Source organism: Aristolochia californica, unplaced genomic scaffold (genome assembly GCF_029961685.1).
Source record: "Aristolochia californica isolate CCGP_79_NKW_82.1479 unplaced genomic scaffold, dmAriCali1.0.hap1 SCAF_8, whole genome shotgun sequence".
Classification (NCBI taxonomy): domain Eukaryota; kingdom Viridiplantae; phylum Streptophyta; class Magnoliopsida; order Piperales; family Aristolochiaceae; genus Aristolochia; species Aristolochia californica.
This window is the reverse complement of record NW_027182279.1, coordinates 38,234,715-38,306,442: the sequence shown is the minus strand read 5'-3', so window position 1 is coordinate 38,306,442 and position 71,728 is coordinate 38,234,715. Positions and strand designations below refer to the sequence as shown.

The window sequence follows — 71,728 nt, the reverse complement described above, 5'->3', positions numbered from 1 at the left end:
CATATAAAATTATTGCTCCGTGAGACTTTTTCCAATGAGAGTCATGTAAGACTCTTCCACACCTAGTATTCGACACTCACTCTCAAGCTAGAGTTTATAACTTTAATTTGCAAGAAAAAAAATTATTGTTCTTCAAGATTTCTATGAGAGTCATATAAGATTCTTCCTTACTTACTCTCCAACGCTCCCCCTCTAGCTAGAGCTTATAACTTTAGCTTGCAAGAAAAAAGATTTATGGTTTTCAATCTTCTTTGACTGAAATTTTTTTCATAGATGCAAAATGTTCATATTTTATTCTCCCCTTGATTATTCTTGTCACATGAAATAAAATATTTTTTTCTTTGTAACTCTTCTTCTACTTCACCTCCTAAAATTGGGGATAAAAAAAGAACATAGAGACCCAAATTGGACAAAATAAATACACTCCTAGTTTTCTGATAAAACTCCATATACAGTCAAAATAGTCATAGTCTAAAAAACTTCACTCAATTTCAAAAGCAGAAAAGGCCTAATTTTAGGCATAGAAAGATACTCACTTTTTAAGGGTAGCTCAAGAAATCATCTCTTGGGTGAAGAATAAAATTATTTGACTCACGTTGGATGTTGGACGCAGTCCTATACTTTGTAGGTAGTGAGTCAAGACATTGCTCTAAGTGATAAAAATGATAAAGTGAAGATATACTAAAGGAAAACAATGACAAAACAATCATACTTTAATCGGAAGGAATCGACTATGCAACACGCTATTTCCAAAACTGACTTTAGAAACTTCGAACAAAAAGAGGTGACTATACAACAATCTACTTCCAAAGCTCAGTTTCTAAAGAAAATAATAAGGACTTGCTTTATCAAATCAATAATTATGTGACTTTTTTTTGAGAAAAAAATAAGCGGGAGACTAAGACGGTATAAGCAAAAGAACTCAACAAATAAGTTGGACCAAGTACGAAGTTTAAGATTTTTTAGGGAGGTAGGCATAATTTTTGGAGATGACAATGAGGAAATAAAGAACCCATTGATAAGAAGAAGATAGAGAAAGAAACATGACACCTTTCCATAGGATATGGAACGAGTAAAGTCTGAAGGCCAAGAGGACAAGGAAAGAAATTTTGCCAGACTTGGAGAGTAATTATTGTTGCCAACGCTAACTTAGACTTGATTCTTGGCAACATGAGAGCTACTTCAAGAGCCGGAATAAGCAAACAATAAAAAAATAAAAACCATGTGACACCAGTTGCTTAGAGTATGTCGTTCTTTTGTCTCCTCCAACATACCATGGAATTCCATGCACAAAGACGTGGTTGAGACTCAAGGCCACTCAATAACACCATCGTCCAAAAGAAATAAAAACAATTGCTTGTTGGTATACTTTATGCCCACCAGTCTTGAAGATGTTGAAGGAAGCATGGAGCTTTTAACATGAGAAGGGTGACGAAGGTTCAAAATAAGGAGAAGCAACAGATATGAAGACAACTACTTGGAACAAAATATTCGATGAATATTGGTGAGTGTTGTTTGCGTCAAAAAGAAGTTTTCTCTTGTGGCTTCTATGGTTGAATAGATTAAGTCCTACTCAAAGTAGGAATGATCCTTGATTTCTTTTGTATTTCTTCTTTGGTCATTGAAATCCAACTCAAAATAGGTATCCTCCTCGTCTTCCTAACTCCTATTTGTGTGCATTAATTTTTGGGCTATTCCATCAATTGCATAGCCAAGGATGTTGAAGGCGGGACCTATATTGGCGACAATAATCAAAGTAAAAGTTGTTAGGGACTCAATTATTAGAGATGGATTGATGGCGAGGTTTTCAAGTGGCTGAGAATTGGAGGAACATTGTACGACACAAGGAAGAGAGGAAGATAACTGAGACGAGAAATATGAGGAGAATAAATATGGGAGGCATTAAAAGTTGAGTAGTTGCAAAGAGCCATACTGCTCAACGAAGTTAGTGAATACAACAAGGATAAGCAGAACAAAAGAAAGACCTTTTTCTCGTCTGCATACTATAAATTGAAGTTCAACATACAAAAAACGTAAGGGGGCATGACAGAAAGATGAACTTTAAAATAGTATCAGACCAAGAATTCCAAGGTTCTTTTGTTACTACTTAATGGGGTAACCTATTGCAAAAATTACTATCATGCCGATCCATTTTTCATGGCCACACAACCCAGATAAGCTATTTTGGTTGCTCTTCACTTCTTCTAGTCTAAAGATTATTTTGAGCTTATTAGAAGCCACATCTAACTTCTCAATTTGTTATTTTTTCTACCTCTAGATTGAAAACTTTGAAACTTTATCAATTTACTAGGATCATATGCTTGATTGCTATGTCACTACTTCTTGCTTATGCAAAAAAAAAAATTCTTAACCCTTTACGAGTTTTGAAATCCCTTCTAGTCTATTGTTTTTCATTTTGCTTCTTAAGGTTAAAAATCAAATTTTTAACCTTATCAAACCTATAAGTATGATTGATTAATCATTTTATTCATGATCAATTATACATTTTAAAATCTATTCATGATATTCTATATAATTAATCAATCATTGTCACCATGATCGATCATACCTTTTAAAATCCCTCAGTCACCTTTTATATTTTAGGATCTCTGTATAGCTCTTTGCCTGATCTATCCTACATTTTTTATAGTGATCGATCATCAATGTTATTTGGAGACTTATTATTCACTACTGTTGTTGAGTACAGATGAAAATAACCCAATCAATATGCTTGAAATTTTGATTTTTTTTTAAATAATTACTATCCCTCTCAAAGGTTTGTCAAATTATTTGTCTTGGTCTCTCTCAATTAAGAGATTCTTAATTATTAGGAATCTTGCTTAGCACATAACTAAGGCAGCACCTATTGTGGACATAGAAGATGCTTCTTACAAAAAAGAAGCTTAAGGAGGATACTACAATTATTACTTAGTTGATTAATGGTATAGAAGAACAGGTTGCTAATAATGTTTAATACCAAACAGTATCAGGGACACACGTTCCAAGTTGTATTTTAGTTTTGACAACTTGCAAAAAAATTAAGATATCTTCCTGACAATGTTTAATACCAAGCAAGGGGATAATCTATATGTTTTTTGCTCGATTTAGATGGTTGATCCAAGAGTGGAAGATAACCCAACCTTGTTAAACAGTCATTGTAGTTCAAGAACAACAAAGAGAGGCCTTGGTATTTTTAATTTTCCTTACAAATTTAAAACCATATTTGGAGGTCTCTAAGTCAAATTCTTAGCTTGATAGGCAAACCTTCATGTGATGATATCTTTGCAACAATGTTGTGTTTTCCCGGTACATCTTTAGAGCCTTCAGTCTTACACATAGATTTTGACTATGTTTTCTCAAAGAAGAGACAATAGTAACGGTACTCAAGAAAAGTAGAGGTGGCTAAGGCTGAGGTAGGGATAGAAGTGTTGGTGGTACTTCTATCACAGAAGAGATACTTCACCCACTATTGCCAAAACAATCAAATAGATGAAACGTGTTGGAAGCTTCATGGAACAACTAAGTGGGTCATGACTAATCAAGCTTCAACAAGTGAGACAAAGTATGATAACCTTTAAGATTCTTCAACGGGTAAACAAGTCCTTATTGAAGAGGACTATGAAGCCCTACAAAAAATCAAGAGTATGTTGAGCTCAACTTTCACTACTTTTCTTGCCATAATTGCTAAAATATATACAAATTATTTTCCTTTCTCTAGTTACTCTCCTTGGAGTATTGACTCCAAAGCTTTAGAACATTTGACTGGACAAAATTGGCCACTTATCCTTCTTATCTTCTTACTCTAATGATTGGTTTGTATCAATTGCCAATGAAATTCACATCTAGGTCAAGCCATTGGATTCGTCCATCCATCAACATCCCAATCTCTTTCTAATATTTTTATGTGCCTAAATTTCCATTAAGCCTCTTGTTTGTAAGTTAATTAACTACGAAACTTGGTTGTTGTGTACCTTTATTTTCCTCTTATTGTGTGTTTTAGGACTTATAGACCACGTAAGTGTTTGGTAGAGGCCATGAGTAAGGAGGAATTTATTATTTAGATAACAAAATTACATCAGCCATGACAACTCCATGTCAACAATCTTTACAATGGCACAAACCTTGGTTACTTCATTGAAGTTTATTTCTAGTTTACCTTGTGAAATGTGTCAATTGAGTAAACATCATGTAACATCTTTTCCTTCTCATTCCGATAATCCAGTTAAAACTATTTTCACTGGTACACTTAGATGTTTGAGCACCAATTACAAGTGTTGTATTTTATATTTTTTGGATGATTATACCTGAGTTATATAGTTGTTTCTCATGAAAGAACAATTTGAAATGATATCTATTTTAAAATTCTTTTGTTCTATTGTTGTTGCTCAATTTATCTCAAAAAGTTAAAGTTGTTAGATTTTGATAATGCACAAGAGTATCTCTCATTTTATTTCCAGTTTTTTTTTGGTACTCAACAAGGCATTATCCATTAGAGTTCTTGTGTTTATACTCCTCACTAAAACGAAGTTATTGAAAGAAAAAATAAACATCTAGTAAAAGTACCATATGCCTTATTACTTACCATGCAAGTCCAACATTTTTATTGGCCTTATGCTATTCTCACAACTTATTATCTCATTATTTAGATGTTGTTGGAAGATGGGTCCAAGCCTACATGACCAAGGAAGGCCCACATGTCCAAGTGTGTGGAAGATGGGCTCAAGCCCACAAACCAAGGAAAAGGGGCACAAGATCACACAGTGATGGCATAATGGTAAATAAAGGGTCATCTCATACAGGTGACACTGATATAATTAGTTTATGATTTATGTCTGTTATTCATTCTTACTAGGGTGAAGGGTATTCTTATAATATTAATACTTTTGATATCTATAAATACAACTCAAGGGGGAGGGTTTGAAAAAAGTCCATTACCCTATTCTTCCTCCTCTTTTCTCCAAATTTTTCACTCTTCCTCTTCTCCTCCTAAAATTTTCTCTCCACAACTCTTCTTTTTCTTCTCACCCCTTAATCCCCCTTCTATTGTGATTATACATCATGGAATCTTAAGTTTCAACATATGTCTTCCAATGTGTTTCATAGTAGTACTCTATAGTTAGCATTTTTCCATAATGATCATATTATCCCACTATTACCTAGGGTTTTTGGATATGTGTGCTTTGTTCATGATTCATCTCCTCGTCGGGCTAAACTGGATTATCGACCATTCAAGTGCATTTTCGTGGGTTAGTCATGAACTCAAAAAGGCAATATATGTTGTTATCCTACCACAAAAAAAAAAAAAAAAACTTTATTTCTAATGATGTTAGCTTTGTTGAAGATTAACCTTTTTATTCTGATAAATTTCCACCACGCTCCCCTACTACTTTTTCCATTTGAGACCTTTGGTGCCACTAGCCCAACCACTACAAGACTCACAACTCAAGGTATCATTTGAAAAAATTGCTTCGCTGCCCAACGAGTCCCCCATTCAGTCTGTGAATACTCTTGAAGTTAGAAATGTTTATATCTCACCTATTATTTTTGGACCCCAATATGATGATAGACCTATTGGTATATGTTATGCTTCTTGTACTTGCACTTGTCATCGTCCACCCTATTAAGAACTTTGTTTCTAGACAGTTGCTAGGCTTCCTATGCGTGCACCTGTCATCATCCATCTCTCACCCCAATAACAACTTTGTTTCCATTCACCAAGTATCTTCTAGTTGTTGCTCCTTTATAGTAGCCTTATCCTCGGTGGTTATTCCCCAATCTTATGCAGAAGTGCTTGAACATCCAGGCGGAGGGTAGCAATGGTAGAGGAGATAGAAGTCATACATACCAATCAAACTTGGGACCTATCCTCTTTGCCATAAAAGGCAATTGGTTGTAGATGGGTTTTTACCATCAAACACAATATGGCTAATAGAAAGTGATTATACATAATCTTATGGTATGGATTATGATGAAACGTTTTTACTAGTTGTTAAGCTTAACTCGATACCCATTCTTATTTCTACAGTTACAAATTTCAAGTAGTTTAATTGGATGTCAAGAATGTCTTCCTTAATAGTAATTTACTTGAGTAAGTCTACATGAAACAACTACTCAAATTTGTGGTTGAGGGCGAGAAGGTATGCACACTTTGAAAAATCTATTATAGGCTTAGACAATCTATGAGAGCTTAGTTTGACAAATTTAATGTTGTGGTTATATGCTTTACCTTTAAGTGGTGTGTAGTTGATCATTCAGTGTTTGTGAACATACTAATGTGGGTTAATCACCATGGCCATCTATGTGGATGGTACTATTTTGATAGAAAATGACTTGGGGGACATTCAAGTAGTCAAAAAGAAGATGAACACTTTGTTTGAATAGTCTCTATATTTGAAAATCAATCTTGTCAATCACTTTTCTTATGTTTTTGTTGGACTTAAAAAATCCTTCAACATACACAATTAGACTAAAATATTTGTTATCATCAAAACCACTATAGTGGAGATTTTAAGACCAATGATGGCCCCCTTGTCCCCCTTCAAGTTGACTGGAGGGAAGGGGGAGCCCCTCTTCCCCCTTCTGATGGTAGAAGGAGGAGGGCAATGGCCTTCCACCTCTAGAAATTTTGCAAGGTGGAAAATTTTATTTGGTGAATATGCTTTAGTATGAAACAGTCATTCTATTTATTCATTTAAAATATAACTAATTACTTAAAATAAATATAGAAATAATTTTATTACTTAACTTCTCCATACACAAGACTAAAAATGTTACAATCAATTATATCTTGATCAAGAGAATGTTTACTAAAAAATAAGTAAAATTCATGTTTAATTTATATTTCGACAAGCTATATATTTTTTAAATCTTATTTTTATTTTTAAAAAATTTATCTAGATTTTTATTATAATTAAAATATTATTTATTCTCCTATTTACCCCACAAAAAAATTACTAAATAAGTAATAAAATATTTTTTACCTGCTCCGAGTGACTAAAAAAATTAGATTTTGGATAATCGAATTAGGTAACAAAATACTTCTTAGTGATCCTTCAACTACCATTACCATGTCTAAAAAATGTCGGGCTGAGCTTAGATAATCCTTAATTGGTATGTCCCTTGCTAGATATGAAAAAAAGAGAGTTTCCTATCGGTTCGATAAGAAATTATAAATAAACAATAATTAAAAACAAATACAAGAAAGTTTACTAATTTTCAATAAAACAATTTATCAATTAAAGAATTATAAATTTCTCATTATTATTTGTTACCTTACTATGCCTTGAATTGTTATATATTCCATGATATTTTCACTAGAACTATTTTTTTCAGTCAAATTGAGTGAGTCTCGTGGATGGACTTTGCCTGAGTTAGGGTTGAGTCCAACATCACCACCCACCCACACCCCATATTTGACTCAGTCCTATTCCGAACCTGAGTCAACTTGAGCGAGTCACATTGTCAAAAAAAAAATTGACCAGTCAAAAACAGGGTGCACCTTTTACCAAGTCCAGCCCATTAATCGGTCATCAAAGTCATGGACCAAGTCTTTGTGGTGATTAAGACTAACCACTTAAAAAGGTGCTGCGAGGGTCCACCACAACTTTCCACGCGTACGATTTGGGCCCGGGAATTAAAATTCCGAAGAAATGAAATTCTCATTAGTTGATGCTCATGATTGATTGATGAGATAATTGAGTTGACTTTTTCCTTCAAAGCATTCAAAGTGAAAGAAAAGTCGAAAAGCGAAGCCGGGAAAAGCAAAAGGGTGTCCGTACGCGGCAGGAAACTTCTAGCCGCCAAATTCTATTAAATTACCATTTTCACCTTCTCTATAGATTTTATAGACTCGGACGATTTTAATCATCAATTAACTCATTAAAAAAACAAAAATGAAATTAAAAGTAATTAATATTTTTTATTAATATTTATACTTAATTTCATGTAAAAAAATCCCCAAACTATTTACTTTCCACAAATTTATAAAATGATTTAATTTAAATTTCCTTAAAAATAAAATAAATTAACAAAATAAAGAGGCATAATCTCATTTCATAGAAGGCATATGGTAATAAAGAAGCGATATAAAGGGTAAAAAACGTAAATATTCTTATAATGGGAGGAATTTTGGAAAAGGAATTTGATGATTAAATATGGGTTTATATTTTTTAATTATAATTTTATATGGATTAATAAATATAAATATCTTAAAATTATCAGTTAGGAAAATAAAATTTTTAATTTAATTAATTATTTTATAATAAATTATGGACCCAATTTAACATGATATCAATATAACAAGAAAAGAGGACTTAAACGTAAATTTAGACAATGATGAGGGTAAAAATGTCTTTCCAACATATTATCTCTATTTCTCCGTTGTAGCATCCTCCGGCCTCTAAAGAATTTAGGGCTTTTCTTCTACTTCTAGCACGACCGAATTGCAGAGGTTTTAGGTTCTTGCGACGATTTGAAACCAGAGATTATTACCTAAAACGCCGAGACTAGGGTTTTGATAGAAAAAGAAAAGCACTTGTTTGTAGTGTTCTTGGACATTGATTTGCTATACTTATTTTTTGAACTGGAACTGGAAAGATCGACTTCCTGCTGAAATCTCTGTAGAAATCGGATTTTTTAGTCGTTGGAAACTGGTGGGAGTAGACATTCGGCTACTTTTAACCACTTGGAGTGGTGTATCTGGCATTCTACTGAAAAGTGGAGAAGTAAGAGTTTGCAGGCGTTTGGTATGTTCTTGTTTGTTGAAGTCAACTTTGGCTCCGGGCTTTGATGGTTTTTCTGCGGATTACACGAAAGTGGGTGGTTGGGATTTATCGGGTTTAGAGTGGAAATGCAAGGAATGATTGTGGAGGAAGTTGGGTGACAGGAAGCTTTCTCTGAAGTTTCACAGGTTTCTGAGCTTGAATTCGTTGGCACATAGACGCTCATGTCTTCTTGCTGAAGTAAGCGGCCGCTTGGGTTGCATTTATAATCCGAAGTAGTGTTCTCCTTCTGTTCCGGAGGACTTATTTGTTTTCTATATGCTTCTCCTGGTCGAGCCATGGGGATCTATAGTGGAGGAACGGTTTTCACTTCTGTTTCTTATCAATTTTGCGATTTTTCAGGCTCTTTAGAACGTATTTGAAATTCAACTAATGCAGCAGGAGGGCTCGTCGCCGGGAAGATGAATCTGGGCAGTAGCAGTTTAACCCGGTGTGGGAAACACCCTTCACAGATTTTTACCGGCTTCTGCTCTTCTTGCTTAGTCGAAAGATTAGCTAGTGTTGATTCAGTACAGAGGAGCCCAAAACCCAGATTTGGTGACCTGCAGAAGCCGGCAGACTGCAATGTAGTCGCTCCTGAACTGCAAAGGGATTCTAGTGATATCCGGGTAAGGAGAACTCTTTTGTCTCTATTTCAATTGGATGATAGTTTGGATAGTGAGTGTTCCTCAAACATCTGTAAGGTGGAAAATTCTGTTATTGATCTTAAATTAACCGAAAACGAAAATGAGCATAAAAGTGTTGGAAGGGTGTCTGTCATTAATTCCACAGTAAGGTTCTGTCAGGAGCCAGATGCACCTCAGAGTGATAGAGTCGGTGAAACTGAAAGCAGACCTGGAGCTAACGTGTCTATGGAAACTCAAGCTTGCCGCTTAGATCTTAATGTCAATAGTGTAAATGTGGAGAAGAGAGCTTCCATGGAGAATGAAAACTCAAAGTATAGAGGTGGGTCTTTTTGGTCAGGTTCGACCTTCTCAAGAAAATTATTGAGATGGAGGTTGTTAAGTGCTTGCACGAAACACTTGATGCAGGATAAGCATTATCATGGAAGTCTGAGTGTGAACCAATCTGAAACAAACCAGAATTTTCGACATTCTTGTGACCAAAAGAGTTCCTGTGATTCATGTAAGGTCCACTGGGAGGATCCACGGCATTCATGGGATGGGGTCATGATGGGTAAGACATTTGCACCCACCTTTATGGGAATAGAGGAAGATCCAAATTCTTCAATATTCTACAGCAGGAGGAGTTTGCCTGAGGGTGCAACAATGGATGAATCTAGGCTGTCCACTGATACGAAGGATATGTACAAAACTAGCACTACGACTTCTTATGAAGAGAAGGCTGTTTCTGTTGGATGTATAGGAGAGCCTAATGGGGAAGACCAATATGAGGAGGCACGTCAAGATCTCCCAATACCTAAGATTAGGAGGAGAAATCATGGGTGGAGTAAGGTCTGGAATAAGAATATAACCAGCCCCTTGAGGGATTTGATTCACAAACGCGAGAATGTCTTGGAAAGGTCCTTATCTGAGTCTTGGCAAGAATCTCATAAGGAAAAAAATGTTGAATCTATAGGAGCAGAGAGTAAAGTGAAACTCCCACTCCCTGGGAGTAATACAGGTTCTGTCAGAAGGCAACAGAGTTCAGTTAGAAGCAAAAATATTAGCTCCGGTGAAATGCTGAGGCTTAAGCCCGATCTTCAAAAGAAGAAGAAAGAATTCTTGTTTGGTCGGAGCCAAAGTGTTCATTACTCATCACCAGGAAACTTGGATAGTGGACTTTTGCGATTTTATTTGACTCCTTTGAGGAGTAGTCGAAGGGGTACGAGGAGGACAACATCTCGATCTTTGGCTAGAGGTATTCTCGGTTTCTAAAGAATCTGAACATATGGTAGTTGTCGCTGCAGGGCTGTGTAATGGTTACAGTTTCTTCTTTTTTGTGCGTCAATCGGTCTTGCCACTGGGCATTGGAGAATCAAAATTGGTAGTGTCTTAATACTGTCCCACACTCGGAAGATTTGGGAAAGGAAACGCTCAGCTCATGCACCAGTCAAGTAGGGCATACATGTTTTTTTGTTTTGTTTTTGTAAAAATACAGTTTTAACTGTTTTTCTTATTTATGCAAATTAATTCAGTGAACTGTGACAGAAAGATTTACCTTCTGAAGACTTTTTGTATGTTGTAATCTTAATTGATCAACTAATAATGGGAATGTGAACAACAAATTTCTGATTGGTTTGCTTCTTTGATCATATTTTTTAATGCGAATTTCTACTGTTTCCAATTTCAGTATTCATTGCTCTATGAACTATGAACCGATTTATGAGTTGAACATCAACCTAATTTATCGGAAGAAGTCTCCGAAGAAACCCATCCTTCTAAATGGTGTGAATCTTTCCTGTCTTAAAAAGAATAGGAAGTGGAATTACTTTTTACTTGTTGATCTCATTTGCCAATGAATTTGCATTTCTGAAAAAACCCATTTTTGGGAGTTCGGAGCTGAAGATCTTCATCCACCAAATCTGGTTTTTTCTTTGAAATAATTTTCCAGAGAGACATTTTGTGAAGTTGCATTCTTCCCAAAATGAAGCTACTAACTAACTACCCTTGTTCTTCTCATTTTGGACCAGAGTAAATAAATTACAAAATAACCAAAATGAAGCTATTTCTGACAAGAGGTTGATGGGACTTAGTAGGTTTCAACTTTTCTGGATTTGCTTCTTCCACCATGTTTGCCTTCTTTACCTGAATCATTTTTTAGTTGAAGAAAATCACAATCTTCTATCAGATTACTAGGCTCTTGGGCTCGTTTTGCTGAGATCACCCAAAAAGAACAAGTATTTGCATATTGCAGATTGATTACAGGGTTCCTTGATCTGCACCCTTCACAAGTGATACAGAACCGACCTGTTAGACTAGTTCATTCCATTGGTCTCACAATTTTTTTGGTTCTCTAAATTTTTCCATCAATGCAGCAGCCACTGAGCCACATAGGCATCGATCCTCTTCAATCAACCTTCACCGCTTCCCAATCTCAGGTCTGTAAATCGTCCACAGCTCAAGCTCCATAATTTATTTGGAACCCAAGCACCCACCCTTGAGTTGGCTTCGTCTCCTACGTCTCCAATATGATCGATGCACTCGCCGACGGCGGCCATAGGGAGCTTCAGCACCAACAACTCACTGCGTAGCCTTCTGGATCGAAAAAGGTGCCTGAGGATTGCCGTGACTGGACAAGAAAGCATCTAAACCAAAACACATTTACGTTCCATCATTTTCTTTGTCCTATCTCCAATGTCCATAGTTATTTCTACTGCTTTTCTGTGACGCTGTGGCCTCTGCTCCCCTCGTCCTACCTGCATTAATATTCCCTTTTTGACGAAAATGGAAGCCGTAAAGGGAGAAAGGTTTGGTTGGGTCGGGGTAGGTAGCAACAGGGAAGACGGGTAGATCGGTAGATTTACCCCCGTCGTGCTACCAACCACACAAATCAGCATAAAAAGATTTGATATATGTATCGGATGTCTATCGGGTGTATATCGGATGTATCAAAGACAATTATAATTCTATTAAAAGTTACTTAGAATGTCTTTTGATTAAATTTTGTTTATTTTAATTAGTGAAATGACACCATTGCTCTAAATAAATTAAAAAATTTGATAAATGTTACAATGAGACCTCTATCTAAGCCTATTCAGAGTAACTTTTGGGATTTCAAGAGCTCATTGTCTTCTTGGATCTCTAATGCCTTCTCATAAACACCCTCATATTCATTTCTTGATTTTTCATGGGCATACAACTTTGCAAATTTGTCATCGAGCTTATCATTTTATCTCTCTAGCTTTTTTTCTAATTTTGAAGAACTCTCCTAATTTAAAGAAATAATTTCTTCTTTGAGATTGTGAGTTGCACACTGAGTTCTTTATTTTCTTGGGTTTTTGTTTTCAAGGAAATCTTTAATTCGTCTAACAAGAATGGTAATTTTCCCAAGTCGGGTTCTTCACCATTCTCACCATCAAATTCATCATCAGAATTTGGAGATGATATTACCAACTAAGAATCGGTGCCCAGATGAGCACTCTGAAGTGGGAGGAGCAATATTTTTTTTCCTAGAGTAGTTTAACTTTAGTTTGTTCCATATTTATCAGCTAATTTGTAGGATCAAACCTTAATAGCTACATCATTACTCAATGCATTGAACAATAGTCTCATAGCCATTATATTACCATTTACTTTGGAAATATCTTTCTCATCTCAATCACTTATAATTTTAGGAATCATTTTCTCTTTTAATTTTTGAATGGGAGATGAGGTCTTTCACAAATAGATTTATACGAGTCTATGCTCTCCAATTGAATAAATATTTTCATTTTATACCTTTCCAATATTGATATTGAGTTCATCAAACATTGGAGGGGGAAACGGGTCGTGGTCGTCTAAGAATGTGTTAAGCACCTAGCCAATACTACCCAAAAGACCGGCCTGTTAGGAGCGGAAGATATAGGTACTCAACCCAGGACCATAACTGCCTAGCCCATACTAGGGTCGTGTTATGGGCCAGCCCATACCAATCCATAACACCACACCCCCCATCGCGAGCCAACGACCACGGCGGCACACCGACACTGACCCGACCCAAGGATTACACGAGGACCTATCAGTATTCACGCCTTTGTGCGCTTAATCCAGCCTATGCGCCCACCGAGATTTGAACTCGCGACCGAGCGCTAGCTCTGATACCAAATGTTAAGCACCTAGCCAATACTACCCAAAAGACCGGCCTGTTAGGAGCGGAAGACATAGGTATTCAACCCAGGACCATAACTGCCTAGCCCATACTAGGGTCGTGTTATGGGCCAGCCCATACCAGTCCATAACAGAATGTGATGCTCTAATAAGTTGTTCTATCTAAATACTCCTAAGATAGTGTGGGTTAATGTGCTACTATTTTATTTCTCAATTGCATTTAATTGTGTAATATAAATATTAAATCCAGAGTTCAGGTACAACCATTTGCACAATAAATGCACAAGGATTTATAGCGGTTCACAATCATCTCAGTGGATTGCTACTCCAATCCCAAGGTGTTTCCAACTCATAGTTAATTTATTATGTTTGGGTTGCCAAAAGGTACTTACAATAAATATTGTTTTAGGAAATTGTAGTGTTAACTGTTTGGAATTAGCCACCCTAATTCTTAACTAACGAGAGCAATAATAATAATCATGGAAGAAGAAAAAATCAAGCACGAAAAAATATAACAAGATTTATATGGATTTGCCTCAAGGTGAGACTACGTTCTGTCTTTTGTCGCTGCACTAATCCACTATGAAGATGAAATAGTTTACAAGAGAGATCGCACACACTTACAGGTGTTATTTTTGTCTAAAATAATACAATCAATGATGATTTTACAATATAAGATCACTAGCAATGTTCTAAATAACTTTGATGATTTTAAGATATGAGATCTCAAGTTCAAACACAATTGATCGAGTTCAATCTAAGAGATTTCAAAGTTCATACATATGATACTTGAATTTTTGAAAATTTAGTCTCCTCTATCCCAAATAATTTTAAATCAATACAAACACCATTTTTTATTTTCTCACTAGGACTAACAATATTATTTCATAGTAATAATGCAATATTTTTTACAAGAATTAGGCTAAGCAAATAAAATTTCAAAGTAAAAGCACTAGAAGTACTTAACTCTTTACTAGGGGGCTTTCAAAATACCCAAATTCAATCTCCAAATTTGGTTTCAAAGTGTGAGAGCGTTTGGGAGTAGTTGATTTTATATTAGAAGTCAAGAGAGAGATTGTTTAGGGTGAAAACGACTCAAAAAGACATCAATGTTCAAATTTTGAACTTATGAGCTTGGAAATGAACCTTTTGTCCTCTTGTGAAACTTGATAAAATCTCGACTAAAAATTATAATATACTTAAAACGTTTGTGATGAACTGCTAATCACATAGATTGGATGATTATATTTTTGGAGATGTATCTTGGCAAATTGAGGCCTTCACAATTTTTTTAAAATGGGTCATTTGGACTAATGTGAACTAGTTGCACAGTCTTTGTTAGATGCCTTTTCTTCTTCTTTTGGGTGCTCGTCTTCTTTGCCTTGGGTTTTTGGACATTTGCCAAATAGATGCTTCCCAAGACATTTCTCTTTCCTATCAATTAGATGTAGGTAGTATAATCGATCGATCTTCATCATTGATTCTTTTTCATGTCTTTGTGTGTTTGACCGTTTGAACCTTATGGTGAACGATTGAAACAAAAACTTTTCATTCTACAATCATTCGAGCGAGTGGCAAGTGGTTAGATGGCCCTCATAACTTGGTTGTGTTTTCCTTATTTTCTCTTTCTGCTTTCATAGGTTGGTCATTAGAACATATGGATGATTGATCTTTAATATAGACTTTCCTCTCTGATACCAGTTGGATGAAGGTTTTTCCATCACATGGGTTTGCCTTACCTGTTGCACTAAACTCTCTTGTCATATCGGATGATGCTACTATTCTATTCAGGAAATATATTTTTCTACACGAGTTGTTTACTTTCCCTTTTTGTACGAGCCATTGAAAGTGCCATGATAGATGGAATAGTTAGAAATTTCCTTTGGGTTTTTTGAGTCGCAAGACATACTTAATGCATATAATTAGTAACTTACGATCATCGAAATTATCTCAATGTAGAACTTGATACCAATAAGATTTTGATAAAGGTGTTGAGTACTATTACTTTTTATATTCATTATTTTTTTAAGAAACAAACAAGGTAAACCCTAAACCCTAATTGATTTGGTTTTTAATGAACCTTTGGGTACAAACGTAAATTTAAACAACAAACAAGGTGTCTTCAATTTGTTAAAGGTCAAATAATAAAAAATTGCATAAATATGAAAAAAATCATTATATATTTACAAGAAGTTTTACAATATACTAATAATCGGAATGCATTATGAAAATGATAACTTGACACTGTAGTATTATACTTACTATTTCTATGTCTGAAACTGGCTAAAAGAAAGTGCAACAACAATATCTAATTACAAAAAAAAAAATTAAAAATATAATTTATTAATAATTAATGATAATTTGTTTTTATAATTATAATTATTATTTTTAATTAAATAAATATAAAATAATTTATTCCTTAATAATAAAAAAATATATTACATGGAAATATAATAAACTATAAAAATTTAATAATACACTAACCCGGATCCTAAGAAGACACTAACATCAATGTGAGAGAGAAATGTATAGCACAGTAAAAACCCAGTTTTGACCGATCAATCGTTCGGATCCAAATGGGTAAAAAATCCGCTCAATAATGGAGGACCACTCGATGTTCATCTAGAAATGTTATGGTATTTAAGTTCTATCGATTTTGAGGGACAGAATAGCATGTGGTTTGGTAAGTTTGCTTCACCATAGGTGGGTGTATCGATTTTTTTATGTGTATAAATACCCTAAATTTGGACACACATCCACCGTATCAACCCACCAGCTTCGCCACACCTCACCCACCACGGTACCACCTTTGCGCCCTAACGGCACCTACCACCATTCATAATTACGAAACTACCCCCGTTCATGTTTTAATCTGAGCCCATAATCCCTTTTTCCTTTTTTGTAAACCAGGCCTGGTTTGGTTCAGATTTTTGAACCTCGACCCGACCCAAATAGCATGCGGCGCCATAACAACCAACGTCGCGTCCATAAATTAAATCAGAACTTCCGCCATTCCGCGACTCCAGTCTCGCCGATCGGAAACGGAGACAGGGAAGAAATGAAGGCAAACGGAGGCGGAGAGACGGAGGTGCCACTTCTGAACGCGCACGGAGGGGACTTCTATGGCGAGTACCCGCCGGTTAGAGGAATCTCCGACGCCTGGCGACTGTTCAAGATTGAGTCATGGAGGCTGTGGTCCATCGCCGTCCCCATTGGGTGCAGCCTCCTCTGCCTCTACGGCTTGAACTCCACTACACAGATTTTCGTCGGTCATATTGGAAACCTCCAGCTCTCCGCGGTCGCCATCTCCCTCTCCGTCATTAACAACTTCGCATTCGGGTTTCTGGTCAGTGTTCCACTCTGTCGATCTCTGTTTTACGATTCTTCTTTTCTGCTTACAGATGTTTCTCTTATTTGAGCTTTGGTCGAAGCTCAGATCAATGTGACATGTGTTCTCATCTAGTTTTCCTCTGTGCCTCGCCTCCCTGTTATGCTTTTCTGCTTACAGATTTTCCTATTTTTTTCATCAACTTTTATCTTTTCGGATTTTCACTTATTTGAGCTTCGTCTTTCTCTTTTTTTTTTTCATACTGAAGCTGAGATCACTGCGCCATAAATTTTCATCTGGGTTTCCTCTGAGAAGAAAAATTCTCCCGTGTTTTTGGGGTAGAGATGATTAAAGACATTCTTTTATTAAGGATTTCATCTGCCACTATCAAGCGTTTTAATCATTAATATCTTGGTTTAATTCTGATCATGATTATGACACCTCCTTGCTCCTTCCAATGGGTGGTTGGATTTCGTGGTCGACAGCAACTGACGATTACTTTTCGAGTTTCTCAATTGAATGAAACTGTTGCGTTTAATGCTGGAAGCTTCTATGGACTTAGCTTGATTTCTCTCAGAACTTCTGCAAACACTTGGGTTAATTCTTTCTCTGAAACACATATAAAAATGGCTGTAGCTCGGGATGGGAAGCGCACTGGAAACACTATGCGGGCAAGCTTACGGCGCCGGACAGGTGTACATGCTGGGCGTCTACATGCAGCGTTCATGGATAATCCTGATCGTCACTTGCATCATACTTTCTCCAATTTACATCTTCGCGACTCCAATCTTGAAGGGTCTCGGTCAAGAGGCAGAGATAGCAGAGGTCGCCGGACAGTTCGCTATCCGGCTCATTCCTCAGCTGTTCTCCCTTGCCATCAATTTCCCCACCCAGAAGTTCCTCCAAGCTCAGAGCAAGGTCTGGGCCATGGCATGGATAGGCATCTGCTTCCTGGGATTGCATGTGTTACTACTCTGGGTCTTCATCTATGTCTGTGGCTGGGGGCTGGACGGAGCTGCAGCTGCTTATGGCCTGACTAGCTGGCTGATTGCCATCTGCCAGGTGATCTATATCGTAGGCTGGTGTAAGGATGGGTGGACAGGGCTTTCATGGTTGGCACTGAAAGACATCTGGGCTTTCCTGAAGCTTTCGATAGCCTCTGCTGTGATGCTCTGTTTGGAAATTTGGTATATGATGACGCTGGTCATCCTCACCGGCCACCTTGATGATGCAGAGATTGCAGTCGGTTCCATTTCAATCTGGTAAAGATCACTATGCCTTCTTTTTCTATCTGAGCTTGTTACTTCTCCTAGTCATGGCCTTTGCTTTGGTTCATCCATCACCATTTTATGTTCTGTTTCAGTATGAATGTCAATGGCTGGGAAGCTATGATTTTCATTGGACTCAATGCTGCTATAAGGTAACAAAATTATCTGCTCACAGGTACTGTTTGTTAATTTGATTTTGAGAAGGGTTTAAGCTCTCTGTAATGAACTTTCTTCACATCTTCCATCATGTAGTGTTCGAGTGGCGAATGAGCTCGGAGCAGGGAATCCAAGAGCTACCAAAATCTCTGTCATCAATGTCGTTTTGACATCCCTGATCATTGGACTGGTGTTCATGGCTGTGATTCTCATCGCAAAAGATTATTTTGCTGTAATCTTTACGAGCAGCAGAGAACTGCAAGAAGCTGTTGCCCAACTTGCTGGCCTTCTAGGTGTTACCATGGTTCTCAACAGTATCCAGCCCGTGATATCAGGTATTCATCCATACTGTTTGAAACTGAACTTGTCCAAAACTTCAGTTCAAACAAGAATCATTTCAAAACAGAGATGAGCAAGAGAAGCATTACAATCACCCATTTCCTTCTATAATCTTCAAATGTAAATCAGATTCAAATGCATTGTTCTGTTCTTGTTTGCAGGAGTTGCCATTGGAGGAGGATGGCAAGCTTTAGTAGCTTACATTAACTTGGGTTGCTACTACATTTTTGGACTTCCCCTAGGCTTCCTTTTAGGCTACTATTTCCATTTGGGAGCTCAGGTGAGCATCTCTTCTTCTTCTGCATCTCTGTTACTGAGAAACATATGTGAAATCCATTTTTCTTATTTCTGGCTTTTGTTGACAGGGAATCTGGATTGGTATGCTCAGTGGAACTGCTCTTCAGACATTAATTCTATTGGGGATTATCTGGAAGACAAACTGGAACAAAGAGGTAAGAAGAATAACCCTTCTTCTCTTACTGATTTTTACTGTAATCTTTACTAGCAGAAACAAAAATGTTGATAAAAATCCTCTAAATTGCAGGCTGCCCAAGCATCTGAACGAGTAAAAGTATGGGGAGGAAATGCAGTGCTAGAAGATGCACCAAAGCTTACAGTATAAGCAAAATGGAAAATTCTTGGAGACCATTTTCAGGGATCACAAAGAAGGCTCTTGAACTTCTGCTTTAATATGGATCTATATCTATGTGATTTTTATCTCAGTGGTATTATCTTTTGGTGGAAAAATTTTCTCATTTTTTGGCCGACTTCTATTTGAGCCATTTGAGCAAAATTAGTAGGGACGCCAAGCTAGAATTGTAAAAGCTGTTGATCTCTGTGATTTTGACGATCTCTCTGGTACTTTTCTTCATTAAATGGGTCGATTATAAACGAAGGATTCTTTATATAAGAGTATACGACAAGTCGATTATTTACTGGTGATCACTACAAGGAGCTATTATGATCACCCCCTACAAATTTCTTTTAAGGTCATACTTGGTCCAAACTTGTTTGATGTATCATTACAATTTCCTAATTTTCTTATTGGTGGTGTTTATTTTGTCTACCTCTTGTCTCCCAGGACCTTTTTATTTGGTCTACCTTTCTCCTGCCATCTTTTGTTTACCCTTTTATGCCAACCAATTTTTTAAGTTGCTTTGGATTGGTTTTTTTTTTATTAGATATGGATATTTTTAAGTTTATTAAGATTTTTTTCTAGTGCCATTAAGTGGGGTTTTTTTATCATCGTCATTTGAATGACAAGCATTACCTAATTTAACGATTATCCACCACTATTTTATGTTCAAAATTCAGTTTCGTATATCACTCATATTTTTTATTTTTTGAGAGTGTGTTGGTTGAATACTTATCCTTGGAAAACCATGATGGAGAAGATAATTACTGCTGTCGATTTTTTTTCTTTTTCAAACTAGGATCACTGCCATTACTTCCCAGTAAGAGAGAGAGAATAGAAGAAAAAATATGACGGATAAGGTAGGTGATAGAATTTACCATGCATTATTTTATGTATTGCATTAATCAAATTTTATGTGACCAGAATATCTAAGTCAAGGGGAGTATAATATAAAGAATATTTTCTTGATGAACAATAATCTTTTGCCTTGGAAACTTGAGGGAACAAGTATAGGAAACTCTTACATTACTCTCACAACAAGAAGTCTTACAAAACAACAATTCATATGATAAAGTCTAAGAGTCTCATGAAGGAAACCTCATAAGAGTGTATCAATCAAAAAATGTTTTAATTATTTTAGTCTTCTATTCCTGTTCAATTGTTCAAAATTATATTGGCTTGCCAACTTATGTTTTTCTTTTCTTTTAAAAACCTTTTCTAAAATTCTACATATTATATATTAATTGATTTTAAATCTACAATCCATAGATTAAGTTGCCAAATTTACAATTCATAATCTTTGGAATGAAAATATCCCTATTTCAAACTCATAATTATTTTATAATATAAGATTATAATAGTGCATAACATTATATTCCATTACAAAGTAACGTAGTTATACTTTGGTCGGAAACAAGGATATTTTCGTCCCAAAGACTATGATCATGAATTTAACATTTTTTTATCTATGAACTGTAGATTTAGTATCAATTAATATATAATCTGTAATTTTTCCGATCTTTTATTCTCTTCAGGAAGTAATTAGGAAAAAAAATGTACCATTAACATTGTCCCTCTGAAATCTTGAACACAGAGAAGTATCCAAACGCAAGCAGTTTTTGTTCTCAAGCACACAGTTCTGCTCTAGTTCAGAGAACACTGCATAATCTGTAAAGCAGAAAAAAATTACTGTAAAGAAAGTAGTTAGAACTTGAACACAGGCAAAAAAATATTATCTATTGCAAAATCCCCATTCTCGTATCAATTTTATTGAGCAGGTGATTCGAGATCTTACCAGCAGGCAAGCAGACTAGGAATACAACTCAATTGTAGTCACTTGAATAAACAAATAAACTGTATAATAAGACCCAGATCTGCAGAATTTCGACAAAGATAGAGAAAAGAAATGGTCAAATTTACAACATATTCCGCAATAAATTTCAAGTAGTGAAAAAGGCAATGATAAAAAGTAAGACTATTTTGATAAAATAATGTTTCAATGAACAGCAACAGTTGATTACTTACAGTTAGTATATGAGTACATACAGGTATCAGTCATGAACCATATCACTAAAGCTGCTGTGGTTTCCATCAGATCTTAGAACTGTAAAATTTCAAGAAGGGACAAAGAAAATAACAACTGTTAGATAAGTCCATTGAATCCTGATCAATTCGTGCATCATGAAAGATACATAATCACATACCAAATATTTAGAACAAACTATTTTGAGAGATGTGATCCTGATACTTTTGCCCTTCAAGGAGTTCTCCCTCAATGAAATTTCTCTTCTCATTGTTATAAAACGGGTTTGAGATCACATAACCCTGTTAGTAAAGTTTCCTCTTTAAGCGGCATACTGGATGCTGAATTCACAACTTACCATTCTGCAATTTTTACGGAGAAAGATATCACTCCCAACCTTTTTGTGTGTATGCCCTCTCTTTAAGCGATTTACCTAATACTAAGTAGGTAATAGTATCTGGTAAGATGCCATCCTCTGCTAATTTTTTAGAATTTTTTCAGCTTCACCCAGGTCACCATCTTTCAGAAATCAATTGATTAAAGCAGTATAAGTGACCACATTAACTTTCTTCCTTTTCATCTCATGAAACAAATAAACAGCCCATGTGACTTGCAATACCCATCAATTAAACAGGAATAGGTAACCACATCAGGTACTAAACTCTTTTCTTCCATTTCAACATAGTGCTCCCAAGCCTTCTTCATATTTCTAATTTTACAAAACCCTGAAATAAGTGAAGTGTACAAAATTAAATCAGGTACCAATCCTTCTCGAATCATTTCCTCAAATCTAGATTCAGCCTCCAATACTTGACTGTCTTTTCAAAATGCGGTTACAAGGTTTGTATGTGTGACAATATTGGGTTCAATTTTATCTTTTAACATTTGAAGATACAGCTTGTAAGCCTCCTTTGAGTTTGATTTCTTGGCAAAACCATCTATTAGAGCACTATAAACAACAACATCAGGTTTGAGTTCCCTCTCTATCATCAAATTGAAAATAGCAAGAGCCAAACTAAGGTTTCCCTCTTTACAAAGTCTATTTATGATGGTACTGTAAGTAAATTGATTAATTATCCTATCATTATGAATGTCTTCCATAAGCTTCCAAGCATCCTCCGTGAGTCCTTCACGGCAAAGTCCATCAACTATAACTGTGCAAGTGAAGGCATTTGGCAATATACCTTTATCAGGCAACATTTTGAAAAGCTCAATAGCTTCTGTCAACCTTCCATTTCTGCAGTACCCACATAGTATACTAGTGTAGATGAAAATATCAGGAGCCACATTTCTTTCCTCCATCTCCTGCAACATCTTCCAAATAGAATCAACATAACCATATTTGGAGAAACCATGGATCAATATGCTGTAAGCTACTAGATCATATTTAAAGCCACATGAGCCAAGTCTACAGAACAAACTAATAGCAGTCTCCAGTTGTCCACTTTTACAATAAGCATCCAAGAGTGAGCTATGACTAACAAGGTTAGGTCTAACTCCATTGCTTAACATCTCATCAAACATAGCACAGCCTTCTGACATGTCTCCTGCTTTGCAAAACCCATCAACAAGAATACTGTAGCATTATAACAATAGTTGTTCAAAATGACATTTTTCTTCCTCAACTCCTGAAGAAATTTGAAAGCCAAATCGATGTGTGCAGCCTGGCAAAGCCCATGAATGTATGTGCATAAGTCACAACCGTTGGTTCCAGACCTTTTGCTTCCATCTCTTCTAAAGTACCTGTAGCTAGGATTATGTCTTCTTTGCAGTACAAATTCAATAAAATGGTGTAACTGTACGCATTAGGTGCTGGCCCTGAGTTGCTCATTTCAGAAAATAGGCTCATAACCAATTGTTTTGCATTCCTTTCAGCCAAACACTTGAGCAAGGAGTTGCAAGAGAAAACTTCTACCAGAACACCAGCTTTCTTCGCCTTCCCAAAGGCATCCAAGGCCTTTTCAAGCAAAGAAAACCCTGTGAACATCACATCCGCTTTACAGTACAATTTCAACAAGATGGAGTACGTGTGCAGGTTAGGTGGGGGGGCAGAGATTTTCATCATAGAAATTAAGCTCTTGACCAATTCTCTTTCATTTCTTTCTGCCAAACACTTGAGCAAGAAATGGCAGGGATGAAATACTAGAATCCGGCCCCAATTCCTTTGCCTTTAAAAAGACATCTAAGGCATTTTCAAGCAAATAGAACTCAGCAAATACCTTAATGAGAGCAGCGGAAATCAAAGGAGATATTTGCACTGTGTTAAATGCAGTACATGTCAGAGTGGTTCTTTTATGGTACACAATCTGAAAATGTCAGAATCTGTGCTTTTATGGTAAAAAACAATCTCTCGAATTAGATGGTGGACCTTTCCTCGCAATCCAGCAGAAGAGAATATATCTACAATGCTCACAAAGGCCTCCAATGAATGAGATAGTCCATACATCTCGGTCACATTAAAAGCCCGTGTTCCAGATTATCTCCCAATCTAAAGAGCGTACTGTTCTAACAACTGAGGGAAATAAGGAAGGCTTTCTACAGAGAGAAATAGTTCTAACCTCTATCTTATCATCAGGAGAATGCTGTCGATCATATGCTGGCTCATCCGACAGACATGCAAAAGAAACGCTTGCGTAGGCACTGAAAAACCATCTCTTTGGCTGAAAATTTTGGCAGCCCAATTCCAAATGTCTTGTACACATAGATTGAGTTCCTCACAACTTGAAAATGAACAAAAACTACATATTTTACCGAAGAAAATACCAATCAGCCTCCACCTTAACATCTACGTTAACAACAAAAGGCTCTCCGCGCCACGAATACACTCCCACTGGATTACAGTTTCCAAAAGCACATCAGATATATCCATCGAAACAACCCAGTATCGGATAAGGTTTTAGATGAGAAGACAAAACCAACAAATCCCAGATTCTCCTTTCAGAAGCAAGGTTGTATCCTATATGAAATTACCAAAAAAATCAGGAAAAATTCAAATTTACCTTTATGAAATAGCAAAAGCATCGGCAACAACAGAGCTTCTCAGAGAAGTCACTTAAGTAAGGCCAATTAACTGAAGAGTACTTTAGTAATGCAAGGGTACTAAACTGAAGACTTTTGCTTGTGGCTTGTATTTGAACTCGATCGTCACAGACGAAGAGAGGACGAAATGGGGCAGGAAGCACCAGCGAGGGAAAGCATTCCAGGTGAAGGGATTCGATAAACCCGGACCGGTTCGACCAGCTCCAACAGAAACCCAAATGGACCCGGTAAGAGATGGGGGGCCCACCTTCAGATTTGTCTTCTGCTGGTAACTGTAAGTGGGCCATTCCATTATTGAGACTTGGGTTTTAATGTTGAACAGGTGAAAGTCGAATTGTTCGTCCAAGGGGGGCCCACCAAAGACGTGGAAAGCTCCCACTTCCTCTTCTTTTTCCACCGATAGAGGAATTAAAGCTTCAGGATTTATTTGAAAACCCTAACAACATCTTTAATTTTTTTAAATTTTTTTCAATTTTTTTATTAAAATATGAAAATAAAAACTATAATTAGTTGCATCTAATTCTTGACTTTAGACTAATTCTAATTTAATATGATTTATAATTATTAACTAATTTTTAAGGACCTAGTCTGCCATTGGCAGTTTTGGCTTCGATTCAACCTGGTTCGATTGGTTTATCAATTCAATTTGATAATTAATGGACTATTAATATTTTTTATAAAAATAAAAAATATTTGAGAGTCTAAGCTCTAAAAGAAAAAAAAAAGTATTTATCTTTTTATAAATTAATAGAAAATTATTATATAAAATCTAATTAATCATCTCATTAGCTCTCCAAAATTCCTAATTAAGAAAAACTGAATTTTATCTTAAGATGCAATTTTATATAAACTTTTTACATATAAATTTATTTATTTATTCTGATTATTTATTTTATATCTATTTATAAGAATTTTAATTTTTATTATTCTTTGTGGGTATTTTTTCAAATTTGATTATTCATAAAAATGCTAAAAAAGAAAATAATTTTGAAAAAAAATATTATTTTCTTTGATCCAATTTATTCTTATCCCCAAATTAGAATGAATGGCTTTGGTTGCTTAGGGGTGCCACCAATTGTTGACACATGAACACGGGGGGTCATCATGTAGGGGTAATTTTGTAAATCAATGAAATACAGACGTAAAGGGAGAGGGGATTCAGGAATTTAATTAATCTTGAGAGGGAAGAATTAAGAAACAACTATTTTAAAATTAATTTAATTAAGCGAGCCGTAATTGTCTTTACATCCCCTTTTCTCTCACGGCTGCCTGAAGGTTTCTCAAGCGCATATCTTTCCTCTCCTGCCAAACCTCTCAAAAACCCACCCAATCTCTCTCCTTTCTCTACCCGTATCCAAAGAAGAGAAAAAGGATATCAATTGTTGAATCAAAATCATGTCTTCTCCGAGCAAACGCCGTGAAATGGATTTGATGAAACTGTATTTCTTCTCTCTTAAATAAAGTTTGCAGCTTTTTTTGTTTTTTTTTAAAGTTGGGATTCTGTGATATATTTCTTTTTCTTTTTTTGGTTCACCTGGATAGGATGATGAGTGATTACAAGGTGGAAATGATAAACGACGGCATGCAGGAGTTTTATGTGGACTTTCATGGACCTAGTGAAAGTAAATCAGCTAAAACCGTTGCTCTTTGTTTTATCCTGCTGTTTTTTCGTTTTTTTATTAAGTTCCCTATGAGGCTGTTTTGATGGGATATGTGTTATTAGATGATCAGTGATCGTAAGTTTTTGGATTGATTCTCTTTGTCGGATATGGATGTTTGGAATGAATTAGTGTTTGAATCCATATTATCAGAGCTGCCGAGTTCAACTTGATTCTCTTTTGTTCGGTTCAAACTGTAAATATCAAATGCCACATCTTAATTTTAGTTTACATCAAAATCTCTTGTTTGAAAATCTCCTCTTCAACTTTGCAAAACAGTTCTTTAGTTGTTTCGGTTGTCAGATGTTGCTTGTTGAGATGATAATTAGTGAAAACTTTGATTCTTATCTGATTCTTTTATAATGTTGTTTTGCTTTTCATGCTCTCCTGTAGTATTCATGTTGTTCATCAAAAGATTCACAATGAACTGTAATAATTTTTTGGATTTTTTAATATTAAGGAGGAGAGAATGGTCAAAATACTATTTCTGTTTTCTTCATTCTACGTTTTTTTTTCCCTGGCGTTGAGTACATCATTCATAGCCAATAGCATCATCTTTTCACCTTCTGAATTTTGTGCTTTAATATCTTTGGATTTTTTGAATTTGGTTGCAACTATCTTCTGCGGTTTGAATTTGGTTGATACTTTTACCTTCTATCAGCAGATCCATGTTTATGCTCGGCTCAAATAACTTAAACATATGTAAGTCTTGATTACTTGGAGACCTTTTTCATGGAAGTTTGACTTTTTTATGTCTCTTGGCAGGCCCTTATCATGGAGGTGTGTGGAGGATAAGGGTGGAATTGCCAGATGCTTATCCTTATAAATCTCCATCAATTGGCTTTGTTAATAAGATCTATCATCCTAATGTGGATGAAATGTGAGTCTATATTTATGAGTTACAGGGCTTCAATAACAGAGGTTCACAAGTGAATCTGATTCAACTATTAATTTTCTTCATGTATTTGGCTTGCAGGTCAGGCTCAGTTTGTTTGGATGTGATCAATCAAACTTGGAGTCCCATGTTTGGTACTGGTGGAACATTATATTTTTTTTTTTTGTTATTTAATTATCAATGTGTTCTCTTATTTCAACTTTATGGAATTCTGCAGATCTTGTCAATGTTTTTGAAGTATTCCTTCCACAACTTCTTTTATACCCTAATCCGTCAGACCCCTTAAATGGGGAAGCTGCTGCTTTGATGATGCGTGATCGTGCTGCTTATGAGCAAAGAGTGAAAGGTGATAATATTTTCTTTCTTTATTTTTATTTTTTTGGCTAACTCTCATGCCATGTATTTTAGTAGTATTTTTTACTTTTTTAAGCCACTCTTTCTGGGAGGCTAATTATCTGGTAGGCTGCCCCTCTACCTTTTGGAGAGTATCTACTTGCTTTTTGGTGAAAAGTCTCAAGGTGTTTTTTCCTAGAACTAGATCTCATGCAGTTTTAGCTTCTGAAAACAAAAGAATGAAAAACTAGCCTCATTACTGGAAGAGCCATGGGACCTTGAAAAGGATATTAGAAATTTCCTGTTATCATCCCCCAATGAAGTATGTTTACCAAAATATAATAAGTATCGAAAGACCTTTAAAAGATTTATTAGCCCCATGAAATTGTTGGAGACCTTCATGCATAACTGAAGGTTTGACAACACTCACAAATAAGCATGGAAAACAATATAGAATTACCGTGGGGTCCTTTTATTTGCAGTTAACAAAACAAGTATTTTGTTTGCATTGTGTCCTTTATGCTCTTAGAAAAGAAACATTTTTTTCTGCATGGTTGTGGATTTTTTAAAATTTTCATCAATTATACAATCACCGTGCATTGCTCTAAAAAGATTATTAAGATGAAGGAATTATTTTGTCTCTTCAGTACTAGCAAAAGGTGCATGTGCTGTAGAGTATAAAATTGAATGACTGACTATAGAACTATCCTTGGCTTTTTATATTTTGAATAGCAAACCGTCCTTGGCATTTAGTATTAAGAATATGTTCAAAAGTTTTGAGAAGACTGTAATATGAAGAGTTCAAACTGGTACTTATGAAATGGTTGTCTGACTTCTCTCTTCTTTGTGTCTGAATAACTTTCTGATAGTTAGATGCATTCTAGGGGCACTGTTGGAGTATGAGGACAAATGCATAAACTCATCACTGTTACCTCTCTCTCTCTCTTTCTTTTTTTTACACAATTGGGATGGATCATGCCATATCTGGACAACAACCTTACTTGTGCATTGGGATTTACTAGAAATTGATGAGGGTGTATATATTCCACTATCATGCAAGTTTCTACATGACATATTGAACCCCTTGCACATGTGTGAAGTGTCTCCTATGGTCAAGAATGTTTTTGGGATTGTCTTCTGGTTTTGTCCTGCACACGCTAGTTGGAGCTTGAACAAGCAACAAGATGCAGAACTTCATTGCAGCAGTGTTATATGGTGAAATTGTGGTAGAAAAAATTACGAGGAAAGAGAAGTGTTTGAGAAATTAATGAGAGATAAGTGATCAAGGGAGGAAAGACAGATGTTATAATTTATTTATTTTTAGCAACGATGAGAGGATTTAATTAAGAGAAGAGAGAAAATACAAGAGGGACCCTAAAGGGAAAATAAATAAATCGTAAAATTAGATTAAAAAAAGAAGAAGAAACTGGATGTCCAAAACTGCTTCCTCCGTTCACTGTCAGAACCCTATCCAAAACTGCCCCTGCTATTTTGGGTTGTCTACATAAAACTATACTTTATCATCTGCTAACTTTATCATTAGTTGCCCCTCAAGTCTTTCTATGTCGCATCCTTCCATATTATTAGTAAGATCAATGGACCTTTTATCTCATGTACTGTAATGCTCTGTGAGCATGCCTGAACCATCTCAAGTAGTTCTTTCCTTCCCACCTATAGGCATAGCTGTCAAGTGCATTTATCTGTTGGTTGTATTTGATGTTACCTCTTCACAACCCTACACTCTGTTCTGTATTACTGGTTGGTCTAATAGTTGTCTTATGGTATATAATTTTTTAGGCATGCAACAATCATGGAGTGCTCCAGATTCCAATTCCATTTTACCCATCCAAGACTTTTTTGTCAGTTTGGCCCCCAATCCTCATCAATATCATGTTAGAGGAATTGCAACTAAAACTTTCAATGTTAAATCGAAAGGATTGAAGACTGATAGATCAAGAGGTCAAGCAGCAACTCATATGATCAAGATAATTTAAGCTATGACAACTCAAACCGAAAAGAAATTAATGAATAAATAAGTTGAATGAAATTCAAGAATGCATAAAAAGAGACTTGCAGATCTGTAAGATCAGGTTGAAGATAAAGAAGCTGCTATTCTATTGACCATATAGTAAACATATACCTATTGGAAATGGTGAATCATCAAACAGTTATCGTGATGGTAACAACAAAAGGAAAGAGAAAAAATGATTTATCAGGAAGGAAGAATTCCAAGATAATTCGGAGGCAATCATCTGAAAATAAAAAAATAGATATACTCACTGAGCAACAGACATCAGAATCATCCCAAAGTTAATTGAGATTATAAGATGCCAAATTTTAATTGTGATTGTGTCGAATTTCTCTTTTTCTTGGTCATGCAGCCACTGAGTCAAAAAATCATGTATTTTAGTGATCCAGAAGCTCTATTGTCTTCTTTGATTCCTGGTAGCTTATTAAAACAGATAATTAAGGATTGGTGGTTGAAGATGGTTGGAGAAGTTGGGATTTAAGCGTTTAATTATTTACAAGAGAAATTGGGAAAAGAATCCAAGGTATGTTTAAATTCACCCAACTTATTATTATGTTTGTTAGGGATGCTAAATAGAAACTTGGTTGTTGTCCTTTTGGTAACTCAGGAATGTGAGGTTCTCTACCTATTTTTAAAATCATGAAAACTTCCATGTTTTGGACTCTTTCTGTTATCTTGGCTCAATGATTAGAAAAAAATTTGTAAGGATGAAGCACATAGGTTAGATGTTGGATTGCTAAAGTGGAGATTGGTGTCAAGGTTGTTATGCTATTGGTGTATGCCAAAAGGGTAAATGTGAAATTCTCTGAGACAATTGTTAAACTGGTCATGCTTTGTGGAGCTAGTGTTAGGCAGTGAAGAAACACTGTCTACTGAAGATGAGATGGTGGAGCTGAGAATATGGAAGTGGACATGGGGCAACTCTAGAAAATTAAAGATATGAACTACATACTAGTGAATAGCTATTTGTAGAGCTGATTAAAAATGGATTCATTTGAGATTGTTTGGAATGCATACCTAGTGATGCGCCGGTAAAAAGGTTTGCTGATGTTAGTGACAAAGATGAATATAGTGATGAAAGTTGAAAAAAAAGAAAACCTGCAATGAGCTAGCAAATAATAGTGTGAAACTGAGGATTCATCTATCTGGCCTTCTTATTGATGGAAGAAACTCTTGTGATGATGATGATTTTGTAGTCAGGTTATTCATATATGATATGGAACTCACCAATGTGCTCCAAATTAAGAGGTCCTTAGTAGAGAAGCAGTCCTATGGGAGATGGTGAGGTCCCATATCAAATGGTAGGCCTGTAGCTATGTTTTATATCAAACACAGTAGAAATTTTCAGGGATAGGCATATCACATTTCAAGACTTCTCAAAACACTAGTTGTAATGGATATGGGAGTGTGCAATGTGTGAATAGCTTTTTTAAGGAGAGATTTTTATTTTGTAAGAAGCATGGTGAAGCTTATGTTTTTAGCCCCTTAAGGCTTAATATTCTTTCTTAAAAAAGGTTCAATGTTCTACTCAAGCGAAAGTTCTCCCTCATAAATGGGCCAAACTATAACCCAGGACATTTTTCTCTGGTTGTGGATGGAGTAATCCTATTAATGTCATTCATTAGCTGCTCAAAGACTGGTTTATCAGTGGCAATTACAGGGATGAATAATTGGCCTATTAGGGTGACCTCTTTTGCTGCCCCTTAGCTTGAAGAGTATAATGTCAATTCAGTCTTTCTGGAAAAAACTCACGACTTACAGGTCAACAAAAAAAAAATTCCATCTTATTCCTTCTGTGGATATATTTGTTAATCTTTTAACGGTGATTTCAAATGAGAAGGTGGATCTTTATTTTTTTTTAAGAGGGGGGAAGAGATTGTAATCCTTTGGACTTGCAGAGAACCAATCTATAATTGGTGGAGATTTTGAGCCAGGTCTTCCACATCTAGAATTATATAATCTACTAATAGTTAGCTTGAGCCTTTGGCTCAATGGTTACATGTGAGGTTTCTAGTGTGAGATCTTGGGTTCAAGTCTCATCAGGGCTAAAGAAAGTGGGGGTGGGCTGACTGGGCTGAAATGTTTTTAAATTTTCTTGTGCTTGAACTTGCCCCTATAAAGTTCTGCGGTGACTTAATGCAGGATCTAACTGTTAACAAAGTTTAGTGTTGCTTAAGATTCTTACTGATCCTCTTTAGCTGTGCTCTGCGGGTGATGTTAGGCAAAAGTAAGTATCAATTTCTATGTGATTATATAGTAGTAGACCCCGTTGCCTATTTGAGGTATTTGTGTGACCACTATGAATAGGTGGTGAATGAAGATGATCTAAGTGTTGAGACTTTAGCTACTAGAAATTTGACTTGCTGTCCTCTGGTTTAGGACAAAAAAATTTGGTGATCAGCATTTCTCTGAAGTGTCTATATTGCTTGTAGGATTATATCTTGCATCCCAAATTTAGACTTCAAATTTATAAAAAAAAAGTGGCTCCTATACCTTTATGTCCCCTTATCTCCATTGATCTCTTTTATACTGTCCCAATCCAGAATATTGTGAAAAACATGCAAAAGCAGACGAAGTGGGAGCTGCAACAGAAGAGAAGTCAAGTGATGAAGAGCTGAGTGAGGATGAATACGACTCAAGTGATGAGGGTGTTGCAGGCCATGCTGATCCCTAACCCTGTAATCCTCTTGCCTTGTCTATCTGTAGTCTGTACATGACATTCTGCCATCCAAGCAAAATTCAAACCCATCTGTCTGAACAAGTTTATTTATGTGGAAATGCAACTTCTTCCTTATATTAGTGCCTCTTGTAAATGAATCATGCTGTTGGTCAATGTTATATTTTTTCTCACGCAGTCGCCTTGCTGGGGGGATCAATTCCATTAAATTTAAGAAAACAGCAAAAGCCCTTCAAATGTATCTGAACAAATCTCAGAGAAAACCCTCTGGAACCTTGTGGTGGAGAAACTTAAGAGGAGATTATCAACATGGAAAGGGTGGCTCCCCATGAAATCTGGTAAGCTCGTTCCCTTCAATTCTTGTTGGTATTCCGAATTATTTATTTCCTTCATCCCCCGCCCAACCCCCATGGAGAAGAGATTTCTCTGAGGATGGGCGGACGATGAGTTTAAGCATCACCTCGAAACAGGAAAGCCATTTGCCAAAAGAAGAGATTGGGTGGGCTAGGAGTCAGATCCATTAAAGAGATAAGTGGAGGAACGAGGGGAAGCTCTCCCCCTCAAGGCGTGCCCTCTTCCTTCCTTTGTCAAAATTTGCTAAAGAAGTAAGATTTTATGTAGGGAAGGGGAACTCCACTGCATTCTGCGAGTACTGGTGGATTGGTTATGAACCACTCGTTCATGGCAAACTGGTTCTCAGAGATGAATCAAGGTCAAGGTAGTGTTTGACATATAATGATGCAAACTCACAAAACTTTAAAGAACACTTTAATAAACACAAATTAAATCTGGTGTCGATGCATGCCTTGAGGAACCACGTGCATGCCCGAGCATGAGAGCCTCGTACGCATGCATATGTGCGTGGCACATGAACTCAAGGATAACTGGTGGGTATCTGCATTTGACCTAAGAAGCCTTATTACTTTTAACAATGTGGTACTAACAAAATGAAACAAGAAGAAAAAGTATGCATTTAGTCCTGGTAGGTCTCGAACTTGTGACCTCAACATATATCACAACACTCGGACTAACCTGTGTCCCACGACATGCTGTGAGCATCACTTGGAAGCTCACTTGGCGGTTGGAAATACAATTTTTTCTCTTGTGTGCAATTCGAAATAAGATCGTGATCATGGACAACCTAAGGAGCTGAGGTATGGAAGTCCCTAAACCTCCTACTCCCCTCTACTTCCTCCTGGTGGATTTGGACTCGTTTCTTGAAGAAGATCAAGTTTAAGTCTTTGTATGCCAAATGATCTCATGGAGTTGTATAATCTTGGTGCAAGATCCTTCTCTCAAGCTGCCATAGTACATCCTTTGGGGACTCTAGTTGGAAAGGAGGGGTGATTTCGTGGTTCTACAAACTCTATTGAGACTATTATTAATTCAATTTGCAACTCTATTACACTTTGGATCAGCTATCTTCCCTTGCTTGATAGCCTTCAGGAAGGTCTCCTCCGTTACAATTGGAAGCTAACTGGCCAGGTATCCCCTTAGAATAAGGAAGTCATTGAATCGAAAGCTCCTCTCTTGGTTTAAACTCAATTTTGATGGTAGTACCCCTGGATGTCTTGGACCCGTTAGTTTCGAAGGCCACCGTTGATTTGCAGGACTCTATGAATTTAGTTCATAGAGAAGAAGGAGAGAAACCCATTGGAAGAAAACTGGAGGAAGAAGGGTTATGGACTCGATTTCTTAACCCTTCCCTTGAAGCTCTATTTATAGATTAATGAAATTATTGTATTACAATAATACCCCTGAACTTAAGGTTTAGGGTTTTAACCTTGGAACTTTAACTTAATTACATTAATGTTATATCTATGAGATGAATCTTTATTTACCATCCTGCCATCATTGTATGTGGGCATATGGGCCTTCTCTTTGATTTGTGGGCCTTGAGCCCGTCTTCTATATCTCTTGGTTGCATAGGTCTTCTTTGGTCTTATGGGCTTGGGCCCATCTTCTAATATACTTGGATATATGGGTCTTCTTTGTTCGTGTGGGTTTGGGCCCTATCTTCCAACACTCTCCTCAAACTGGGGGTGAGAAAACAGTATGAACTCCTAGCTTGCTGCAAATGATGTATAAAATTTTATTCTATAATTTTGATTAATCAAGTAATAAATATGGTATAAATATTACCCATATTTGTTCTATTAATAAGTGATAGATGGATAAAATAATAATCGGGAGATGATTTTTATTCCATATACATAATAAATAAATAAATACTCAAATACATCGATAAAATTACCACTCCTAACCGTGCAACATCAAAATATGAAACAGGGGAGTCTGGGGGTTGGGAGGTGGGGACAAAGTAAAAAGGATTGAGCAATATCTTTTAACTTTTATTAAATTCAATAAATATTGGTTAATTATATATTTTTTTATAATTAGACAGGTCGAGTGGTTGAGCCAATTGAATTATGCCATTTTGTACCAATATATAGTTAACTGTCAAAAAATATAAAAAATAATATTTAAAATTCATTAGTTTTATAAAAAAAAATTAAAAAATCCCTATTATTAGAAACAAAAATATTATCACTATTCTTTTGGTTTACTTACCCTCACCCACCCCCCTGGGCCTATTAACATTCAATTCTTGTTTTCTAGGGAAAAATTGAAGTTCAACTACACATTCAACAATTACTCCACATTAATAGAAACTATTTATAGGCCACAATAAATTCTATTTAATTTTGTACAGTTTTTTATTTCTTTATGAAAGATTGATGGGGTAGTTAGTATTGTATGGTCATTGTACACTACTAGTAGTAGTAGTAGGTGTAGGTATTCCACAAGGACATTCTTCCATAAATTTATACAGTTGTGTATTCAACTACAAATTTTTATTGGGTAGTTGAGGCCATAAATCAATTACGCCGATTAGGGTAGTTTTATGCCAACAAAAACTACGATTTTTTTTTTTTTTTTTTTTTTGTGTGTTTAAGCCGATTTTTATGACATGGAAAAATTTTCACGCAAGGCTGTTAAAAATTAACAAGAATTAGAAAAGTACGTTTCTTATAATTCTAATAGGAAACAATGAGAAAAATAAACCAAAATAATGAAGACGCGGGCACAAAAAAACAAATCTAAAGAAAATTATATTTTGATATAATTTTTTTCAAATTGTCGTTTTATTTTCTTATGATGACACACTCAATCTCTCAGTTAATTAACATTTCTAACTCCACTCATTGTCGATGCATCGAAAAAACAATAGAGAAAGATGTATACGAGTTTTCCATTTTATTTCATAGATATTGGGTATATACATACTTGGTATAAGTCACTTTATTTCATTGATAGTGGGTATAAACTTGGATAGTGATTACTCTTATACAAAAAGTAGCCTACAAATAAGTTGATACAAGTGTGCCATAAATGTTGTACATAACATAATTGAAGTGAAAAAGAATAATAATTCAAATTTAAAAAGCCAAAATTAGGCTTAGGGTTTCCAATAAATTTTAATTTTAATTTTAATTTTCTAATGATTAATTAATGTTTTAAAAATAAAATTGGAAAATGAACTTTTCTGACTTGTTCCTAGGTTTTATTATCAGTTGAATTAGTATGAGGGTGCAATATAAAAATTCATGTAATTACAGGTCAAATATTTATAAAAATATTAACTAATTTTAAATTTTAGATGAAAAATAAAAATAAAAAAATGGATTTCATTTAATAATTTGGGACTAACAAAAACAAATTTAATTGTCAGAAGTGGGATTTGAACCCACGCCCTCTCACGAAGACCAGAACTTGAGTCTGGCGCCTTAGACCACTCGGCCATCCTGACACGTTGGGATCTTTTTCAAACGTAGACAATAAAAATAAGGATCGTCCAATGTGAAAGGTAATTGCTGATTTCCAACTGGATGATTTAGAAGTTTTAAAAACCCACTAAAAAGAGTTCTTTAAAGAACAGGCAGTTGGAGCATGTGAGACCCTTTCCAGCCATGTAGATAGCTTCTTTTGAAAGCAAAAGAAGATAATATTTCACATTTTTACTCTCAACTCAGATTATAGGAAGCTCTCAAATTCTTTCAAAACTATGTTTGTGCATTGGATGGTAACATTGGGAAGCTTAAAATCTGATATGATACACCAATACATATCATGTAATTTTCAAAACCAAAAGAAGTTTCAGAAGTCTTGAATGCACCCTAAATCTTCTTTTGACTGAAGGTGGTTGAACTTCAATCTCTGTGTACTACTAAAAAATGGGGACTTTACTGCAACCCCTTTTTGCTGGTCTTCTTCTCATTATTGATATTCAATTACTTTACTGTATTTACTTTTTCCAGTTGTGATATGTTAAGTTCACAGTCAAAATCCAGAGTAAGTGCTTCAAATGCAAGGCCAGTGGAAGCAGCCTCTGAAGTTTTCCATGATAATAATGTTTCCATCTATACATGACCTAGAATGGCACAAAAATGGAAGATCAAAAAGAAAAAACATATGTTGCATTTATAGAATGAAAATAATGAAAGGTGGCACCGCTAGAATTGGCCAAAAAATGTTACAGAGAAGAGAGAAGGGAAAGCAAATTTTCATATGAAAATTAGTTCTTTGTGAAAATTTTCTTACAAGTCACTGACGACTGGCTTATTCATGGTTTCAGCTTTGTGTTGTGAACATGAAGACACCATAAAAGGAATACATGGTGGCAGTGTTAAAATCCATCAACCTTGAACAGTTGTGAGAAGCCTAGTAATCTTCCCCAAAATCTGTTGAGCAGAGACTGTGTCAGGGTGACTCTCCCCACAAATTGAAATTCTAATAAAGATAGCGCTTCTTATAAGATTGTCTCCTAAATCATATTCTCCTCCTCTAAGCATCAACTTGGCTCTTGTTTCCAACACACTGGCTCTCATTAGTGCAAGTTCTTGCCACAAGTATGGATTCAATTGTGCATTAGTCGGTACAGATCTCCAACAAAGAGATCTGTGAAGCAACTTTTCAACTTGGGAAACAAGAGGTTCCTCTGAAGCTTCCAAGGCATTAGTGCACAACCGGAGAAGCTCTAATGCTGGGGTGCAGCGAGAATATGTGATAAAGGAATGAATAGCAAGGGGGAGCACTACTCTGTTTACAAAGAGTAAGAGGTCAGGTACCTTCAGTTCTACCAATAATGGGTCAGAACCAAATCCAAGCAGCAAGAAGCATGCTGCCCATAAATGATCCAAATGCTGTGGAATAGATCCACGGAGACTAATTGCCTGAATCATAGCATGAGGGACCCCTGCAGCCCCTCTCTTTTGTGCATACAGCTTCACAATTTCATGAAAATGAATATTCCCTTGCTTTGTGCTGCTCCTTGCAATCCCAAACCTTATCAACATGGATGCTGCTTCAGCTTCAGACCTCTTAATGTAAGATTTAGTAAAGCCACATGTTATGGCACGTAGGCAGATTTTCCACAATCGGGATTTTCGGCGCTTCTCGGGGAGTTTATGAGCTGCAAGGGCCAACAAGGACATTGGAACAGCAGACGGAGCAAACCATCCACTTACCTGCACCATTCTTGTTGCCAAACTCCGAGGACCTTCAGCATGATCAAATATGGAGAAACAAACATCTAAAAGCTGCATTAGGAAAGTGAGTTTCCTCACTGTGGAGACTTCCCTCCCACTCCAGGACATGTCTCGCAAAGGCATTCTGTTAATGGTGTCTAAAAGCCTACTTGGGTTTATTGGAAGCTCAGATAGGATCGATCCCACGATAGCAAGACCTAATGTGAGCCTACCAAGTTTCTCTTCTATAACTCTTAAAGCATCGACTTCCACAATTGAGTACTCTTTGAATCTGCCTTTCATCAGAGACATAGCCTCAAGTCCTGATAGATATGAGAGCTTCAAAGGCTCAAGATTCATCACCCGAGGAAGACGAGTGGAAATGATAAAATGGGTCACACCACCAAATCGGGGGAGGAGATCCATGACCAATTTCTGGTCCCACCAGTCTTTTTCACTTTCCAAGTTATCAATAATGACCAAGAAAGGAATATCTCTCATGAGCTCTTTTTTCACTCTCAATATGGCTTCTTCTTCTCTCTCTTCAAAGCTTCTTACCCTACTTTTCCCTGGAGACTGGTTCTCAACACTCAAATCAACTTCCAAACATGACCTTAAGTTGAGAAAATTTTGCCGAATATACCTGCTTTCCCCACCCACCCACAAAATCATCTTGTATCTTTGTGAGAACCTGTAAGCAAATTCCAGTAATAGTTCTGTCTTGCCAATGCCAGAATCCCCATTTACACAAGCAATTCCCTTCCCGTAGAGAATTTTCTTAGATCTCTTTTTCCTCAGATGCCTTCTTAGAGGCTGATATTGCCACTGTGGACTCCCTACTCTTTGCATTTCAATTTCTTTGTCTGATTCCTTCCATACCACTGGATCTTTTCCTTTATTCTCTTTATCCTTCCCTCTTTCTTTCACCCGACTGTTCTCACTTCTGCCAATCACCAAACTCTTCCTCCGATGACGAGTTTTCAGTTCAAAGTACTCTTTCTCCCCATTCCCAATTATATCACCGAAAAGGATGAGCTCAAGCTCCGAAAGCTCTTTTTTCCTTCCAATGAAATTTTCACTTCGAGGAAATGGGAATTCTTCTTTTGCCACTCTATCTGCCCACCTGTTCACCCTATCTACTATACTTCTCCTACCTAACCTTGTTGCAAGAACTACCACAGTTCTCAATATGCAATCTCTCCAATTACCGTTATGTGCTTCAAGATTCCATTCATCCACCCTAAGAAGACCATTGATGGCATCTCTCCATTCTCTCTCCAAGCCACCATATAACATCCACAGCTCACCCCCATGTTTCTCCCACAACTCACCCCTCTTCTCAATTATGTCTCTCGCCAAACAATCCCCAGGACTCACATCAAAGAAAATAGGGACCAAATTCTTCTTCTCCAAGAAATTCCGTATCTCTTCTATGCTATATGGATTCTCAAATGACTTCTTTGTCAGGACTATAATACCAATAGTAGCCCCATTCATAGCCCTTACAACAGCGTCATGGCTTCGGGAATTTCTGCATCGAGCTCTATCAACAGCAAAGCAACTCATGCCTTGAAGCTCTAACTCAGCTCGAAGCCAGTTAGCAAATCTAAGTAAAGAAGGCTTACGGCCATGTAAACCAATGTACACGTCGCAACTCCTCGGCCTGTTTGAGGAGGACACAGAAGCTGAACTCCGAGCAAATGATCTCCAGTGGCTTCTTTCCCATTTCTTTGTTTTTTCTTGGCGCTCTGAATAACCATTACTTGTCCTTTGGCTGTAATTAGACAAGGTGCTGGTGCACACACCATTTGGTGAAGAAATTTCTTCAAGAACTTTATCATCTGCAACTAGTTTTTGAAAAGCAGGAGCAGATAATAATGATGGAATGCTCAAGGGGGTCGAATTGCGCCTGTCAGCAGTTGTTAAAACAGAATTGTTCAAGGTGTTTGGGGTCTCAAATCTGGTGGATTCAGATCCAATGGATTTTGGGGTTCTTGGGGAGAAGAAAGGAGATTGAGTAGCAGAGAGAAAGGCTGAAGAAGATGATGAAAGATTTCTTGAGGTTGTTGCCGATAATGCCCCCAGCTTGGAGCTTTCTTGCTGAAGCTCCATAATTTTATCTTCATGTGATTACCCACTTTTGAGAGATGAGAATTTCCATGCATCCTAGACGTGGAGAACCCCTGTAAAATGCAAGAAAGCAAATTTGTCAGGAAAAAGATACCGAACGAAGACTTGAAAGATAAACAAATCAAACTGGATGAAGATATAGTATAAGGCTTGAAAAGTCGAGAAAAAAAAATTACTAGATTTTGGGTTGCATGGTCTAATCTAAAGCTAAGAAACTCAATTGAATGGAGAGTATGAACTTCATTAGAACCAAAGGAAGTGTTTCAAGAATCAAGAAAGCTAAATATCTTCAATCTCAACCCCCAGCTCACAATGGATTCAAATAGATGAAAAACAGGAGACATCACATCTTCCAATACCATAGACAGTGTGGGGAGCATGCTTGTCACCACTAATTGGAACTGAATGACAAGCACGTCTTCCAAATTGTGAAAACAGATCCAACATTTCTCGAGTTGACAATAAGAGATAGACTTCATATAATCACAGCCATCTCCAGCAATACTTGTAGGAAAATAGAAGAAATTAAATATGGAACAACTGCAGTTTACTGAAGAGCTTTTCTCTTGAGTGAAACCACGAAAAGCAAAGTGACAACATTGGAAGTTCTAAATCCGAAGGTACTGCCGGCTTTGGCGAAGAAATTTCAACAGAAAGGCTATCATCAAAAGTCGACTAGACATCTTCTGAAAGTTCAAAGCTTAAAATTCCATACCTTTTAGATGTTCCACACCTAAAGAAAGAACGAAAGAAAATATTCCGAAGGAAGACTATCATCTTAGACAAAGAAAAACCAAACCCAAAAAGGAACCCGTGAAAACTCGACTTAAAATGTATTACAGATCTAGAACTTCCTATCAGTACTTAAATGATCCGTTTAATATATTATAGAACAAAAACTACAAATCTGGAGCCATTTTAGATCTCAAGGAATCCGCTGCTGAACTGAAAGTCATAGTAATTTTGTGCTTTAAATCTATAAAACAGTCGCTAGAAGGCATGAAAAAGGTAACAAAATATCTAAAAGATAAACGCCCAGCTAGTGAGATCTCCATGTAAATGGACAAAACAAGGATACTAATCGACAAACTAGTCGCTGAAAAGGTCGATTTCAACTTCAGTCAAGAAATTCATCCGCAAAACAACAAAAGCAGAAAAAACTCAAAAACAACTTTTTGGATCTTCGGGACCAACTTAATGAATCAAAGTTAGCCAGCCCAAATTTCTAAAACGATTGAAAACTCGAAATAAAGTGATTTCGAAAAGTCCGAGAGAATGGGGAATATCTCTTTGTTTTATACAGATACACAGGGGCAACCTCGCTCTCAAGGACAAGGAACGGTTTCAGACAACTGCTCAGCAGCCCATTTTCCCAAATGCAGAGGAACAGAGATTTCGATTAAAGGCAAGTGAAAGTACGCACCTCTGTCTCCAAATCAGAGGAGCTTCTGCAACTAAACTGTGAACAAAAACCCTCTCTCTCTCTCTCTTTCTCTCTCTCGCTCTCCCTCCTCTCTCTGTTTTGAAGCTCTCTTATTTGTTCCAACCAACCATTTTCTTCTTTAAGCTCAATGCTCTCGACTCTGGTTCGTGGGCCACAGTCGTCCAAACAGAGTTTGAAAATGCCGTTTTCCTTGGATGGGTCCGAGATAGAAAGTGAATTCTCCTCCAAAAAGCTCGACTTTTTTTTTCTCTCTTTCCTTAACACCGTCCTCTCTCTCTCTCCTCTCCCCTAAAAATACTCCTTTTCCAAGTATTGCTCCCTGTAAATTGAATTTCCAGTTTCTCTAAAACAAAAGAAAAATCCTCCCAGAAATAGCTTCTTCCTCCCCAGTGAGCAAACTGTAGAGCACTTGTCCTTGTCTGAAGAATACAAAGATTAAGATCTCAACAGATCTCTTTAAGTCTCGATCATGTTGACTTCTCCCTCATCACATCCACACGTGGCAAACCTTGTCCTCTTGACCACCCATGTCCTCCCTTTCGGAGTACGAGGGAAGGGAACAGAGAGAGGAAAACAAGGCTTCTGTGTCTTCTTCCATGAAGACAGAGCCTCCCCTTAGCTGGTGAAAAGAAAGACTTTTTTTTGGAACAACAAACCCATTATTACTGTTATTATCATCATGCACTGTGAAGAAAGTGAAGAAGATCGGAGGAAAATATGGGAAAATATCACAAATCCATATATGCCGAAAGAATGAAAATATCAAATGGGAAGACACAAAAACATAAAACAAACACCATAGGCTTTTTCCACTCTCCTTCACTCAATCTGGGCAGTTGCAGAGATGGGTCAAATTTTTTAAATAATTAATGATTGGAATATGAATGCACGCCATTTCTTTCTGGTACTTTACTGGGTTTTTTTTAAAAAACACTTTTGAACCATCGACTGTGGCTGTTGTTAACGGTAATAAATGACATTCTCTGGGTGTATTCTCGAATGTTATAAATAGGTAGTGAATTGAACCGGTAAAAATTATAACTCCGAAAATTTATGGCTTGACATGATTATGTTGTAAACAGGTAATCTATTGAACTGATATAACTATTTCTCCCGGAACATTTTAAAGAGGGACAATTTTTAAAGAAAAAATTGAGATTTCACACTGGTTGCTTCAAGCATTTATTGATTTCCCCTAACAATTGTAGGTAATTGTGGAACTAATTAACGTTTTACGTTGAGTCGGTACGGAGATCAACTTTTATACCAATTATAGGTCGATTGTGGAGTTAATTAACATTTTACGCTGAGTTGGTAAGTAGATCGACCTTTACGATAAGGTCGTAGTTGTTAGGAATTAAACGCTCTAAATCTAAACCAACGATAATAATAATAATAAACGTTGATGAAGAGGAAAACAAATACGAAAAATCACAACAAGATTTATACAAGTTCGCCTCAAGACGAGACTACATCCTATTTTCCTCCATTAAAATAATCCACTATAAAAATAAAATACTTTACAAGAGAAAGTACACAACTTAACAGTCGATGGAGGTAGGAAGGGGGTAGAGCCCTCACCAGGTCCACGATGTATTGATTATTATTTCATTAAAGGTAATTTAAGGATTTCACACTTGTATTACGGTTACCCTATTTTTTTTATTATATCTGGGCGCTCCATTGTTAGGAATAATCATAAAAAAATAATAGTCAATTGCGACTAAGAAAGGTTAAAAAAAAACACTTTGAGTTTATATTATTTCTCTTGTAAATTATTTTATCTTCATAATAAATTACTACAACAGCAATACACAACATAATCTCACCTTGAAGCAAACCTATGGCGTCTAATTCCTAATAGGGTTTTTATCCATCTGTCTTCACTTTCAAAAAATATACTATCAGCTCTCAAATGGTCTCTGTAGATTCAGTTAACCTGTTTTTCTGGGCAAGTTTAGGATTAAAGCTAATGAAAGTGGATATTGTAAAGAGAATAGACAACTAATGCCTCGGCTACTGCACTCTAATCCACCGTGAAGCAGTCAAACTGCGCCGACGAGGTGTGCCGGTGCACAATCTTCGTTACCACCCATAATGGAGGCTAAAACCCTGGAAACTTCCCGGGGTTTTCTCTAGAACATCTAAGGTGTCAACCTAGTAAGCAAAGATAAAATAATCAAGCTTTTGTTTCCATGTCCACGTTCTGAAAATGATAATGGGGCTCAGCCTTTGAGACCCGTTTCACTTTTATGCGGGGAAAGTTGGACTCGAGTCTGTTGTGCATGTGAGATCAAACATTTTAAATTCAGAAAAGCAGATTAGAGTTCTGAATCTGATTGGTTTTGCAGCATTGGGAGCAATTCGTAGATGTGTCCTTACCCCTTGAAAACATTTCACTTGGCAGAAGACAGCCTGAACCCACCCGTTGAGAGGGCACTTCCCTGTGAATGAGAAGCAGATTCGGCAATTTAACCAAACATCTGATGGGCAGAGTATGATCATCCCGTGACATCCTTGTGAGCAGACCATCAAACTCTCAAGCTGCAAAAATCAAGGGATGCGAGTGTTCAGATCTTGAAAGATCTTGAAAAATCTGTGTTCAGAAGTAAAACCGCGAGATTCGCCTTGATCAGAAGCCCGAATCCTGTTCCTGAGTACAATAAAATCAGCACATTCTGCAAAATCATTGCAAATGATCTCAATATACATGCAAACTCTTTCCTTGTGTATCTTTTTCTTTGATAAATTTATGAGACCTAAACATGGGTACAATAGGAGAAACAGAGAAAAGATGAGACCACTTCTGATGGCCACAACCCATTTCTGGCATTTGACCAGAAAACCATTTAATCTACACCTGAAATCAATTGAACAGGGAAATTATAAAAAAAATACCATTTTAATAATTATTATATACAATCATAAGTGGCTAGGCCTCCTTTTACCAGTATCTGTCCTCAATCTCTTTACAGGCTTAGCCCACTGGGCACCTTTTACTACTCCAGTCTCACTGTGTGGTCGTGGTGGGGCAGGTGGTGGTTGCGGTGGCGGTGGCGGTGGCAGTGGTGGTGGTGGAGGTGGTTGACTTGGGGGTGAGGCCCAATTATGTGGATGGCCATGATTTTGTTGAGTTGACCTTGTGGGCACTACCCGGATATTTCGACCTGTGCTAACTGGAGAAGTCGGGCCTGACCTTGGTTTGACAGGCACTTTATCCCTATCTTTCCTTTTCTTCTTGCATATGACTAGCTCCCCTGGATGTGTTAGAAATGGTGCCGCTTCTGATGATACAAGATCCCGAGCACTAGTGCTGGCTAGCCTTGATTCCTTCTGAAACTTAGGAGGCTGACTGCGAAACCGAGAATCGTCACCAGCAGGGATAGGCCCACGTGGTGATAGCTTTCTGGTGCCTGGATCTTGTTCAACCTCATTCACCAGTTTGTGTCTTTTGGTTTGGTTAGCTGGAACTTGTTTTGGAGATGCAGTAGCTGTGGGTCCTGGGCCCAGAAATGAGATAGAGTTTCTCACTTCCCGAAAATCAGTGTCTGGAAAAGCAATTTTCAAGATATCAAAGAAGATATCTTGTAGCTTTCTGGCTTCCATTCTCACCTGCAAGATGTTATGAGACGCTTGAGCTAGCCTAGCACTTTATCAGAATATGAGCACATTTAGGGTCAAATCCACATACCTCGTACGAAAAGCCACAATACTGGACAGAACTTTTCAACATCAGCTGAACATCTAAGACAAAGTCCATCACGCCACTGTAATGCAATTTTTCCACATTTTGATCAATTTTCTGTAGATCTAGGTAATTATTTACAGTCTTATATGCCAAAGTTTCAGTCCTCTTCCAAAAATCTACAATTTGTGGAGCAATTTCATGACCATCTTTGGATATTCTTCTCTGGAATTTGCTGCAGACGTTCTTGCACTGCATTAAAGCATTTAGTAGCAAATATCAGATAGATCAGACTCGGGATTAATTTTTTCACCAGTGATGAACAACCAACTTCCAAGAAAGGAGGAATTTATTTCCATATCATCAGATAGAACTTGCCTTTATCAAATCAAACCTGCGTTAACCTTTTAATGAGAAACATACTTACCATTGCTGGTTTAAGGAAAAATGAACAGAACCAAATTTCACTTTCATTAAATCACACATTATCAATAAGTGATTTATGCCTAAAACAAAAATAAAAAGAAAAGGAGAAGACATTCAAGAATAGCTTCAGCACCGCAAAGAAGAAGAAATTATTGGTAGAAAGATGTAAATACCTTTCTCTGAACAATCTCCGTCATCTTGAAACTACCATAGGAGGCAGCTTGACCACTGACATTATTAGCTTTACCATCCCAAGTCTCTCGAGAATATTCAGCCACATCCTGTGGGTTCCCAGGCCCAGAACTCAGTTTTGTGGGCTTTGCACCAACCCATTTCATAGAACTTGCACCTTTTCTTGATGATAAATTTCGCCTCTGTTTAGAAACTGATTCCGCAGGAACATGCCTATCAGAAACAGGAGTATCACTGCATGCTTCAGCATCTGAATCTGCTCTTATTTGTATGTCGCAGTTCCTACTGTCTGCATGTAAGGTATTTACTCCCCGTTGTAATAAGACTTTTTCATTATTTGATTTTTCTTCGTGTTTTTCCAAGTTATACCTATGCCGAACACGAATGCTTCGTTTGCGCTTTATTTTAGGTTGCAAAACCTGCTCCTCTTCACCATCATCCCTTTCATGAATCCAACTCCCAGACTGTTGAATATCCATATGAGAATCACCAGAGACAGCAATTTCTCCTTCCTCCAGCTCATCTGGCTGATAAACAGTTAACCAAATATGAAAAAATAGGTGTCACATTACTATGTAAGAAGCAATTAAAAGTTAAGGTACGGAGACTAACTAAAAAAAGCATCCAAGAAAGGTACAATCAAAGAGCAACCAGGTCCTAATCGTTTGTTTGATGGGTCCTGTTGTGGATAGTTAAAGTCCACATAATTGAGCTGCAGACACCTAAATATTTGAGCGTTAAGCATTAGCCCCTTCAATTGCATTTTTTTTTATATCAAATACCAGGTCTCTTGCAGAGCAGAATTGTGGACAGTCATCCATCCACAGAGGGACACAGGATACTCGGTCAAAGCAATATTTGAAACATGTTATAAAGCTTGATTGAACCCAAAGGTGCTCTTTAGCATTTACTCTAAAGAAAAAAGACGCACCATCCTCTTTGGCAGAGACCCCGGGCGAGCATCTAATGCAGAAAGAGAACCAAACTTTTGACCAGAAATAGTAGTTGCAACTTGAGCCAATCTCCTACTCTCAGAAGATGATCCTGAGGATGCAGCTTCTTCATACCTGAGTTCAATTCTGGTACCTTCCACTATTTGGGTAAATTCACAAGCACTGACACCATCACCACATAATGGACCTTCCTCTTCTGACTGATCCTTGTTACTTGGACCAGTATCAACTGCACCACTAAAATCCTCCTCTTCAAATTCTGCAATTTCACCCTCTTCCTCATTCAAACCATACTCTTTCCTCTCCTCTGAACTGGCTTCTGAATCTTCTCCATTTTCATCATCTAATTCCTGGTAAGAGAACTTTTTGGAACCCGTTGGTCTCCCCCTTCTCCTCTCTGGCTTACTCTGTGAGTCTGAAACAATATCAACTGACTCTAGCCCAATAACCCCACCCAAGCCTCCTTTAAGTGATTTCTTCGACAAATTTGAAATCAGAGCATTCACTTCACGTGTCCCAGCACTAAGCCACTTAGGAACCTGGTCATACCTTATCATCTCCCCAGCCCAATCAAACTCTTCATCCATCTGATCAAAGAGCTCAACCTCTTCCTCACTTCGAGCAATCATCCGATTCACCTCCTGAAGAGAAGGGACATCATGAACATTCTCTTGATACCTCTCTTCATCATGTAATAATGCCTCTAAAGTCATTCTTCTCTCTTCATGTGTGGTCCTTTGGTCAAATCGTCCAGCATTTATTACCTCATCTGCCATCTCAATTTTGTATTGTTGAATATTATTTCGTATGAGACTCTCAATGGACCCTATATAACGGTCTTTTCCAGCAAGATCATCCTCAAGATCAAAAGCAACACCTCCACTTCTCAGTTCATCCTCCTTTTGATGGCTTGAGATTTTATCCACAACGGCTTCCATATATATGACCCTCACTTCTCTCTTCTGTCCAATGCGGTGGGCCCGAGCCACCGCTTGTTCTTCATTTTTTGGGTTTGGATCCGGATCATATATTATAACAGTGTCAGCAGTTTGAAGGTTCAGACCTCTTCCAGCAGCTCGGATGCTAAGCAAGAAAATAAAGCATCCTGAATCAGGGGAATTGAAGTCCACTATAGCTGATTCACGCTCTTCTAAGCAAGTGGTCCCATCAATTCGCCTGTAAACAAGCCTTCTCCACTGAAGGTACTCTTCTAATATATCAAGAAGCTTTGTCATGGTACTAAAGAGTAATACCCGATGCCCCGTCCTCTGGAGTTTTATCAAAATCCTGTCCAGTACCCACAATTTACCACAGGATCTTACTATGAAATCTGTTGAATACTCGCTAAAATAAGGATAATTAAGCAGAGGATGATTGCAAGCTTTCCGTAGCTCCATGCATTTGTTATTGAGGTTTTTATATGTCTTAATTTGATACATCGGGTTCTTCTCTACCCTTCTTAGTTCATCTTCAGGATCGACCCTAATGGTTCCAGTAGATTTTATCCAGTCATATATTGCCCCTTGAAGATCTGACATTTTGCATCTTAAGACAATAGGGATCTGCATCACAATATAAGGGGTAAATATAACGGGTACTGCAAAAACATTGTCAAATTACTATGCAAATGAGACCATAAAAATATCTACCTTAGGTGGAAGTGACCCTTCTACATCTTCCACACGTCTTCGGAGCATAAAGGGCTCGAGGATTTGATGAAGTCGATGGATGACAATGACCTTTTTCTCAGTCTCAAGCCAGTCATCCTCTACACTCTCTGAAGAACCATCCTTCTGGAAAGGCTTTGAAAACCAGTCATGAAATGCTTTACGATTGTCAAATACCTCAGGAAGAAGTAAATTCAAGAGAGACCAGAGCTCCTTCAAGTCATTCTACAAATGAATTACGCAATCAGAAGTTAATATGACAGTTCCAAAAAATGAACAAAACTTGTATGAAGCACAGACAACCAACAACCATTAGCCAATCAACCCAACTAGAAATCATTCTGTGTAGGAGATAAGCACTTTGAAAGATACAAAACCACCCAATCTGGACAATCCATGCCAATTTTTTATTCATATAGAGTTGTTCTTCACGTTTTAGGGGATCTTTTTTCGTTTTTTCCCTCTGATTAATTTTTTAAGGGAAGAAGCAAAATAATTCAAGATCACTCCTAAGTGAGAACAAGAAGAAAGAATCCAAAAAGATGGTGTTTCTACATGTTGTGAAGAAAGAATCTGACAGACATCCCCCACTTGCATGAAATATATAATTCCCAAGATAGGGATTAAATTCCTTTCAAATGTCTGCCATGGCACATTAATCACAAGTGACCAACTCGATTAGTCCTCCAAGAGACTGCTTGAATGCTCCATGATTTCTTTCTTCCGGGATGGTCCATGAAATGGCAGCAAAAGTCACATAGCACAAGGTTCCCTAGGACTTGAGAGAGTATATGCATGGCCCTGTACAAGAAAGTCATAGAGCAACATGGCTTGAATCTAGCTACAAGAGAAAAGAGCACCAAGCACTGATCTCCAAGGGGCAACCTAGCAAAATTATGGTCCACCTTTTCATCCTGAGCATGTACAAAGCAAAACCACATATTTGATTTGGAATCTCCATTCCCATCTTGAGAGCTGCCAGATGTTAATATTTCCCCCCAAGACACCACAAAAAGACTGAGATCCAGCAGGGTCAAAGGACCTGTCAAACAATGGTTGATTGTGGCTCAGTTCTAAACAGAGCCCCTCGTCATAACAGAAGAGAAAGATCCCACTGTACAGCCTAAGGAGACCATCTCCAAATGAGTAGTCCAAATACGTAAGCTTACCCTGATTCAAAAGCAAATTATTCACAAATAGCTAAAAGGTCAATGGTCAAGATCTCATCTTTACTCTAGGTCTAATTAGGAAGGTGGAGTTCCAACTGAAGAAACCTGTCCTGGAAACATTTTGACAGTGGACAAAATATGGAGCCTCTAGCAAATCTATGGAGAAACCGAAAAGCTGCTAATGAGGTGCTCATCAGCCTATGTAACTAAAAATTTAATAGTTCACTGCATTGCAATCAGAGTATATGACCTGAAACCAATATTGATCGGCTCCCAAGGAGATGCACTGTGTTATAGCAAGTTGAGGAGTTCGTGAAATCTCAAGATACAAGTATTTATTACTGAATACTCTTACACATAGTGCTCATCTTTCCTAACAAAAATGTCAAAACCACTTCCCAAGCATCATCACCAGGATATTAGTGGACCATGATCTAGCAGACACTTCAGCAGTGTCTAGGGTCACCAGCCAACATCTTCTTTGTGACTGCAAGCGTGTGCACTTCCTTTCCTTTTTTTCAGCCAGGTTAACCAGGTTACAAAGTAAATGATAGGCAAAAAAATATTCACCACAAAAACTGGAAAAAAAAAAACTATATAAAAACATTGAAAGAAAGTTATCCAGAGGAAGCATACATCAAAATAATACATTATACAATTTAACTATCTGAGAAGATTAAAGTTCAAAAGAGAACAAAGTATCTGAGCAGGTTTTACGAAACAAACCTGTAAAGGCGTCCCAGTGAGAAGCAGACGTCTCTGGCAACGGTATCTATCAAGGTCACGTGCCAAAACTGATTCCCTGTCTTTCATGCGCTGAGCTTCATCGATAATGATATATTTCCAGTCAACCTTGGATAACTTTGTCCGGTCGTACATAATAAACTCATAAGTTGTGACAAGCACATTAAACTTCAGGGCACACACCTCCTAGAAGAAATAGATTGGAAAAGAAAAAAATAGCTCAGGAAGGATAGACATGTAGGATACTGGAACCCATAAATACAAGTAACTCCAATGAAATTAAAGAGAAAAATATTCTTTTTGATAAACACCACATACTGAAAATTAGTTCAAAAAGAGGCCTAAGGAATACCATGAACAACCACTAACTCCAGAAATTTGGAGAAGTTTTTCACCTTTTGTCCCTTGTTCGTGATACTTGCTTTCCTTTAGATACAGATTTCTCTCAACTTTTTGCCTCTAAGTTTGGGGGTTAGTTATTTTCAGAAAGAGAAGGTGAAAATTCATCACTGGGTTCCTTTCAAAAAAAAAAAAAAAATCATCTCTGGTTCCTTTCAAAAAAAAATCATCTCAGGGTCTATAAAAGATGCTTTTTGTGTTAGTGAAAAGTATAATGGCAAGGGTGGGGCACTTAACTTTCTATTCCAAATCTAAGAATGAGATCTCACTAAAATTTTCTTCTTAAAAAAATGAAACTCCATCCCCATGGATAGAATTTCACTTTTTTTATGCATAAATGGAGTGGCTCATTTTTCCAAGGGTATTTACATTCCATAAAAAATTCCCATCGCCATTAAAGTAGCATTTTCTGCAGATAATTCACTGTCTACTAACATTCCCCATGCAATAACAGAGACTTTAAAAATATAAGCCAAGTTCTACTCTTATGCTGCAGAGCTTCAAATGTAGAAATAGAGCCATTTGGCAGGATGGAAAGAAATCCCCCCCCCCCCCCCCCCTGGAGACTCTCATATGTATTTGAAGAAACTATTTTTTTTTATAAAGTATTTGATGAAACTATTCATATGTGTAATCATCTCGATGTTCAGTGCCATCATCCTCAAAGGGCTGCCAATAATACTCTGACTCCCTAGGGTCAAGAGTGCCTCTAGGCACTCTTTGTTGGTTCAGGATTCTTTCCTCGTTGTATCTGAAGCTTGAGGAAATACCTGTCCTCCAATGATTCTTGAAACTAATAAAAAAAAGAAGAATTAAAGGGAAGAGAAGAGGAGAAGATAGAAAAGAAAAGTGGAGACAGAGACTACATTGAAATTCAGTCTTTTGGAGGAGTCTGGCCAACCCCTAATCCCTTTATTAAGCAGCTTAAGTGATTTACAAGGAAAATGTTCATATTGCCCCCATGAACAAAAAATGATGAGTCTGGTCAACCCCTAATCCCTTTATTAAGCAGCTTAAGTGATTTACAAGGAAAATGTTCATATGGTCCCCATCACTCTTCTACCACTTACAGCAATAAAACAGTAACCAAAAATGATAAAAATTCATTAGACTTTCCTAATGAACATATTTCTAACTAGAACCTCAAGACACAATACATCATAATAAAATTACCAAAATACCCTTGACCTCGAACACTCCCCCTCAAGCTGGGCCATACATATATACCAACCCCAGCTTGGAACAAAAATTGATAAAGGAACATTTCCGAAAAGCCTTGGTCAGTGGCTCTCACATATAGAGTTGTCATTTTTCCACTTGACACTGCATCGTGAATAAATTCAATCCTACATATTTGGCTCTCATGGAATACTGGATTGCTAGCAAAGAAGATTGTTGCTTGGTTATCACATTTAAGTTCCATTAGATCACTCACCAAGGATTAAATTCCTGCAACACAGATTTTACCCACCTTAACTCACTTGCAACATGCACCATTCCTCAATATTCAACTTCAGCACTTGATTGGGTAACTACATTTTTTTTTACTTTTCCAATTAATAAGGTTACCTCTGGTAAACACAGTATCTTGTAGCAGATTTTGTATCTAACTTCGATCCTGCATAGTCAACATTTGAAAAATTTACAATGCTTAAGTATCCATGTGGTTCATAACACAACTCTTTACCAGGATCCCCTCTATTCTTTGTGCTACTTCAAGATGCACTTTCCCAAGAGTGTCTATAAATTGACTTTCAACTCCAACTACAAATGATATGTCTGGCCCAGTAACACTAGTATAAATTAGTTGTCCAACTAGTCTCCGATACATAGTTCTATCTCTAAGTGGTGGATTATTGTCATCATGCAAGCTAGAGTTCATTTTCATAGGTGTGTTTTGCACCCAGTGATCCATGTTCACTCAACATATCAACCACATACTTCTTCTTAGATAAAATCATATTGCTCTTGCTTTTAGCCACTTCTATTCCCAGAAAGTATTTAAGTGTACCAAGATCCTTTTGTTTGAAAATTTCGCTTAAGATGTTTCTTTACATCCTCAATACCTTCAATATCATTTCCGCTGAGCACAATATCATCTTCATGCACCACAAGCACAACAACACCAAACTGCCTATGCAAAATAAATAAGGAATAGTTACAATGACTTCTAATGAACCCAAATGACATCATCACCTTACTGAATTTCTCAAACCACGTTCGTGGACTCTGCTTCAAACCATATATAGCTTTCTAGAGCTTGCAAGTCTTACCTATCCCCCCTAAGCAACATACCTTGGAGGTTGACTAACCCCTATTCGTTGCTATAGAAACAAAGAACCGAACAGTATAAGTCGAGCTACAAGGGAAAAGTGTTAAAGACATTTATAACGTAAATCTGAGTGTATCCCTTAGCCACCAACCTATTCCCCAGTGCCATCAACATTATACTCACTACAACCAACAACAAGAGCCTCAAGGGGCAGATCAACCAAGACCCATGTTTTCCAGATAAGCAAAGCACTCATTTCCTCATCCATGGCCTTTTCCACTTCGGAGAAGTTAAAGTATCCTGCACTTTAGTAGGAATAGAAACACTCGACAAAGACAAGATAAATGATCTATATTGAGAAGAAAAAAGAATCAAAAGACACATAACAAGAAATGGGACATTGAGTATAGGATCTTATACCTTTCTAGATGTAAATAGGAACCTTCGGAAGATCAAGGTCATCCACAATTGAAGTTGCATGTGTGAAGGTGGATGGTGAGGGCAATGAAGGAGTGGGAGCCATTAATACCTGTCCCTGGTCATTAGTTGATGGCTACAGACATAAATGTCTACACTAATACACTTGTAACGGCTTCAATTAACATGGGGTAGCGCTGGTGCTCGGGACATCTATAACTTGTATAAGTAAAGATGATTCAAGAGATAGATCGCTTAGGGAAGAAAAGACATTAAAATATAAAAAATAAGGTGTATTCTCAAAGAAAGTGACATCAGCAAAGACATACACTTTGCTACACGTAGGATCATAACACAGATAACCTTTTCCATATTCTAGAATACCTAAGAAAGACACAATGAATAACTTGAAGAAACAATTTATCAATATGAGGACCAACATATTGAATAAAACAAACAGATTCAAAACTCAATGAGGTAAAACAAATAGCTTACACCTAGGTCTCAAAATATGCATAGGGATACGACCACCTAAAACAACAGACAGCGTTCTATTAATCAAATAGCAGGATGTGAGTACTGCGTCTCCCCAGAACGACTTTGGAACATGCATCTGGAACAAAATAGTACGAGTAACTTCAAGCAAATGTTGATTCTTTCATTTTGCAACCCCATTTTGCTAGGGAGTATAAACACAGGACAGGTGATGAATGATGTCAAGCATGGCACAAAAAGTGGAAAACTTACTATTACCAAGTTCAAGGCCATTATCAGAACGAAAGATATGGATGGAAGTACCAAACTGTGTTGTTATCTCAGCATGAAATTTGAGAAATACATCAAACACTTATATATTTTTCCTGAAGGAATAACATGACACCCAAGTCACACAACTATAATCGTCTATAAATGTTAAGAAATACTTAAAACCAAAAGATCTAGGACTCGACATGGGCCTTATACATCAAAATGGACTAAATAAAAGGATTCTGACTCTATCGACTACTTAGAGAAAACGAACTTCAATAGTGCCTCCCTAGTTGACACGACTGAAACAAGGTAGGAATAAATTGACATATCTTGACTATTGACAGCTATGCAAAGAGCACATGCCATAGGTAAAGGAGAGGATGAAGCCTTCAATGTAACTAACTTGTCCTCAGGAACAATATCAAGGTAGTACAACCCATCACTCATGCTCCTTCAGCATGAAGATCTCAATTATAAACTTTTTCTAATGTATGATCTCTATCATCAGCCAGAACTTGGGCCCAAATTCGTACTCCGGCCCCAAGCCATTGAGAAACCATGTAACTCGAATATGATTTTTCTCCTTCCTAAGCTCAATAGCATTTGTAGTAAAAGGATGAATGTAGTGATCTCTGGCAAAACATTTTTCATCTTTGTAAACTATTGTGCCACTATTCTATCACCCCTTGACATACCAAAAAACTCTGCATACAACTCATATATTCTAGACAAATAAGTTTCTCGAAAATAATGGATTCAAATGTCCCAAATCTCCTTTGATAGATTACAACTCATAACATGATCACTTAGACTTTCCTCCGTACTATTCATTAGACAAGCATAACTTGGCTGTTTTCTACCTCCCAGTCATCATTAGGGTTGTAATTTTGGAGGAACTTCATTGAGGAATTTCAGCTTTCTTTAGCCTTTTGGAACATTTTAACAGATCTGGACCAATTAATGTAATTCTATCCATTCAACTAATTAGATGTTATTGGAATTGTATCAGATTCCTTAGAATCTGAATTATTTGAGCTTTTGGAGGGTTTATCAACTTAACCGCATCAGAAATTGAGATCCTTTTATAAACTTTCAATCTAGCACTATTAATAGTTTATAAAAATTCACCAATTGCAGCACCACAAAGCCACACTAGTTCATTCCAAGCACATACAATCACACATCCACTTGTGGGTCCCACACCAGCGCACACCTAGGGCTCAATGAACTCAGTACGTACGCAAAAAGGATCAGTCTTTAATCATCAATGCATCTAAGATGATTTATAACTCAGAAATTTGATGACACAAGCACAATACTGATGATCCAAACAAAAGACTGACCCTGGAAGAGGTGCACAGGTACTGGTCTAAGAGAAGACCTTGAAACAACCCTCTTGGGGCACTGAAACACATAAAGCTGCCTAATTTGTACAACATGTTATCACCTTGAAGGTTCTAGCAAACAAACAAATTTAAAAATCCAACTTTTAGGTAAATCAGCAGAAAAATATTGAAACTTTCCCTGGAGAGAATACCCAAACTTAACAAGGAAAGATGAATCTCTAATGCTGCATGGGCTCAAGTGGATTAACTTCTTTGATACCATGAAAAGTAATAAAAGAAGAAGAATTGAAGGGAATAAAAGAGGAGAAGATAGAGAAAAAAGGTGGAGAAAGAGACTGGATTGAAATCCAGTCTCATTGAGGAGTCTGGTCAACCCCTTAAGCAGCTTACATGATTTATAAGGAAAATGTCCATATTGCCCTTATGACACTTATACCACTTACAATCATAAAACAGAAGGAAAAAATGATAAAAGTTACAACATTACACTTCCCTAATTAACATTTTTCTAACTAGAACCTCAAGAAATAATACACGATAGCAAAATTACCAAAAATACCCTGGAATTGTAACAACTCTTCTCCAAGAAATAAAAGCCAAAGAAAGCTATCTTTTCCAGAAAAGAGAGATAGAGAAAGAGAGAAAGAGAGAAAGAGAGAACCATTCAAGAAGCATGCCAAAAGTTTCAGTATTAGCCATAAAATATGAAAACATCAAATACATAATGTGGAGAAAAATGATCCTACCTGAGAAAACAACCTTGATCTTTGATCTTTGCTACCAACATAAAATATGCAGGAAACTGATGGAAGCCAACTATGCAACTCACTCTGAAATAAAGAAAATAAGATGTGTTATTAAGAAAAGAATAATATTTATAGACAAATCAAGACAGTATAAAAAATGATGATTACCTTCCAATTAACCAAAACAGCATTAGGAACAATTATAAGATGCGGACCATAATTCCCTTTGAACTCCATCAAGTATGCAATCAAAGCCATCACCTGCTTTCAAAATATGATCAGACATGGTCAAAAAGAGAGCGAAGGGGAGACAAAAAGAATACATAAAGCAAGCAAATGCACTCAGGTAACAAGGGACAACAAGCAATCCAACCTGTACTGTCTTTCCAAGACCCATCTCATCTGCCAAAATTCCATTTAATTTGTTGTTATACAGGGAAAGCATCCACTGCAACCCAATCTAAAAAGACAAAAATATAAAAAACATTAACTAAAATGTATTATCACCAAAATTATACAGGAAGTGAGAGAAACCAACAACCAAGGACTAACAATTTGATAGTCTCGTAGAGTCCCAGTACGCAACATCGATGGCTGTCTTATGACCTTTTCATTCACAGCATGAGCCAAGTTATAATACCTGCAGAAACAGAGGTTAAGCCCAATGTGAGTTTTTTTTTTTTCTTTTTTTTTTTTTTTAAAAAAAAATGAAGAAACTGCATTAAAGAAAAATGGAGAATACAGACAATGGGAAGCAAGCTCCCCTCAAGAAGCATCAAGAAGAAACAGAATCGGCAAGTTTCATAATTAAATCATCCTGAGAATTCCCCAGTCTAGCAAAATGGTCAGTATCTGTATTCCCAAGGGATGTGAGACTATTCAATATGAAAAGCGGTAAGGATATCTTCAATCCGGATGAATTGCTAGTCAACCCTCCAGGAAAACCTACTACCCCATTCAGCCCAAGAAATCATTGTCTAGTTCTCGTCCACAATCACTGGACTAGAAAAGCACCTCTGATAAATTTGAAGGCATCCACCAAGAGGAGAATGTCACATCACCATAACCAGAAGGGACGGGATTACCAAGCAAGCTCCCATCAAAATACAGCTCAATGTACCAATAAAAGGAGGGGTACAAGTCAATAAAGAAGCAGGCCTGTGAGGAGAGCAAGAGGCCAAGTCCAATAGAAGTTTGACAAGGAAACACATATACACACATCACCCGTGAGACTTGAACCCACATTAGTAAACCCGCACAAGTGGAAATTGAGTTAAGACGTGCACAAGTCACTACTGTTTTGGTCAAACTCTTCTCATTTAAAAAAAAAAAAAAAAAAAAGGTGCTATAGAGTTGAATCCCATAATACATTTAGTGAATAGTTCTAAAATACAGTCATCATCACCAAGACTTGTGCAAACTATGTTGCTGTCAGCCCCACATGAACCCTTCTCCTCCATTGTGTTCCAGAAAAAGAAAAGGATCATGCTTTTTCCATTATGATCAGTCATATGCTGCGTCTGTCATAGTTTGGTTTTTTTCTGAAGTCTTTCCTCAGTGCTTCCACAAAAATTCTGGCCTTCCCCACTTCTTGCAGATTCAGTTCTAGGTCATTCTGAGAATACAATCATAGTTTAGCTTGCTAAAGTCTTTTCTCACTACTTCCATGTCATTTTGGGCCATTTCATACTTGTCTCAGATCATTTATAGGCCAAAATTAACCAAAAAACGAGGACATACAGGTTGATCTTAACCACTAGAATACTCAAACAAGATTAAAAACAATTTAAAGTGGATTAACAGATTAAAAATGCATGATATGATATTTTTTCTCTCTCAGTCTATCACCACATAAAGATCCTTGAACTCATTTGCATTCAATAAAAACCAAAATCATCCATACAGGCTCATGAGTCTGCACAGAAACTTCAAGGTTCATCCAAGTTAAAAACCTGAACACATGCTTCAGAACTTGTTCATTATCATAATCTTTTCTTCAATAAGATTGACTATGTCTATTTCAAAAAAAATAATAATAATAAGATTGACTATGTTAAATTATACTACACCATTTAGAGATGAATGAGAAACATACTTGTTTACAGATGAACTGTCCATTGGAGCATTCATTTCAGAGAACCTATTCCTTATCATTACTTCCCGCCCTGCACAAGCAGCCGCCGCTCTCACTTCTTCTTCTGATAGTCCCTATAGAAAAGACCTCAATAACATCAAAATCTTCCATTCATAAAATTTAAAAATAAATAAAAATCAACAAAAGTTATACAAAAACTCATGAAGCAACAGCATGCATCTTTTTAAAAAAAAAAATACTTGGTCCAGTAAGATGCAACATAGAAATCCATTAGATGATAATTAAGTCAAACTAAAATGGCACTTCAATTTCTGCAGTTTTACTATTTTTCTTTTTTAAAATGATTTTGCAGTTGTACTACAGTTCTACAAATTTGATCAACCACAGGAAATCTTTTTTTTTTTTGAAAGAGATAAGAAGTCTTTTCTTTTTTCTTGTGGAAAATGATGAAAACTCTATTAAGGAAACAATGGAAAGCACCAGTAGCATAAGGAAGCAAAAGGATCTTCAATAGCCAGCAAGAGCAATTGAGCATATTATAGAGAGAAAGAGAGAGAGACAGCATGCCTGAGACCGTGCAGCAGCAACAGCAGCATTTGCTGCCTCTTCAACCTCCTGTTGACTCTTGGCTGCCGTAATCTTACCCCCCAATTTGTGAAGATAATCTTCAGTTTGAGATAAAAAAGATGAGAGAACTGAATATCTCTGAGCAGCATCCCCAGGCATGTTCGTCTGCTGTTCCAATAACATTTCACGGTACCTGTTTTGGGGAAAATCAAGAAAGGAACTCATTTTAGTATTCAAGAAACCTAGATGAAATTAAAGACCTACAAGAATTTCTCTATAGAATACCTATCAACATCATTATTCTTCAACGCCTCCATTCTTTTGTTTCTATCCTCATCTTTTCTCTTTGAGAACTCTCTCAACATTCTCTCATGGTATTTTGCCACCCCCCTGTTCCTGGCTGTCCTTGCATCGCGGATGGCCCAGTGAGCCTCCAGGAGTTTTTTCCGCCACTGAAAAATGGATTTTAGCTGCTTCTCCCTCACAACTTTCTGGGACAGCTGGACTTGTTTAACAAGATCTAGTCGCTGACGTTCACATAGCCGAACAAATTTTCTATAGTGCCGGTCAGGCATCGCCATAATAACCTGTTGTTGCTGGTCTACTTCATCTCTCAAACGTGCCTGAAGATCTAAGAGTCGGAGCTTCCGTTCTTCAATTTGTAGACGTAAAACTAGATCTGGTCTGATTCTTTTCCTTTCCAGATTCACAGCGAGTAGACCCCCAATTTTTTTCAAATTCTCCTCCCTCTTCTTCGTGAGAACTTCTATACCTTCCTCATATAGCAAATCCTTGATGTCATACGCTAGAGTTAAATTACTTGAATTAGCCATATTATTTGAAGAGCCAAATGAATCATGCCTTCGAGTAAAATAAGGGAAATCAAAAAGTGGGCCATAATACTTTCTTGTGGACGCTACATCTTTTTGTGGAGGAGGCTGCTTTACTTGTGCAGCATCCGAAGTTGGAACCTGTTGCAAAGGAGACTTCCCCCTAGTTCCACAGGAATCACTTTTAACAGGAGCCTTTTGACTTACCTGTTCTGTCTCCTGCTCGGATTTAACAGAACCAGTAGTACTCAAACTTTGCTCTTCTCTGGCAACAGATCCAACCCTGATAGGCTCCTTCATTGCAGTAGTAGGGCCTTGCAAGTGATTGCCGGCCACAGTTCCTTTTTCATCTCCTCCAAATGGCTCCTCTTTTGGTAGAACAGGACCTTTACTTAGAGGCACAGACTGAGGAGCCTTGTCATTCACCTCTAAATGTCTCACATGTTCTTCAGCAGTCTTCCCAGGGTTCCTATCCTGATTAATTGCTACAGGTGGAATGTAATTTTGTTGTAGCTGAGGGTCAAGGGGTGGAGGAGCAATTGCTCGAAGAACTTCTTGAGGAAGACTACCTTCACCACGCTGTAACAATAAGCAAATCCAATTAAGAAACAAAACCAAACAAAACAAAAAATAATCATACCTATTCAAAAAAGACAAATTAAACCAACTGCCGTGGATTTTCCCCACGGCAACTTAGAGACACTTTCCACCATTAATTTACAACAAATACTGCCCACCTGGTGTGGAACCTCAATTAGGAGATTCAATCATACATGCAGTGAGGGACATGTGCTCACTTAAATCTATATAGTTTGTTTCCATTTATGCCTGAATATATTATACATGTACCTTTCAACAATTAAGCTACTAATAGGGGACATGCAGCTTGTGCTCATCGGCAATATTTTAATTGAACAAGTGTTTATCCCTATATGAAACTTGGATTTGGGAATGTCTCATACCTTCAAACGCCTGAATGCTAATATTTGTGCTTTAAGAACATGAAGCTGCTGCTTGGTGAAACCCATTCGCTGTTGTGGCATCTGGGTTACAGACCCACTTCCCTGAGGAGGCATGTGGCCCCCAGGGCTCTCACCTGAAGAAATATTAGGCTGTGAAGCTGGTCGATTTAACTGCTGAAGCTGTCTCATGTACTGCACCTGCAATGTCTCTGGACCTGTAAATGTGTTACCTTTTCCTGGCAAATGATCCATATTCTGGATGGAGCAAGCTGGTGATTGTGGAGGATGCATGGTTGGCATTCCATTTCCAAACCCCATTGGATGCCTCGGAATCGAAACATTATTGGCAGTAAAACCAGATGTGGATCCCACAGTTGAAAATGGCCCTGATTGAGGTGTCTGTCGTGTTTTCACATCACTCGAAGAACCCCCATGGGGAGTATTGTCATTACCAGATGGAGAGGATGATGCACCATTCTGCTGTTTTGCTATAGGAACTTGTGGCTGATGTGGGCTTGCTATGTCATTTGGCTTCTGCATAGCAACAATCTTAGATTGCCAAAGTGGTAGGAGTTGGGCAATTAGATTGGCATTGGCGGGAGAAGAGAGATCAATATTATTCTCCAATGCCCATGCCTGCATCGCTTGCAATTGAGCCACAGCAAACTGGTTATTTCCAAGGTTTTGTATGCCTGGAGGACCCTGTGGTACTTGCAAGGGGGGTCTCATCATATTTGCTTGAGGAGGTCTAAGTTCACTTGTCTGGCCTTGATCCATCTGCTTCTCACCATGACCAAAATGATCAGTAGGCTTCTTATAATTGGATAGTTGCCCCTGATTGGCGGCCTGGAGAGACATGAGCTCCTGCATCTTAAGATTGTTCATACGCATTTCCTGATCCTTCGCAGATGGGCCCAGCATTCTTCCTAGAGTCTGTTGTTGCAGTGCATTTCCCTGAGCCTTCTGCTGAGCAGCCTGAAAAGCATACTGTAGGTAGGCCTGACGAACTGCATTCTGAGCATGCTGTTCTGGCCCTGAAACCTTATTCTGGTTCTCCTCACAGAACTGAGAAGATCCCTGTTGTTGAGACAAATCCATGAATTTCCTTGACTGTTGAGGGAATGCAGTAGCTTCTGATGATGAAGGAAAGCCACCAGTACCACCAATAACTCCATGGAGGCCACCAGCCTGATATGTTAAAAGAGCCTCATCTCCTTCTGATTTTCTGAGTTGCTGTTGCTGAAGAGACTTAATTGACCAAGGAAAAACACCCATTAGCCAAAAACAAACCATACAGCAATTCACTATAAAAAGGATACGTGTCAAAATAAAATAACAGATGTGTATTAACCTGACACCATAGAACAGTGTTTTGCAAATAGATGTAATTGGGTGCACTAATCCATAAGGGGAATGGGGATGGGGTAAGGTACAGACTCTTAATCAAGAGAATAAAAACAAGAACAACCATACTATGGAAAGATGGTACACATGAAGACCAAGGCCTGAGATTGAAGAGACAAAGGAAAATGAAGCTAAAAGTAACACAGCTACTACAATCTAATCTGTAACCAACCTTAACCAATTCTGTTAAAATTTGTGGAAGAAGGCAAACTACAGGTTCAAATAAACCTCCAGCAAAACCAATACGAAATCCAAAGTCAACCAAATCCCTTCACAAAATCAACCAAAACTACTGATACAGAATCAATAATGAATTTAAACACATTAAAATCGAAGAAAACTGCCCAGAAAAGTCCAATCCAGAAAATTGAAAATGAGAAAACCTTCAATATGATTTCCAGAGTTAAACAAACAACTTTATAGCAGAAAGGGATCTATATTCAAATTGTGGCTATAGGTATAGCCCCATAGGTGGTTATTCGATGAAATTTTAAACTCGTGAAAAGAACAAATCTACCTCTGAGCTGAGAGAAGCTAATCAAAACTACCTTTTCCCAGAAGCTACACTCAGAATCAAAATTAACAAATTACCAGCTCTTGTAGAAGCATGAATTGAATGATATAAAATTTGAAAAGTTAAAAAGTCGACCATCTCTTCAACTGCGACTCAGCCCAACTAAATTGTCATCAAAACAAAACGTATTAAAGTCTCAACACCACCCGACTCGAGAAAGAGGAAAAGTAAAACAAAAAGGAAGATACGAAACTAAGCAACCAATTCGAAGTGGCCAGAAACTCGGTGTTGAGCTGACCCATTGAAGAAAATACTAGAAATTTTAACTAAACAGCACCTGCCAAACTCACACCCCAAAAGCACTCAAATCATTTCACCAATATTTAATTTTTCAAACGTTAAAACCAAATGATAAATTTTCATTGGAATCGGTCGTAAAGGTACCATAAAAAGCTTGCTGACTAATGAGCAAACACAATTAAGAAAAAAATCAACTCAAAAACATGCGTGAAAGTCCACTCCACATGTCTATAAAAGCAACGTGTCAACGACATAAAAAACAAAAAAAAAAAAAAAAAAAACAATTTGTGTCACTAACTCCCACCACACTAAATTTACCAAGCAAAAAACTTCTTCGCGAATTCAAATTCCACAAACAAACAAGTAAAAAAAGGATAAAAAGAAATGAGCTCGCTAAAATTTAACTCACTTGTCTGAAACTAAGCTGTTGTTGCTGCTGCTGTATAGCCTCAAACCCTATATGCGGAGCCGATACCGCTGAAGAAGACGAAGAGGGGGACGCCGACGATGACCTAGCGCCGGGGCCCACGACCGGAGTACGCCCGGGCCCACCGCCCGCTTGCATTCCTTCGACTCCCTCAGCGAGAAACTGTCGAAATTCACAGAGAATTAAATTCAAACAGTAACCAAAACCCAGAACCCCAAGCCCCGCTGATTTTCCCGAAACTTCCATCCCAGTTCCCGACCGTCTTTTTCTCCCTTTCCCACCATTTTCGTTGCATAAAAACGCGGCCCTGGTGGATTACCAGACACGTTTTCCGCCTATTTATCGCTCAATTCAGAGCCGTTTTTCTTCTGCTGAGTATCGGATTGCAGATCGGGCAGTGCTTTTTCACTGGGAATCCGCGATCTTGCCGGAAACCGGAGAATTTAACCCACGATTTGGATTTTCTCCGCAGTCAAAACCCTAGACCTAATATTTGTTTTTCTAAATTTTCTTTTTTTTTTTTTTTTGCCAGTTCGAAAATCCCCCTTTTAAATAAACTCTAGGGCTCGGCCCGCTAACCATGGCTCGCCGGACGACAGCCGTTCACTAATGCCCTCCGGAACACTTAAATTAACGAAACTGACACTGACCGTTTATTTCTGAATTTCTTGCTCCTCTTTAGTTAACAGCTTTGACATGAGAAAATACAAACTCAAATTACAATAATAACCTTCCAACAAGACAAAAATAAATAAAACTCATATGCATTTTTTTCTCTTTTTACACTGAATTATTCTTCAATATTATGGTATTAGGGACAAAAAAATAAGTTTCTATAATTTTTTTATTTTTTAAATCATTTTTTATTAATATCATATACATTTCTAGGTCAGTATCCTACAAACAATTCTCGATATAAGATTAAATATAAAAAAAAAATCTAAACATATACAATAAAACCGAGAAATACTATTTTTCTTTCGAAAGACTAGTATGATCTTATAATGAATATTTGTGGCTTGTGATTTGAACATTCAAATGAGTCCTCCTTAATCCGAACATAGTAGCTGTGAACACGAATCATCGTAACCAATAATATAAATATCATGGAATCTAGTTCTTACTTAATTTATCGATCTTCTTAATTACATGTATACTTTTTTCGATAAAACTTGAAATAAGAAATTTTATTTTTATTTTTATTTTTATTTTTACTCTGAGATTAAAAATCTATTTTTTATTATTTAAAAAAATCTCATTTATCTTTGAAAATAGTTGGTCCTAACCTTTTCGTATTTAGTCTAAAAAGTAAAAAATAAAAATAAAATAATAAAATTAGATACAAGGGCCTTTTGGTCATTTAAAATGTTTTTGACACTCCTAAACTGGTTAGGGGTAGTCTTAGTAATTATGGATACGAAGTTGGCATTCAGATGTTTTGCGTGGGTTGACCAACATTGACCGGTCGGTGGCCGGACTTACTTTTCCGACGCCGGCGAACTACCTGAGTTTTGTCGTCTCGTGCAGGAAATGGGAACTGCAGCTGTAGCATTTGCTGCCCCCGGTCCTTTTAACGATAATATCATCCACTTTTTAATGTTACCCTTGGTTTGGAAAATTATTACAAGATTACCACTAGAAGAGCTCGTTGTGGTATAAGTAAAAAAAACAATTATATAATTAAGGCTTTTTTATTTTTTAATTGTTTTATTATTGATTTAAGTAATTTATTTATTTATGTAGGGCATTAAGGTTTAAGACGCAATACTTAACATCCAAAATGTCTTCAATTATGAGGTAATAAAAGGGACGGTTTAAGCCACTAAGATTGTGTTCGGAATACAAAAATTTGAGAGAAAATATACCACTTAACTCTAACACCTACCGTTCCCGTTCCCTACCGTTTCGATCGGGATTCGAACGCGGAACGTGGTGCCCAGCTCTGATACCATGTCAAACGCCTAGCCAATACAACCTAAAAGACCGGTCTGTTAAATGTAAAAAGTCAAGTACCTAACCCAGGTGGACCGGAACCACCTAGCTCTAACAAAAAAGTCCCTAAAAGAAAACAAAAATGATTGTAACATTATTTTCTATTTGATAATTTTTTTATCATTTTTTTTATTGGATAAACTCCTTGAATTGATTTTCTCATTGCCCTTCCATAGAAAACAATGAACAAAACAATCCTAGTATTTGCGCCTATATTATAAATAAGATAAAATATTTTTTAGACAATAAAAATAAGTTAAAAATAAAAAAATAAGTGAGTAATAATCACTTTATATTTTTAATTTTTTTTCTCATGAATTCCTATTAGAATAACATGATACTAATTTTTTTGTCGGTTTTAAAAAATTTTGTAAGACGAAAGGAATCAAGTGAAAATTCTTCCAATCCACAAAAACCAAAAAAAAGTTCAAGAAGTTTTTTTAGTCATTTTTCTATTCTTTAATAGATTCAACATTTTCTAGGACCACTCAATCTATGAAAACAAACTAATGTTTGAAATTTTGTTGGTTTCGTCAATTCAATTGAGCTTATTCGACCTGCATCGATGATAAAGTAAGTTTTCTTTTCGAATGCAAGTATTTGGTTTCCCTGCTTGTAGGGGTGGCATCGAGTTGAGCCGAGCTTGAACCTGCCTATGTTTGAGTTGAACTTTATTTAAATATTTCGAGCCGAGCTCGAGCTTCAACATACATTTAAAACAAAAATATATATCAAATAAATTGTATATAAAATTATGCATACATTCCAAAAAATTTAACTGAGCTCGAACTTCAACATACATTTAAAACAAAAATATATATCAAATAAATTGTATATAAAATTATGCATACATTTTACATAAAATTAGGCATGACCTCTACTTAAAATTGAGCATAATTTATGTAAATAATACCTATATTAATTTCGGCATGACTTCTACTTAAAACTGGGCATAATCTATATACAGAATACTTGCATAAACACTCCATAAACACTTCATAAAATTGTCTATACATTCCATAAACACTCCATGAAATTATTTATATACTCCATAAAATAGTCTAAACACTCCATACACTACATAACATTACGAATAAACTCCATACAATAATCAAACACAAAAAAATTAAATGAAATATCACTATCAATTTACAATCACCCAAATAAAAACTATAAATCCATTATAAATTTACAAACTATAGTTGTTTCTCTTCATGCTAGAAAATAATATACGTCCCTGCATGAGCAAAATCTCCACCTATGACAAAAACAAAAAAATAAAATTAGTTATTGTCAGATAAAAAAATACTTTTCCACTACTAGTTACTTAATGTCGTTAAAAATATTAAAATTACCATGATGAGAAAAACATGAAAAATCATGTAGCTGGTAGCATTATCTCTACACTCTTCTTCTCAGGCTGTAATCATAAAATTTATTTTTAATAAAAAAATACTAAAAAATATCATAATAAATAATTAATCAAATAAATTCACCTTTTGATTTCTCTTTACACTGTGAAGAGCCTAAAACCAATCACTGCCACAAATCAAAGCTTAAACTGTATTTGGTGCCAAGGAAGAACGATATGAGTCTATTATTAAATGTAGATTTTGAAACTACTGCGGATATGAGAATTATAAGGGGGGTCAGTTAACAAACTTAAAATTTGAAGTTCATCTTAATCTCCTGCTTCAAATTCATTTCATTCATCTACATAAAATTCAATTTCAAACTTGGTATTAGTGTGGACAACTTCAAGTGTTAGTGTCCCAAAATGAGAAAAATATAAAAAACAAGAAAATAAGTAACTTATAATAGTATACTTAATTAAAGCATAATACTTAAACCCCAAATTAGGTAAAACGAACATGATTACAACACGAATAAGTAATTTAATGTATAATTAAAATAAATTAATATATTAGTTGATTAATTTAGATATTATATTATTTAATGATTGTGGTTTATTGTACATTAATACAATAATTACGCGAGCCAATTAACTGTGCACATGATTAATTATAGAAAATAAATAAATAAACAGAAATTTTTGATCAAATGCAAACTTTAACACACTATACTTTTACTTATTGTTGCATCGTCAGGAGGAAAAGCAGTACTAGAGGCGGTTAGGGCTGACAAAATTGCATCGTCCAGAGGAAAAACAGGCAGAGAATAGGATTTACAAGTTTTATTTTATTTTATAAAAAAATCACTCGTGCAAAGTTTGAATTGCACGTGCAAGTTCACACGTTGTGCGCTTTTCCCCCCTCAACTTAGGTATTGAGGGGGTTCTGTGCCGTTCCGGCCAGAGCGGTGGCCGATTGATCTGACGGCGGCAGCAGGCGGTAGTAGGGGGGTGACGACGACGGGAGAGGGTTCAGAGTAGCTGCTCTAGCTGGGGTACGACGAGGCGAGGGCGACGCTACAGGAGTCAACGCCGACGATGATGAGAGGCAGAGAAGGCGATGCGCGGGGGGAAGGATTAGGTGCGGCAACGGCGAAAGGGGCACCGACGACGAGAGGGAGAAGGGAGATGGAGGCCGAGAGAGGGAGAAAAAAATTTTGGAGGAAGAAGAGAGAAGGAAAGGAGGAGACCAAGAGAGAGCGAGAGTGCATGAGAGAGACCAAAAAGAAAATTTCGGGAGGCGACAGACTGCCAAAAATTTCCCGAATCCGTCGCTCATTAAATTAAGGAGCCGGCGAGCCAAATTTGGCTTAGGTTGAACTCGGCTCGTTAATTTAAATGAACCGATTTTGGATGTTGAGCTCGGCTCGAGCTGGAGAGATACCGAATCGAACCGAGCCAAACTCGAGCTAGCTTGGTTCGAAGCCACCCCCTGCTTGATTGACCAAAGCCAAGTGTAGGCCACTCCTATGAGTCTCATATCAAACTCGGAAGTATCTTTCTCAAATTTTTTCAAATTAGAGATAGAAACATTTTTTTAACAATATAAAAATCTATAACAATATTCAAATTTAGAATATAAAAATATATATCTAAATTATAGGGTTAAACTCACGAAATTGAAGTAGTCAAGTTAAGAGTAGGAAAAGATCCGAGGGGTGGTGGCACTTTCGTAAAATTCTAAAAACTTCAGATCATTTTTGTAGTTCAACGACAGCGCGGCAAAAACTCTTCTGGTTCGAGCCAGCTCTCTGTTTTGTCTCCTTTTACTCGGTACAAACAACCGTGCTTTAATATGAAACCACGAGAATGCCACTCTTTTCGGAAGAAAGAGTTCGACACGTGCAAGGAGTTCGACACGTGCAAGGAGTGTGACACGTTTTTATCTTTTTTATAATAATCAAATTAAGATAGTTCCAATGTTTATTCGCATAACCCTTGCAATTATGATAATTTTTAAGATAGAATTACATTGCATACTTTTTCATTAAATTGGAGAAAATTAAATTTTACACAAAAATAGGTGGACTTTTACCATCGGCTTTAGTTTTAGCGATCTTTATCGTCATCCCAGTACTTGCAGGTTATTGAATAACAAGTATAAAAGAGTTTTACATGATTCTCACGGTAGTAAACCTCATATAACCAATAATAATCACAAAAATGACTCAATTAAAAGGTATTTTAGTTTTTTATTATTTATTTATTTAATTATTCTAATATGATTCTATTTGTTTCATTTTATTATAAATAGAAACTCGTTGTACTTGGTTATAAAGTCAGTTAATTATTTATTGTTTCTAAAAATTCAACCTGATATTAGAATAGGATCGGTCTCTCTCCTAATCATTTTTTTTTTTGTCAATCCTTTCTCTCTCACCCTCTATCTCCAATCCATCTACATATTTTTTCTCTCATCCTCGACAACTTGTGTCGGTGCATGTAATGAACTGTTGTTGAGCCTTCAGAATGGTGGTGGCTGTCAAAGTTGAACACCGATTGTGAAGTATGGAGTTTGTAGAGAGATGCAAAGCGCGCCTGCAAGTTGCAGAATATCCATTAAAGCTATATGAGGAAAATTTTGGGGTGTTGTAATACGAAAGTTTTGATAAACATACTTATAAGTTATATCCTTCTTGGGTCGTGGTGAAAATTGCGAGGTGTAAGAGATTAGTCTGATTATTCATACCATTAATACAATAATTGCAAAGTAAAATAAAAATATTAATTTAATTAATTTTTAAAAGGAGAATACTTAAAAAAAATGTTTACACTATATACTTATCAAATTCTTACTTTGATGATATCTTAACTATCACTTTTAAATTAGTAATTTAATATAATATTAAAAATCATGAATATAATAAATAAATAAATAAGATTTTTTATTATAAACAATATGAGTATTTCCATTAAAATCTAACTGAATTAGTTTAGTCTCAAGTGAATTCCCTTTTACTCGTTTTCTCACTTAAACAAGTGAAAGTGAATTTACCTCTGTCATTCACTTTCACTCTCTACTTACACAGTGCACTAACGCTTTTGGAGTCACTTTCAGTTGCATGGTGCACTAACAATCCCTAAGGAGATGAAGTTGTATAGTCTTCAGAGGTGAGACTTTCACTTACGAGTAGTAGCAAGCTCACATACTTTAGAAAGCAAAACTGGTTTGGTCTGGGTTCGATCTGGTTCAAACCAGTTAGTTTAGATCAACTTAGCTGACTTAGTTTAAAATTGTCACAAAAAAGTCTATGTTAATAAAGTTATTATTTTTTGCTTGGAAGAGAGATCCACGACGCGATTTGGCTCAAGGTCTCTTCCTTAGTGTTGGCTTAATTTTCTTATCAATTGAGTATCTTCCGCATCGTCATCTCCAAAAATTATTTCACTTATATAAACTTTTTTTAGGTCTTATTTGATCAAACTTGTATGTTATTTTTATAGTCTACCGTTATGTCTCCTTCTAATTTTATTACCATCATGTTTGTTTTACATTTTTGTCCCCCATAAAATTTTTACTCGATCTACTTGTTAAGTTGATTAGGTTGGTTTTTTTTATTATATATTGGTTTTTGTAAGTTTATTGAAAATTACCAGTACCTATTAAGTGGGTTCTTTTATGAAGACATTACCCTAGTTAGTGGTTATTATCACGATTTTTTTGTTTGAAATTGTTAGAATTAGTTTTGCCTCATTTTTATTATCCAATTTTATTTTTTCTTTTTAAGTTTGTCCTACCGAGTACTTATAGTTGGGACACCTAGATGAAAAAACCAATTGTTACAATTTTTTTATTATTCAAACTAGGACCATTGCCATTACTTCTTAGCTTGATCGGGAGAATAGAAGTACGAAGGACGGGGTAGGAGACAAAATTGATCATAAAGTATTACATGTATCGTGGTAATTAAATTTTATGTGACTAGAATATCTAAGTTAGGGGGACTACAATGTGAATAAATTTTTTCTTGAAGACCAAAAATATTTTTAATTGCAAACTGAAGTTATAAATTCTAATTTGAAGAGGGGTGTTGAAGAATAAGTATAGAAGAGTCATGCGTGACTCTCACAACAAAAAGTTTCACATAACAATAATTTATGTGGCAAAGTCTTACAAGAGTCTCACGGAAGGAAGTTTAACAAAAAATGACTCAATTAAAAAGTGTTTTGGTTATTTTAGTATTTTATTAACGTTCAATTGTTTAATTATTTTAGGACCAAGACTTCGGTAGTCTAAGTGCAATTAGATTATATTTGTTTCCTTTATTATACATAGAAGTTCATTGTACTAAGTTATAATTAAATCAATGAATTATTCATCTTTTTGTCATAAACCCAACATGAGTGAAAAGTTGAAGGTCAGGGAAGACATTTCTCCTCCCCTAAGCATCACTTTCTTGCATGAAAAGCAATGTTTAGGGTGAGAGAAGAATCTTCCCCACTCTTTGCGTTTTTTTCGGTTAGAAAGTAGAGACGACAACAAAGTAGATTCAACACCCAACTGATTTGAGGTTAGGATGAGTTTCTCATTTTACTATTGGAAGATGAAGGCATATTGGAATATGTGCCAATTTATACAAAGATTTTATACATCATGTTGTTTTCTCACCCCCAACTTGAGGGGGAGAGTTGGAAGACAGGGCCCAAGCCCACACAACCAAGGAATGCCCACATATTCAAATGTATTAGAAGATGGGCCCAAGCCCATAAGACCATAGAAGGCCCACAGGTCCACAAATCAAAGAGAAGACCCATAGGCCTACATACAATTATGGCAGGATGGTAAATAAAGAGTCATCTCATAGAGATGATATTGATGTAATTAAGTTAAAGTTCCAGGGTTAAAACCCTAAACCTTAAGTTCAAGGGTATTATTGTAATACAATAGTCTCTTTAATATATAAATAGAGCTTGAGAGGGAGGTTAGGAAATCAAGTTCATAACCCTTCTTCCTCCAGTTTTATTCCAAAAAGTTTCTCTCCTTTTTTTTCCATGAGCTAAATTCATGGAGTCCTGAAAATCAACTTTTACCCCACAAGGTTGGATAATATTTCCTTTAAAAATCGACCTAGAGTTTTGTCAGAGACGGACTAACCCTAAAATTGGATACATTTGGGTTATATTTATTTTATAAACATTTCACTCATTTATTTTATAAAGAGAGTATATTTTATTACTTATTTTGGTTAAATTTTAGTGTTGACCGTTGTTATGCGGGGCATTAATCGAGTATATAATGTGTTGATAGGCAAATGTGGGGTGAAAAATCCAACTCTGTCATGAGTTCTAGGAGACATGTAAGGTGAGGGATCAAGTTTCACAAAAAAATAACTATGTATAACTTTACTACCGAGACATCTTGAATGGTACGAGGCTACCGTCTTTTTGGGAATATTAGATATTATAAGATTCCTAAAAAATACCAAAAATAATTATATTAGTGGGGACATC

General features: G+C 36.7%; 5 protein-coding genes, 1 long non-coding RNA gene and 1 other non-coding gene across 7 annotated transcripts; 3 read left to right on the top strand and 4 right to left on the bottom strand.

Annotated features, from left to right (window-relative positions):
• Window positions 1-8,488: 8,488 nt before the first annotated feature.
• On the top strand, window positions 8,489-10,988 carry LOC137939296 (protein OCTOPUS-like). The gene has a single exon (XM_068784565.1). The coding sequence runs from the start codon at window positions 9,182-9,184 to the stop codon at window positions 10,655-10,657; it is 1,476 nt and encodes a 491-aa protein (XP_068640666.1). The 5' UTR covers window positions 8,489-9,181; the 3' UTR covers window positions 10,658-10,988.
• Window positions 10,989-16,572: 5,584 nt separating this feature from the next.
• LOC137939154 (protein DETOXIFICATION 35-like) lies at window positions 16,573-19,495 on the top strand. Its single transcript, XM_068784362.1, has 7 exons — window positions 16,573-16,874; window positions 17,493-18,118; window positions 18,220-18,276; window positions 18,377-18,615; window positions 18,781-18,899; window positions 18,985-19,071; window positions 19,164-19,495. Exons 1-7 carry the CDS (start codon window positions 16,587-16,589, stop codon window positions 19,239-19,241), a joined length of 1,494 nt encoding a protein of 497 aa, XP_068640463.1. The 5' UTR covers window positions 16,573-16,586; the 3' UTR covers window positions 19,242-19,495.
• Window positions 18,858-24,430, bottom strand: LOC137939155 (uncharacterized). The gene is made up of 6 exons (XR_011109927.1): window positions 24,276-24,430; window positions 21,458-24,106; window positions 21,279-21,357; window positions 21,049-21,127; window positions 20,814-20,921; window positions 18,858-19,058 (listed from the first exon to the last, which is right to left on the bottom strand). It is a non-coding gene; the product is annotated as an uncharacterized lncRNA (long non-coding RNA).
• A 1,147-nt stretch (window positions 24,431-25,577) lies between these two features.
• On the top strand, window positions 25,578-32,084 carry LOC137938693 (ubiquitin-conjugating enzyme E2-23 kDa-like). Its single transcript, XM_068783692.1, has 6 exons — window positions 25,578-25,754; window positions 25,858-25,937; window positions 26,739-26,853; window positions 26,950-27,002; window positions 27,086-27,214; window positions 31,774-32,084. Exons 1-6 carry the CDS (start codon window positions 25,711-25,713, stop codon window positions 31,902-31,904), a joined length of 552 nt encoding a protein of 183 aa, XP_068639793.1. The 5' UTR covers window positions 25,578-25,710; the 3' UTR covers window positions 31,905-32,084.
• Window positions 32,085-35,634: 3,550 nt separating this feature from the next.
• Window positions 35,635-35,718, bottom strand: TRNAL-CAA (transfer RNA leucine (anticodon CAA)). The gene has a single exon. It is a non-coding gene; the product is annotated as a tRNA-Leu (tRNA).
• Window positions 35,719-36,363: 645 nt separating this feature from the next.
• Window positions 36,364-41,353, bottom strand: LOC137938906 (uncharacterized). Its single transcript, XM_068784004.1, has 2 exons — window positions 40,989-41,353; window positions 36,364-39,618 (listed from the first exon to the last, which is right to left on the bottom strand). The coding sequence occupies exon 2, from the start codon at window positions 39,545-39,547 to the stop codon at window positions 36,605-36,607; it is 2,943 nt and encodes a 980-aa protein (XP_068640105.1). The 5' UTR covers window positions 39,548-39,618; window positions 40,989-41,353; the 3' UTR covers window positions 36,364-36,604.
• A 2,363-nt stretch (window positions 41,354-43,716) lies between these two features.
• Window positions 43,717-63,379, bottom strand: LOC137938124 (ATP-dependent helicase BRM-like). Its single transcript, XM_068783106.1, has 15 exons — window positions 62,857-63,379; window positions 60,230-61,477; window positions 58,723-59,846; window positions 58,438-58,630; window positions 57,871-57,983; window positions 56,328-56,415; window positions 56,149-56,235; window positions 55,944-56,036; window positions 55,776-55,859; window positions 49,828-50,031; window positions 47,915-48,157; window positions 46,244-47,827; window positions 45,294-45,839; window positions 44,701-44,946; window positions 43,717-44,621 (listed from the first exon to the last, which is right to left on the bottom strand). The coding sequence occupies exons 1-15, from the start codon at window positions 63,118-63,120 to the stop codon at window positions 43,932-43,934; spliced, it is 6,807 nt and encodes a 2,268-aa protein (XP_068639207.1). The 5' UTR covers window positions 63,121-63,379; the 3' UTR covers window positions 43,717-43,931.
• Window positions 63,380-71,728: the final 8,349 nt, after the last annotated feature.

Coding starts and splice junctions, on each gene's coding strand:
- LOC137938693 (XM_068783692.1), top strand. CDS start 25,711: ATGTCTTCTCCGAGCAAACGCCGTGAAATGGATTTGATGAAACT. Junction 26,854..26,949: donor CATCCTAATGTGGATGAAAT/GTGAGTCTATAT, acceptor TTTGGCTTGCAG/GTCAGGCTCAGTTTGTTTGG. Junction 27,003..27,085: donor AACTTGGAGTCCCATGTTTG/GTACTGGTGGAA, acceptor GGAATTCTGCAG/ATCTTGTCAATGTTTTTGAA.
- LOC137939296 (XM_068784565.1), top strand. CDS start 9,182: ATGAATCTGGGCAGTAGCAGTTTAACCCGGTGTGGGAAACACCCTTCA.
- LOC137938906 (XM_068784004.1), bottom strand. CDS start 39,547: ATGGAGCTTCAGCAAGAAAGCTCCAAGCTGGGGGCATTATCGGCAACA.
- LOC137939154 (XM_068784362.1), top strand. CDS start 16,587: ATGAAGGCAAACGGAGGCGGAGAGACGGAGGTGCCACTTCTGAACGCG. Junction 16,875..17,492: donor ACTTCGCATTCGGGTTTCTG/GTCAGTGTTCCA, acceptor AAATGGCTGTAG/CTCGGGATGGGAAGCGCACT. Junction 18,616..18,780: donor TATCCAGCCCGTGATATCAG/GTATTCATCCAT, acceptor TCTTGTTTGCAG/GAGTTGCCATTGGAGGAGGA.
- LOC137938124 (XM_068783106.1), bottom strand. CDS start 63,120: ATGGAAGTTTCGGGAAAATCAGCGGGGCTTGGGGTTCTGGGTTTTGGT. Junction 56,236..56,327: donor CTCTACGAGACTATCAAATT/GTTAGTCCTTGG, acceptor TTGTCTTTTTAG/ATTGGGTTGCAGTGGATGCT. Junction 44,622..44,700: donor ATTGTGGCTTTTCGTACGAG/GTATGTGGATTT, acceptor AACATCTTGCAG/GTGAGAATGGAAGCCAGAAA.